Here is a 60,948-nt window from a genome sequence, read left to right as displayed (position 1 = left end):
GTCCTAAAACGGTATACGAGGCATAAGCCTCTAGGGCCGCAGCCTGCAGGAGGGGTTGACCTCGTGGTGAGCGCGGCAGGCCAGACCCAGGATGGGGAGATTTGGAAGCGGGCCTTGAGGGGCGGGGCAGAGGCGGGGCAGGGGCAGGGGCGGGGCCGGGCCCGGGCGGGTCCCCCCGCGCTGCAGGGGGCGCTGTGAGTCTGGGCGGACCCGAGCCGGGCGGCGGCCGCTCCTAGTGAGCGCGGCCCCTTTTCCGGGTTTCCTCCTCCTCCTCCTCCTTCTTCGCCGCCGCCGCCGTCGCTGCCCCTTTCCCGGCCGGCGGCTGCCGCTGCTGGTGCCGCCGACAGCGCCGCCGCCTCGGAGCCGCGAGCCGAGCGGAGGCCGCCGCGGAGCGCGAGCGCTGCCCGCCCCGCCGCCCCGCCGGCCGCTCCAGGGCCGGGCCGGCTCGGCCGGCGCCCCCCGCGCCCCCCAGCCCGCCCGCCCCCGCGGGCCCGGCCTGGCGCGGCCGCCCGCCGCGGCGCTCCTCCTCCTCCTCCTCCGGCGGCCCGCGGCCCGCCGCCTTCTCTGCCCGTCGCCCCGCGCCCCTCGCCGCGCCGCCACCCTCGGCGCCCCGCGGCGCCCCCCGCTCCCGCCCGCCATGCCCGGCCCGGCCGCGGGCAGCAGGGCCCGGGTCTACGCGGAGGTGAACAGCCTGAGGAGCCGCGAGTACTGGGACTATGAGGCTCACGTCCCGAGCTGGGGGTAAAGCCGCCGCAGCCCCCCGCCGGGCCCTCGCACCCCCACCTCCGCCCGGCCGCCCCCCGCCGCAAATCGCACTCGCCCCCCGCGGTCTGTCTCCCCTCTGGGCCCGCGCCTCTTCGGATCTGGGGTGGGAAGCAGACCCTCCCCACCATATTCTCGTCTCCCTCTCCCCGCTTCTCGTCCCTTCCTCTCAGCCGTGCGCACCCCTCTTACCCCGGGGAATGCTCTGTTACTGACAAGTGTAGGGATCCAGGGACCAGAGCCTGGTGGAAGTGAAGGAGCAGCCCTTCCTTCTCACGCGTTGGGGTTTCTGTTGGGGTGGGAAGTCAGCAGCTGTCCTCTTGAGCTATTAAAATTCTCTGCCTTTTTGAGGTTTTGAAATGAGACTGGGTGGGAGGAAATTTTTAAAAGACGTCCAGATTCTCAAAGCGGGCGCTGTCTGCCTTGCGGGAGTGAAGTAATAAGGCAGGTGCTGTGGGCAGAGGGGCACCTGTGAGCCTCCAGGATGGATGCTCTGCCATGCTCAGACCCCTGCCTTCCCACCTTGTCTCCGCCGAGTTATGAGGGATCAGTTAGGTTAGGAGCTGCGTCCAGTGAAAGGAGCCAAGTTTATGTTGTGGCTTTCATTTAGGGAATGAGTTATGGCATTAGGTATATAGACACTTGCAAGTGCTTGATCAATGGAAGCGCCTGGATGGGGATGTGTACTGGGCATAGGCTTGGTTAATCCCAAGTCCTGACATTTATGTGTCCTTCTTGTTCTTTCCCAGTAATCAAGATGATTACCAGCTGGTTCGGAAACTTGGTCGAGGAAAGTATAGTGAAGTATTTGAGGCTATTAACATCACCAACAATGAGAGAGTGGTGGTAAAAATTCTCAAGGTGAGTGTCTTATGAGTGGCATTAAAATTTCTTTTTTCACAGGTCAGAAGGATACAAACTACGCCAACTACATTCTAGAATGAGCAGGACAAACTCATTTTACAAACCTTCTGCCCCATGTGCCTCTGCTACTCCTCCCATGCTGCCTGTTTGAACTTTTTTTCACACAGACCTTTTTCAAATCTAAGCATGGTAGTTAAGGAACATCCTTGTTCTGAAATGTAATTATGGGCTCCCAAAGTGAATATTCCAAAGAGCCTTCCATTTGTTACAAACTAGATAGGAATTCACATGCAAGAAGAGCCTCTTCATGAAGAGCCCAGTTGATTCAAAGGCTCCTTGAGCACTGAATTTGTTATTCCAGAATGAAAGATGGAAACAGAGTAGCTTCAAAGACAGTTTGAAGCCTGAGTGGAAGGAAACACCTCAGTGAATAATTGCTTGTTTTTTCTCCTTTGGTGATGAAAGTTTCAGATGGGGTACATGCAGTGAGCCAGCAGGGCCAGGAAGGTTCAGTTGTTTATCAGTCAGTAAAAGTGAAGTTGGGAGCAGTAGAGAGTACACTTACAATCACTAAAATAATGATTGGAACAAAACAGCCTGAATCTGGTTTAGCAGCCTAAGTTTGTAACAGATACACACTTTGTCATCTCTTGGATGGAGGCATGATCCATCCAAGTATGAAGTATGTATGAAGTATGAAGAATTGGCTAAAGTATGGCCAAAAGTTGGCTAAGTATGAAGAGTTGGCTAAATTCTCTTCCAGGTAACTGATTGATAATGTTTTACAGGGTGGACTTTGATAATGTTTTACAGGGTGGACTGAAAAATAGTTCTTAGAATCTGTGAAGGGTATTCATCACTGCCAGATCATTTCACTTGTGTGCATGTCATTTAGTAGAATCTTGAGATGACCAAAAAGCTAATTAATATAAGCACTTTTACACAAACAAGAGTCCAGTATGGCCATTTTGGAGAGGCTCTGTGGATAAGAATGTAGGATCGAAAAGCTGTTTTTGTGATCTTAAGTAGAGTTAGGGCAGCTGTGTCCATATTTAAAAAGAGGCAGGCTTGGACTGTCTGAAAATGGCTTTTCAGAAAAATGAGCGACTCTTATTATTCAGTACCAGCCTAGCCTAGTGATGAAGAGACAGGATTACGGTTGAGAGAAATAGGCAAGTTACTTACTTGTGCTGTCAGAAACGCTGGAGGTAAGAAGTGAGGAACTGTTATTGAAAAATGTGGAGTTTTTGACTCTCCTCTTCCCTAAATATGAATTGCACCTACAGAATCATGTCATCTTTTTTGTTATTGTTTTTCTTCATAAACATAAATATTTAAAAAGATACTTTCTTCAGAGAAGTCACCTGGAAAGCCATACAGCTTTTTTCTTGATATATTAGCATAAATGTTTTTACTATAAGCTGCTTAAAATCTCTCTAGGAAGTAAGCAAGGCATAAATTGAAGTTAGGAATATCCACATTCTATTGCTGTGCATTTGGAAGAATGAATTGCTGACGCTAAAGCAATTTCAGAAAAATGTCTAAACTTTCATGTGATGGCAGCATTTTTAGAGTAAGCGTGCAACTTCCTATGGTGTCTTTTTTGAAAAGGAACAACATTCAGGTGTACATGGAAGTAATGATATGTTCAATTAGAAAAGCATCACGTTGCTCTTTGGTCATCCTTGTAGAGAACTTTGTAGCCTCAGTTACTAGATGGTTTTTTTCCCTGCTCTGAAGATTCACAGGATGTGTTTAGGGAATCCTGTATGGAAGCTGAAGGTTATATTTAACCCACAAGAAATGTAGGCCCAGAGAAACATATCTGACATTACTGTGTTGAAGTAACCCTCAGCCAGGGCTCTTGTTTCCTATTTCTCCCTGTCTCTTACTGCTCATTTTGGCATTGGGTTGTAAGATCTTAACTTTGAGCACAAAGTAAGTTCCACTGTTCTGAAATAAGACTTGGGAGGCCCCTCTGATGTTCCAGCTGGCTCAGTGTTGTTTCTTGTATCTTTTACACACAAGTCCTTCTCAGGGTGCAGCCCACACCACCTTGTTTCTGCTGATGAAAAGTACACTCACTTTTGTTTTTCCAAGCACTGTGACATTTCTATCCAGATTTTGTTCTGTCTGAAGGATGGGGTAAGAAACTACTGATGGTATTGTTGGCTTTTCTCTTTCCGATAGGCTGAATTAAAATAGATTAAAAGTACTGTTGTTTTTTTTTTTTTTTGAAAAAGAATAGGGCCTTTATCCAAAGTTATGTGCCCCTATTCAGATAAGTCAGAGTTATGACTAATACTACTATTGTCATGTTTAGCCACAGGAAATTAGTTCCTTAACAGAATGCCAGTTGCTCATAATTTGAAGGACTCCAGAAAAAGCTTGCTCTTCATCTTGGCCTACTGGATTTCAGCTGCAGGAAGGAACTTCTGTGTTGATGTGCACGTGGTGACTGAGACAGAGTACGTTCCTTGAGGACAGGAACAGCCTGCTTCTTTGGTGAATGTTTCCACCCAGTGCTTTCCAACATATGAGAATGGCTGGATGATGAACGACCGCAGAGGAATTTCTTATCTCTTCATTTACATCCATAGATGTCTAAATATTAATAAGAGGTTTTTAGGAATTTAGCAATTGGTGAGCAGAATGTTCTCTCTGGCCTGAATTGAGATTCTGAAACCGAAATCTTCAAAGAACACTTCCCAATCAATAGGGAGGTTGTGTCTTTTTTTGACAGAAATTGTTTTGAGGAGTGGGGAGGATGGTAAGGATTAATATAGCAGGGCAGAAAGCCACTTTCATGTCTAAAGTTTCATCTTTTGATTTTGAAAAATCAAATTTTCAGTTCCTTTGTAGTACCTTTTAGGAGAGTGTACACAGAAATAAAAGCATCTGGCCACTTTGGACAACTTTTAGCACTTTGTGAGCATTACCTCTGTGTGTGGATTTCATCTCTTCTTGAAGTCCTTGGGAGGCTGCAAATTCAACTATTTTCTAAATAGAAGTTAAAAGCAATACCAGATTTTAAAAAACAAAAGTGCAGGTTTTTGGACCCGTGCTGCAAGTACTGGAAATCCTCATCTTAGGCTTCTTGTTGGTATTACTTCATATAGAGTTTATCCATTCCCTGCGCCCTCCCCCCACCGAAATTAATTATCAAGCTTCAAACAAAGAGTGGTAGCAACACAAGTGTAACTCTACTGTCAGGAGGTAGTGTTAAAGGTGATTGGTCCCGGATCCTTCTTAGTTACTTCACAGTGAGTCGGTGGCTATGGAGCTTTTATGAAACTGATGTTTTTCTCTATTTGTACTTTCTCAGCTGGTAGGTTTTTTGCCCTCCGTTTGCTTTATTAGGCAAGTGTACCAAGACATCCACTACATGAAACAAGACATTAATGCTAATACGTCTCTTGGTATAAAAAGAGGATTGTTAAAGTATTAAAAATAATACAAATTTTGAAAATTGTGAACGAGTTGATGCTGTATCCAATGCTGTGGTTGTGGGGTTGGAGATTTGAGAGTGTGGTCAACCTGTGAAACAGAATCACAACAGGGGAGCATAGATACTATTAGAACCCAAACCTGTTTTTACAGATAAAGCAAGACCCAGGAGAACCTGCAGTTTGCTCGGGGTTCCATGGCCAGCGGGATAGAAGCTGGGTTCATGACCTTCTGTCCCTGCTGCAGAGTCTTGGTAGATGTGAGGGGCACTAATGGGACATCAGCTGGATATTCTGAACTCAACTGGAAAGATGGACGAGCATGCACTATAAGTCAAATGGAATTTCTTTGTTTCTAATGATTTTTGAGGTGTTCTTCTGGAAGGAAATACCTGATGTCCGTGGGTTGCTACTTGACATGTGGGGTAGATGAAAGCCCGAAGCGCTATAGGGACCTAGACTTGGCTTCTCTGGTTTGTATCCACAGCAGCATATTTAACATATAAGTGAAATGTTACTTTCCTTTCTTGTTTGACATCATAAGGACCAGTGTTTTTATACTCCTTTTTTGAAACGTATAGTACCTCCAGGTCTCATCCTCATTACTTGCTAAGAGGGCAGAGCCCTTAGGAGAGAGGACTGTACCATCCTCTCTGTGAGATGCAAAAGCCTACTATGTACCTCACTGTTTTAAATTAAACAATTTTTAAATCCCAGAGGTAACAGTTGCCCTCAAGAAATTGATCATGTATTTGGGAAGATGAGAGTTGAAAAATCAGGGGGAAATTTGTTGTGAAGAATAAACATTGCACAAATGATATTTAGGTCAGTTGCAGTGGATTCTGCCATGGTAATAAAATAAAAGCCATCATCCAGACTGAGCATTCTTTCTGCTCTGTCCTACAGTCCTGACAACCATTGTTTGTTGTAATTGTTTATTGCAGGTGATGAAATTAAAATCTTAGTAGGGCAGTTGTTGATTTTGTAGTGGAACAAAAGTAATCCCAGGTTTGAAAATTCTGAGCTGTGTTCCTGCCTTCCTTGAATGTATCAGTTCAGTTGTGCTTGGAAAGAAATTAAAACAGGACTTTGCCTGTTAATATTTGCTGGGATTTATTGAGGTCATAATTCTTAATGCCTTTTAGTAGACATTAGCTTGCAAATTCAGTCACAATTAAATTCTAGTAGTTGAAATCATTCTCAGATCCAGCTTTTTAAAGATCAGCTCTGAGTAAATAAATAGGACAGATAACTATCAACTTTCGTCTTTCTGAGCAGCCATCACTAAATTGGTCTTTGTTTTAAAATGTTTAATGTTGCTGAATAGGGAAAGAGAGGCAGGACCACATTGAACAAGATTTGGATCACATTGAACCAAGACTGCTGACTACCTGGGACTCTTCACCTGAGGGCAGAAACCTCCTGAAAAAAATCTTTTTTTTCCTTTCTTTTCAGAGCTCTTGCACAGAAAATTTTAAAGGAGTTTTTCCCCTTTAAATAGTCTCTGTAGGTGTGTGCCGAAATTCATTTATTGTTAAAACTTGATTTAATACTTTAATTTCTTTTGTTTAGCTTTTTTATCTACTAGAGTTTAAGTTTTTTTGTTTTGTTAACAGCTAAACTGATTCAGTTAGAGCCAGATATTCTCTGAATTGGGATAAATGAACCTTAGGTGAGAGAAGGGCTTTTAATTTAGCATGCAGATGAAATGTGAAATTGTGGAAATGTGTTTTCCACTTTAGTGGTGGTGAGTGAGTGTGGACAGTGGGCTGGAGGATCGGAGCAGCCTTACTTCTGTAAAAATTCATGGTCTGTCTTCCTTCAGATGCCAAGGATCCTCCCTTATAAATCCTAACTTTTTCTCTTGAATTCTGTTTATAAAATGTCAATCATCGCTGTCATAAGTATCTGGGCGTTCATTGGTTTTTCAGCTTCTGGAGGTCTCTCAGGTTCAGAGGAGTAAGCTTGAGGCTAGAGAGTTACCGCTTGATTCATGTAGAGACTTGGTGCCTCTTTGGAGGGTAGTGTCCCTAGCTGTTCATCACTTTTCTTACAGTCTTCTGGTCTTTTCTCAGTATGTGAGGACTCCAGCTGCAGTGTGACTCCATTTTGCCACTTCAGATTTGTCCTGCTGTCCCCAGGCTGACAGGTGACAGTTGGGCAGTCAAATGTGCTTCACTTGTTCTGTGAGTTACCTTTAGACATAGTGAAAGATATGTTCATCTGAACTGGATTATCCAGGAACGGGTGTCTGCCTGATCTGTTGCTGAATCACAGAACAAGGCAAGGCTCTATATGGGACATTGTCATTGGAGCAGCTTATTTAATGTACTTGTTCACTTTTAGAGGGAGAGGGGGGTTTTGATGAACACAGGCTTCTGGCCATTGTTTTTTTCCTCCCTCTGTTGCCACTCCCACAGATTTGTAACTGCTTTACAGGAGTGGATGACAACTCTAGAATTTGTTGGGGCTTCCCTGGTAATTCAGTGGTTAGGGTGCTGAACTTCCATTGTGGCAGGGCACAGGTTTGATCCCTGGTCGGGGAACTGAGATCTCACATGCCTTGCAGTGTGGCCAAAAAAAAAAAAAAAAGAATTTTCTTACATTGAATATATTAGTTGCATTTGATTTTTCTTTTAACTTTGTGACAAAATTTCGGACTACTGAAAAATTGCAAAAATTCCCATGTACCTTTCATAAATATCCTTTTCTCTCTTTTATTTATATATATACACACACATGTTATACATACAGATATGTATGTATATGCTGATATATAACTATTTCTTTTACTTGTTTTAAGTGCTTGAAAGTATGTTGTTTATCCCTAATTTCCTATATTTCCTAAAAACAAAAGCAGTTTCTTACATAACTGAATGCCATGATCAAAAATAAAAAATTAATATTGATGCAGTGCAGTTAATCTACAGCCTATGTTCTTATTTGCCAATTGTCCTTATAATGTTCTTTATAGCAGAGGAAAATCCCAGATCATGCGTTACATTCAGTTGTCATATTTTTTTAATCTGGAGTAGTTGTTTAGTCTGTGTGTTTCATGACAAACATTTTTAAAGCTTGTAGACTACTTATTTTGTAGTATATCCTTTGGCTGTTTTCTGACCAAGTTTATACTTGATGTTTGAGTGCTTCACTTTTCCAAAGTATTGAGTTCTGTAATTATGAAAAAGGGAAATAGTAAAATTTCTAAGTGGACATGGAGAAAGAACCACAGTAGCCCGATCTGTTCTACTGAGAATCCTGACAAGATGGAATGGGCACGATTGTGGCAGCTGGCTTGGAAGAATGCAGCCAGACTCCAGTCTCTCAGTTGAGCACCCTCTTACAGGTGATGCAGGTGTTCTGTGTTTTATAATCTCTCTCTGTTTTGTGTTCAGAGCTGTAGCTTGGTGGCCAACAAGAGATGATGGTTTCTCTGACTTGTGTGTATATTACGTTTCCACCCATTCCACTGCCACCACCACATAGACACAGTCTTTTTCCATCTTTTCCATCGTGGCCAATCCATTGGGCTGTCTTTGTCTTTGCCTGTGCTATTGTAACTGTCTCGGTGAGGCGGTACTCCTTTTCCTAAGTTACGATTCTCCCATGGCCACACTTGGGAAATGAAAGCACAGTGGCTAAGGGTGAGGCCTGCAGAGTCAAACTGACTAGATTTGAATCCTGCGCCTGCTCTTTACTGTTAGCTGTGTGATCTTGGGCAGATAGCTCAACTTGGCTGAGTCTACTATATAGGAATTTTGTGAGAATGAAATATGAAAATAACGGACCTAGCATTTATCAACTGCTTCCTATATACTAGTCGCTGTTTAAGTACTTTATAAAGCATAATTGTGGTGATAATGCTTATTTTTCTAGAGCTACTTTTATTCTTCTTCAGACTCTAGCCCATTTACAACAAGAAATAACATGCATAATGCTGACATTTTTGATTAAGGTTTCCGGTTTGCCTGTCCAGCAGATTGAAAGGTTAGTGGGTAGCAGGGGTTTTCAGTCACTGCTGTGTCAGAGATTGGTCTTTTCCTTTGCTGATCCATCATCTCTTCCTTTAGGAATGGGGTCTGTTGGGAAGTTTTACTGGCTCTGAGCTGATTTCAGAGTCTAGATATTAAGGAAATGGGAGTGGTGACAGGAAACGGGAGCCAGCAGCTGGGAAACAAGTTTGTAACTTGATGTCAGTGAACTGGTCTTCACTCCTAGAAGACAAAATTACATGGGACCCGTTGGAAGAGCAGGTGTCTTAGCAGTTTGTTTCAGTTTTTCCATTTATGAGTGCATGATAGACAGCTGCTGAGAGCTATAACGTTTTCCATTGGGCAGTTAACTCGTAAACATTTTATTTTTAAATTATGACATAGGCATTCAAAATTTCATGTGTCCTAAATGTAACTACTTAAAAGATTTGATATGTAAGCTGTATGAGTCTGTGAATTATTTCAAGTAATCTTAAAAATTCTTATGGGCAGGCCCCTCTTAAACCTCATTTTCTTCCCCCATCTCTTCTAATTTAGGCATGCCCTTGTGCAAAATAGTGCAATAGTCATTTGATAGAAACATTGTTTTAAAGTTTTATTTATTAACTTCAAAAGGAGTCTTACTTCTGATTGCTCTTGTGTATTTAAGCCAGTGAAGAAAAAGAAGATAAAACGAGAGGTTAAGATTCTGGAGAACCTTCGTGGTGGAACAAATATCATTAAGCTGATTGACACTGTGAAGGATCCTGTGGTAGGTGCCTAGTTGTTGAAGAGGAGAGAGGGAGAGAGAGAGAGTGTGTGTGTGTGTGTGAGAGAGAGAGAGAGAGAACCTGAAAATAATGGGAAACATCATTATAATATGCTGGGAATGATTGTGTTTGTCTTTACTGCTAAACGATTTTGAAAACCAGAAAAAAGCATGGTGGTCCAATGATAAACTAGCCACTACCACTTTTATGGAACCTTAAACCATTTGTAGAAAGAAAATCCCTTTCCCACTTTTATAGCCTCATTATTTTGATCCAGTCCACGAACGTTTGCTTCAAAGCTCCCTTATGCTCCTGCTTTTCTCCCAACTTTGAAAGCTTATTAACTGCCAGTTAACATTATTGTACCTCACTTAAGTAAGCCTGACATTTGAAAATCTGGGTTTACAGAAGGAGATAGGAAGTGTGTCCATGTGGACACTTCCTGTGGAGAACTGAACAGATCACAGACCCCTTGAGGTCACTACTTGCTGTTTCTCATACTGGTCTTTAATTTGGCATCCACCATTAGGGCTCACATGGTATATGCAGATGCAGTTTAAATATTTTTGTTAAAATGCTTAATTTTTAGCCATTTAAAATATGCTGTTTAATTTTGTTTTCTCTTCTCCTCAGAAATAACCTAACCTTAAGTGTTTATGATTAGGCAAGCTTCCCATTCAATTTCTGTTCTTTTACCTCTTCTACCTCAGATATTTCTCTGTTTTCCCATGATACCTTTTTAAGAACATCTTTGCTTCTGTCTGCTAAAGACATTGTCATAATAATGTAGCTAGCACGCATTGAACACTTACTGTGTGCCAGGCATTATTCTGAGTGTTTAACGGAATTATGTCATTTAATCTCTACAACAGTCTAGTTGGGTGGGTACCATTATTGTCCCTGTTGTCACAGTGTACAGATAAGAAAACTGAAGCCTGCAGAGGTTAAGTAAGTTTCCCAAGATTACAGTTTTTCCTTTGGATCCTAAAAAGATGGAGAAGGGTGGTTACATGCTAGATTATATCTAACTGGCATTAAAAATATATCCCAGCCTGGGCTTCTCAGGTGGTGCAATGATAAAGAATCCTCCTGCCAATGCAGGAGACGCAGGAGATGCGGGTTTGATCCCTGGGTCGGAAAGATGCCCTGTAGAAGGAAATGGCAACCTGCTCCATTATTGTATTCTTGCCTGAAAAATTCCATGGGCTACAATCCATGGGGTTGCAAAAGAGTCAGACACTGCTGAGCACACGCATGCACACGCACACAAGTTTCAGAAGTAGGAATAATGACTGTTAAGTGGATGAACATTAAAGGTTTACTATGTTTAAAAAAATATATATATCCCAGCCTTATCAGTTCAGAGAGATTTCACAGTAACTCTGGACTGCGTGATCCTTGGAAATGGCCTGCACTGTGAGCCAGCGTGTAGTTTTATACCTAGTATATCTCTGTTTTGCTTTATATATATATACATCTGTGTGTGTGCACGTGTTAACAAAACTTAGCGGTTCCTATCATTTTTGTAATGTTACTTAAAGCATGCATGTTTCACATTATACATAATACAAATAAAGTGAAGAAAAACCAACAGGGAAGCCTCATCCCCTAACTTGTAGGGGGACAGGCTTGCTTCTAGCCTGTAGAGAGACCTGGTGGTCTTGTTGAAACCTTTCAACACTGGGCTAGTGAGGAATTCTTGGTCTGCTCCTTGTTCTGGTGAAGACATGCATGCACTGTGGCCTGTTTGCTACATAACTTTTACCTACTTCTTTGAGCGGAACTGCACAGCCATAAAGATTTCCAGGATTTTATTTCTTCCTATAGCCCTTTAAGCCCCTGCTTTTCTCTCAATTTTGAAAGCTTATTTCTGCCAATTAGCATTATTTTACCTTACTTAAGTAAACCTGACTTTTGAACATCAAATGTTGACCATTTTGTCCTCATTATATTAAAATTTATAGTGCTTTAAAAATACTTGATGTTATATGGTTTTGGAGGGGCGCACATCTTTGAAAAGAGACATTCTCTAATTATGCCTAGCCATGGCATAATTTCACATTATACCTTAGTGACAATCATAGACGGGAGGTTTTTTGTTTTTTTTTTTTTGATTGTGGAAAGACCAGTGGTAAATTCCCAAGACCCATGCTAGTTATGTAAAATGCGTCTGGTTCATTAAACCAAGGTGAAAACTTTCTACTCTCTTTGTAGTTGGCAGGCTGGAACACGGCAGAGTATATACATCTTCACATAACGTGCCAGGCCCACTGACGGCTTGGTCAGAGAACAGACTCCTAAAAAACAAAAACAAAACCTTTATAATGGAAACTGCAACCATTTACAAAAGTAAAGTGAATAGTATAATGAACCTCTTCGCACACATCACCCAACTTTAGCTCAAGTTAATCAGCTTAAGGCACTTTGTTTCATCTGGACCCCACCCACTTCCCAACCACCCACCATGCCCAGTTGTTTTGAGGCAAATTTCAGACATAACATTTCAAGGGGATTCTTTCTTAATAAGCTCTCCCTAATGAGTGAATCTCTCTTTCATCTAAGTGGGATTTGGGGATGGGCCAGTATGACAGAAGCAAATTAAATTTATTGTTTGAATACTTACAAAGCATTAATATTCTCTCTTGCAGTCAAAGACACCAGCTTTGGTATTTGAATATATCAATAATACAGATTTTAAGGTGCGTATATGCTGTTTCTTTCTGGCATGGGGTTAATGGGGAATGGGGAGGTGGTGATAATTACTGTTGATACTCTGGAGCACAAGGGGACCAGGAAAGGTCATTGCTGAGAGCAGGAGATAACACTGGATGGATTTCTTACAGCATTAGTACAGGATGCAGGAAGTGGTTAGAGTCTTGCAGTTGGTGAAATTAAGCATTACTCTTTGCCTTGCTTACTCTGGGAATAACTACTCGGCTGGGTCTAAGTTAATGCCTCATCTATAATGCTCATGTTGTAGACATGATGGGTAGATGTTAATTTTAATTTTCATAGGAATCTTACACGTTCCTAATAGGAAGTGATAAATGGATACAGAACTTGTGTGAAAAGAGTCAGTATTGTACCTTGGATTCAAGCTATCAAATGGTGTGTGTGTTCATGCACACTGTATACAAAATAAATGACAGAATCACTGTGCTTTAGAAAAGCCCTATTTTGGGGGCTTTCTTCTGTTTATAGTGCATGTTAGTTTAGACTTTAAAGTGTTCTGAAAGCATGGTTTTAAGCTGATTTTTCATGAATTTGTGTTTGTTGTTGTTCAAACACTGCAACCTTCTGATAAGAGATCAGACATACTGAGCATGGTAGAGCATAATATGAAAACCAATATAAAAACAAATAGTATTGTTTATTTTTAGGGGCTTTTAGGTGATTATAATTCTTCATCAGTGTAGAAAAGGCTTGTGATTTTGTTGTGGTGGAAGTTAGGAAAAAACCCAGTCAGCAATTGAAAGATGCTGTGCTAATGGGGAGTGATCCTTTTGGGTGAAAAGAAAAGAATTTTATCCTCACAGTTACTTTTTCTTAAGTAATCACTCTAAAATACAGTCAATTAGTGAAAATATGCACAAATGGGTATTACACCTTATAAAACAGTAAGCAGGTTTTATATTCAGTACAATCATCCCTTGGTAATGTCAGGCGAGTGTGTGCTCCTCAGTTTGTCTCATCACAACAAAAATTTGGAGTGGCGGACATTAAAGCCCCCTTGGCGGGTCACAGCTCTTGGAGGACAGTCCGTGTTATAGGTCTTAAACAAATCAGTGTTACAGCTCAGTGTTACAGCTCTATTTTATTTAGATAATAGCAGGAAAATCCATCTTGGAGGCATGAGGGCATGTTGATCCAAAGACACGAAGAGAAGAGCACCCCATCGTGGGGGCAGGAGGGGTGGGGGAGAAAACGCTTTGGCTCCTCTTTTTATATGTTTTTTTCTCCCCCCTGGGCCTGTCCTATGCAAATTGGGCTTAGGCAGGAGCGCTGTTCTACCTGAAGTCCACTCCGGTCCTCGGACCTTCCTCTGCTCTATTTTCACAGGCTTTTCCCTTGCTTGTCTTTTAGCCACCGCCATTTGGGACTCCTTTTCCCTATTCTAACTACCTAACAGTATCCATGGGAGATTGGTGATTGGTTCTAGGCCCCCTCCCCAGAATACCAAAACCCCAGGCTTATATGAAAATGGCATTTATATTAAAATGACACAGTACTTGCATGTAACATATGCACGTCATTTAAAGATGATACTCTAAAACGTCTCTAGATGACTTGTTACGCCTGATACAGAGTAAATGTTGTGTAGGTAGTGGTAGAGCCCAGCAAATGCAACTTTGTGGGATTTTTGTTTTTTCAGTCCATGGGTGATTGAATCCTCGAATACAGAGGGACAGTTGTGTAGCTTTTCCCATATTAACAAGTTTCCTTGTGATGTAACTCCTGGAAGGTGAACTCTGGACAGTGGGATGTGTATTTCTTCATTAACTGGCAGAGCAGCGCTTAACCGGTAGAGTGCTGTGCTGATGAATGTAACTGATCACACTTGTGAGGTGAACAGCTGAGGTTTATTAAGAATGTCCATGATTGGGAATGTGTGTGTGTTTCTGAAGAAACAGGCTTTAATGAAACCAAGCACTTTTGTAATGCAAAAGCTTAAAAGCTTGTCTTAATGGAACTTCATAGTGAAATACCTTAGGTTTCAGTGTCTCTGCTTCCTTGATGAATTTTTACCAGTTATATAGCCACACATGTAAAAATTTTACTTCACCATTTTTGTGTTTCTCAAGTTGACAGCTGCTCTGTTGATTTAATGACATACAGAACATCAGTTTTGAATTCTAGAGAAATCTGACTTCATACAAAGGAAATATTTTGATGGCATATATTCTCTAGGAGCTTCCTTTAAAAGAATCATGGGAAATTGATGTTTTTTGAGGCTTGCATATCTGAAAATACCTTTATTTTATCCTCCCAATTAATATTTTTGCCATGATAGAGAATTCTAGTTTGTAGTTAAGAATTGCCTCAGAATTTTGAAGGGATTGTTCCACTATTAGCCACTGAAGCCACTGGTTGTGATCTGCCTTTTTTTCCCCTTCCTCATGAAAGCTTTGAGTATTTTCTCTTTATTCTCAGTCTCTGAAATTTCACAGTGATGTGCTTTCATATGGGTTGCTTTCATCCTTTGTTCTGGGGACTTACTGGGCTTTTAAGTCTAGAAACTCATGTCCTTCCATTTTGGAAAAATATTTTTAATGTTCCTTTCTTCCCTTTCTTCTTTGTTCTCACTTTCTAGAACTCATTCAAATGTTAGACTTCTTATCTTGGAACTCTATTTTCTTCTCTGAATTTTTAAAAATAGTATTCTGTTCTTTTATGTTTTATGTAATATCTTCTATTTTCTCACTGAGAATATGTCCCCCCCCCATTATGTTTTCTTCTTTGTGTCTTTTTCTGTTTTTCTTCCAAATTTTTGGGGGTGTTTTTGGTTTTTGTTTCTGTTACAGTTGTCTGAAATGTCACAGGTTTTGAATGCCTGTTAATGAACTTTCTGACTACTGATTGTCAACTCTTGTCTCGAGGATGCAAGCCTGGCTGCCAGCATCTCAGTTGAGGAAAGCTATAGGAAGTGCCTTGTGGACTTAAGACTTCGTTTCGCCTTTGCAATGTGGTGTGAAAACATTTTCCCACTTGCAGTTCAGTCTCTTTGGCCTTTTTCAGTGATACCTGGAGTCACCAATTCCTGAGCCTTTCTGTCATTTTTCAGTGTGAAGTGTTTGCTACTTACTGGGCCCTGTCTGCTGGCAGAATGTTGGCAGAATTCTCAGCTTTTTTGGTCTGCTCAGTCAACTGGACATCTGTTTTACAGCTTCAAAATTGGTTGTCTCTTCCATTCTGTTAGTATTGTGGGTGAATCCACCCCGCACCCCCGCCCCGCTTTTTACAGATATTTTTGAGGAACTTTGGGAAGAAGCAGAGGTAGGGATGGGTTGGTTCTACCAAGTTATTATTAAACTGGAGGTCCTTTTTGAATGTTCAAGCCATGCCATCGTAGTCAACTTAAAAGATCTTAAATATCAGGTAGCATATGTGTGTTTTGGAAGAGCAGACTGTAACAGGAAAATTACTTTTCTGGATAGTATAATTGGCCATAAGTGGGGAAATTGGTTGATTTTAATGTCTGTGTTCTTCAGACTTTTTGTTTTGTCCTGTGTCCATCTTATTAGGAAAGGTTGTTTTTATTTATTCTAGAGTCTTTCTGATTTTGCTATCAAGATTATACCAACTTCATAAGTTAGATGACTTTTCCTTTCTGTTCTCTGAAAATTTACATAAAATGGGAATGATCTAGGTGGTAGGTGTCTTCTGAGGTGGGGAGAAGAGACTTTGGACTACACTTTCCTTTTTAAAATATACTCTTGGTTAAAGTTTTATTCCAGTTTTATATATCTTCTTAGATCTATTTAGATAATTATTTCTAAAGCTGTCTAAATTATATTCACATAAAGTTATTGATAGCATTCTCTTAGAACTTAAAATTTTAATGTGCCTGTAGTTATGCCTTCCTTTACATTTGTAATATTATCTGTACCTTTGGTTTCTTTTTTCTCTTTTTTGAAAAACTTCAGATTGCTAGAGATCTCTTATTAATGCTTTCAAAGAATCAGCTTTTGGTTTGTTCAGATAGTTTTTGTTAGGTTGTTTATTTCATTCTGTTTCTACTCCTGTGTGAATTATTTTCTTCCTTCTTTCTTATTTTCTTTTTTGGGTTTTCACTGTTTTTCCTGTTACCTTCTTGAGTTGAAGTCAGCTCATTGGATTTGTTTCTGTCTTTCTTGATTGGTAGTACGTGTGCTAAGTCTGCACAGCCCCAAGCACCATTTTAGCCGCATTCAGCAGTTACGTGACTCATGCCTATATATTTTTCAGACTACAAGTACAAATTCCAAACTTGTGGATTTTTTCCCTCAAACCTTTTTCACTTTGAAAATCTACCGAAAATTGAGAACAGTAGCAGGTTAATACCCTTACATTACCCAGGTTACCAGTTCCTGCTTTGCCACATTTGTTGTTCTTTCTTCCCCTCCTCCACCCTCCCCTCTTTATCTTTTTGTTGAAATTATCTTGGAGTACAGTTGTAGACATCATGATACTGCACTCTCAGATATGCCAACCCTGGAACTAGGTGGGCCATTTTCCTACATAACCACAATACTTTTAGTACTCTTAAGAATTTTATATAATAATGCCATCTAATGTACAGTATAGAGTTTATATTCAAAAGTTTCCCAGTAATTATTGTCCTGGAAATGTCCATTCAGGATCCACTTGGCTTTTCTGTTTGTTCTGTTTTTTAAATGATTCTTGGGACTTCCCTGGTAGTTCTGTGGTTCAGACTTCGAGCTTCCACTGCAGTGGGGGCACAGGTTGGATACCTGGTTGGGAAACTAAGATCCCACATGGCATGACCTTCCCCCCACCCAACCTCCCAAAAAGATTCTTTTAATTGTTTCCTTATTGATTGCATTGTGTCCAGAAAACATGATCGCTATAATTTTGATGTTTGGGATTTGTTTATGGTTACTTTGTGGCTTTGGTACATGGTTGTTTTTTATATCAAGCTTGTTAATTTAGATCTTATTCAGATTTTCTATGGCCTTGCTGATTTTTTTCCCTTGATATTTTATTTTGTAGTAATGGTACTGGTTTGGTCAGTTTCTCCTTAAAATCGTTAGTTTTGATTCATATATGTCAAAATGATGATAAAAGATACATGGTGATATTTAGAATAAAAGACAAAACTTGAAAACAAGTGAATAGGAAAAGTCAGTTTCTCGAAGTTGGAATGAGTAGTTATAGAAAGCTCCCAAACTCAGAATTGTCTCAAGGAAGCTAAGGTACTGTTTTAAGGTAGAAAGAGTTTTTGTTGAGACAATGGATCTCAGTTTTCCATGCCTTTGAAAAAAATGTAAATAAAAGTGAATATGCATTTTAAGTAAAATATACATCATTTGGGCATTTAGAAAATTTATAAGACATCCCAAATGGATTCCATCTTGAGAAGATGGTAGACCCATATTAATCCATGAAAATGTCATATCACTCACATAAAATTAGGCCTTGACTACCTGATTATCTTGAGGCCTTGTTAATGCTCCTAAGGTTTGAGGTGGAGATGGTGCATTCACAGACTAAAAGTTCCCTTAATTGGGGGAACAAAATTTACTTTTATTATAGATGACTGACATTTTGTTATTTCTCTGTAAGGCATTTTCAGGTAGTTTGTAGTAACTTTGATGTGCTTGATTAATGATTTGTTCTGCTTCCTTAAATTTCTAAAAATGTTGCCCTTGGTTTCATTCTGGATTTGGGGATTGTGTGTGACCAGTGCCTCCAGCATTCGACACCTTTCACTTTCACACTCCCCTCACTTTTTCTTCTCCCTTCATGGGGACCACTGGTTTCTGGACGTAGACCAGGCTGTGTATGGCAGGGAATGTGCAGACTGTGTGTGTAAGGTGAGAGTTTGCTGTGTTGGTGGTTCCCATGTCTGGTCGCAAACCTTCTCGAAGTGAGAATTCCTCTTCAATGACGGCTGTCTGGAATGGAGGCTTGGAATCTGAAGCTGCACTATGACCAGATCTCAAGAACTGTCTGTGTGTAGACAGCATGAGTGAGGCCCCCTTGTGGCCATTCCTTTCTGGGTGTTGGTTTTATACCCAGAGGGCACCGTGATTCTCTTAAGCAGATTTCATTTTTCCCATTCTTCTCGGACTTTCTGAGGTTGATTAAAAGTTCCAGGAAATTTCTACCTTGGGCCCTTTGAATAGTCCTGGTGTGTAACTGACTTCTAGGTCAATGCCAGTGTGTCTGAGGCTTTGGAACCAAACTAGGATTGATGAATACTTTCTTCCTCAGCACCTTCGTAGACTTCCGGGAAGCGTAGGGTGGTTTTGTTTTTCAAGGTCACTTACTTTATGAAAATGTAAGTAAAACTAACTTCCTGTCAGTATTTGGCAGTTGGTTAGTTAATGTTCTCCACGTTAGCTAAGAAGAATGGAGGAGAAGTGTGGTTCTTGTGAAATTTCCCTTCCTAATTTGTCATGAAGCCTTAGTACTTGTGTTTCTTGAAGACGGTTTTAATTTTGTCCCATTGACTAGTGAGCATCATCAAAGACATATTTATTGACTGCCTTCTATGTGCAAGCACAGAAATGCCACACGTGGTGTGAGGTATATAAAACATGTCATTCTGCCATGCAGGGACTTAGAATATAGACAGAGTTGTACCTGGTTATCAAGCTTGTACCTTGACATGCTTGTTTGGGGGAGGGAAAGTTCAGAGGTCTTGAGTCACCAGATCAGTGACTGCCAGCAGCCATGGCACCCATTCGACCCCGTCACACATATGCTGTGTGCTATGCAGGGGTGGCAGCATAGGACTTGGCGTGTGGGCAAAGTGAAGAAGCCTCTGATTGTTCACAGCAAAGTGAGAAAGTATCTTGAGAATCTCAGGTCACTGCCCGTACCCAAGTGCGGAATGTTAACTCTGGGGACACTGCTGCTGTCATTGTCCTGTGAGCACCCAAGAGATCAGTGACCTGCCTGGGGATTCAGAGAGGAGGAGACCGCTGTGGGCTCTGAGGAGCCCGGGTGGGATGGTTATGACTTCGCCAGTTAAGGTAGCAGGGCAGGCATTCTAGATTTGCCAGAGGGGAGAACAGAGGTGAAAAACACAGGTTTGTTTGATCAGAGTGGGGAACTCCTCAGGGCTTCGGTGGAGAAAGAGCTACAAATGCTGGAGGAAGCCCGACTCTAGACTCTTGAGTCCTGTTACAGGTGTAGTTTGGTCTCCTTCCCAGAGCTGAAAAATGAGAGAGAATGTCAATCTGTCACTCAGGACTTTGTGATGCATTAGACCTAAACATTATAGTCAAGCAGGTGTTTGTTGTATCAGTATTGCATTAAAAGTGATATTGGTTGGAGTAGCTGGAAATACTGTGTTGGCAGTCCAAGGACATTTGTTTTATGCCTTACGCCATTGCTTGATATGGATACCACATGATACAAAAGGAAAGCCTTCCATGCATGATAAAGGCCAAATAATAGCCTGCATTTGTTTTCTGGAAATAGAATATTCTAATCCTCTGAGGATTATTAGAAAATGCTCTTTCCACTTTCATGGTCTGTTTATTGACTTGGGGTTCAACTTGGCACCATCTCTGGGTGTGATCTCCTTAACCTCAGAGGAAGAGCTGATTTGGCACTCCAAGGAGATGGTATCCCTGGCCTGTGTCTGTACATACAGGCTGTTGGTCGGTGTGCTGCTGAGAAGCCTTTCTTGCTAATCAGACCTGGGGGAGAACAAAATGCCTGGGTGTTTTGTTATGAGTGAGTCTCTCCTGAGCAGAAGTAGCGGCATGTTCATGCCATTGGGCCTGAAAATGGTTCAGTCCCAAGCAGGGTCAGCCTCCAGTAGTGGAGCAGCTCCAAGGCACCACCAGTATACTGGAAAGGATGTTTTCGTTCTCTGTGGTGCTCTGAGTGAATCAGATACTCTTACTAAAGGAGGGAGAGTTACTTATAAGGGGAAATTTGAGAAAGAGACTAAGTCCTGGTGGTAGAAAACGTTACGTTTGATTCTTGGCAAATTTGTTGTTTTTCCTAAAAAATTTTTTCAAACAGGTAGTATGTTTACCTGGATCTAAAGTATTAATATATGGGCTTCCCAGGTGGCACTGGTGGTAAAGAACCCACCTGCCAATGCAAGAGACATGAGACGTGGGTTTGATCCCTGGGTTGGTAAGATCCCCTGGAGGAGGAAATGGCAACCCACTCCAGTATTCTTGCCTGGAGAATCCCATGGACAGAGAAGCTTTGTGGGCTACAGTCCATGGGGTCACAAAGAGTTGGACACAACTGAAGCAGCTTAGCAAAATATTAATATAAAGTGGTACACAGTGAATAGACAGTCTTGCAGATACAAATACTCATATGTAGTTGTAGTTTCCCCCCCTTTTATACTGACACATTGTATATACACTGTTCTGTTCCCCTTGAAGACAGTCCCTCCATGGCTTGAGTCTCCCAATAGAGAAACAAAAGAGGTTCGACAACAGTGTACTGATTCATTTTATAGAAGGTGTGGCTTGAACTGATGGGAAAAGAGATTTATTGTCTTTATTGTCAGTAAATATAAATATATTGGAATTTATTGTCTAAATAATAATACAGTTTCCAACAGGGGTTTGTGATGTTTGTGATGTGTGATGATTTAAATGAACCTGGATATGCTAGATTCTGTTCTGTCTCTTAGAAATTGACATTTTAAAAAACAAACAAAATTCTCAATCCAAAACAAACTTTGGATTACCAATTACAAAAACTGTCATTTGTGTCATTTGTGTTAGGCCTGGAATCATTTTCAGAACACATATCCATCTATCACTCCCTCCTTTCCTTCTTTTTTTTTTTAACATCTCACCCTAACACTCCCCTGTGCCCCAAACGTTTTTCATCTTTAGTTACCATCAGTTTTTGCCTATAAAGCGCTTTTTTTCCCAGCCTAGAATTGATTTTTGGAGGATTGGAGGGATTTTTTTTTTTCTTTCTTTTTTTTTTTTTTAGTTAAGTCTCTTGCCATCTCCAGATGCTATAGCAGTTCATTTTCCTGGTGTTTCATGAGCAGACTGTCTTGTCTTGCCACCATTTTACCATGTGAACTGATGAAGTTTTTCAGGTTCTACTGTCCACTGGGAACTTGGTTCTCTAAAGTAAACTGGTGCTGCAGTGGGGCTCATTTGTTTGAAGTTCATTAAGAATATGAGGACAATTGGACAATTTGGACTTGACCTTTATGATAATCTAACTGTGACTGTTGAAACCATGCAGCACTTACACAAGTTTTTAAAAGACCCAAGTTGGTGTAAATGGGCTTTGTTTTTTAATGCCTTTTGAATTCCTTTCATTTTTTTCTTCTGAAGACTGAAATGTTAGACCTTTGTCTTTAGTCTTTGCCTTCATTTGTTCCAAATCAGGTAGCAAGAGGTTCTGGAGTTCTTGATTGACATAAGCACTAAGTTTACAGAGAATAATGACCAACTTCAGGATAGCAACAGGCAGTAAGACTAAATTAACACTCTGTTTTCTGAAATCCATTTCAGCAACTGTACCAGATCCTGACAGACTTTGATATCCGGTTTTATATGTATGAACTACTTAAAGTAAGTAACAGTCATAAACGGTGACTTTTTTCAGTATTATTCATTAAAGGAGTTTTTTGAGAGGACATAACAGAACTCAAGAAGAATATATCTTGACACCCAGAGAATTTAATGGGTTTGAGGTGGGGGTGGGTGGGTAACTTATTGAGGCCTTCATTGTGGAATCTTTACATAGAAACTTTCCAGTGGACCTGAGAAAAATGGCCAGGTTAGGGCTACTGGGGACATTATACCAGAGGTTAGAATCTCATTCTTCATAACTCTTGTTGGTTCTTGGTTTTTAATTGTTTTGTTTTTGCTGTTTAATTAATGCTTGTTAGTTTTCATTACTTATCAAGTCGCCCCAAACTTAGTGACTTTTAGAAAACAGTTTATTATTTGCCATAATTCACTGGATTGGATGGGTGGGTCTTTTGATCTGGGGCAAGACGGTCCAGACTGGGATGGCAGCTGGCATGGCTTGAGGTCTCATCCTCCAGAAAGTTGCTCTGGGCTACTTCCCATGGTGGTCTCATCAAGTCCCAACAACAAGAGAGGGCAAACCTTGATATATGTAAGCCCTTTTCAAGCCTCAACTTTTGTTAGGTTTGCTAATGCCCTATTGGCCAAAGTAAGGCACGTGGCCAGACCTGGATTCAAAGGGTGAAGTAGTGGATGCCACTTTTTCATGGGCAGAGCGTTAAGTTACATCATGTAAGGACATGCATATAAAGATGGTGGACATTTTACAGCCATCCTGTTCTTGCCATTTCTCATAGTCCCTTTCTTATATGGGACAACTTATCCTGTAACCTATGTGTTTAGCCCTGGCTGATTAACCTGGACATGTAAGGAGAGGCAATGAGTAGATTTTCTAGGAGACTTACTAATCCCAGGACTGAAATTTTCAGGTGTTACTGATTGACAAAGGAATGATATTTTTTAGTTTGTCTAGGTAAAAACTTAAGTAAAGAATTCTAAAAAGGTTTGTAAAATGGAGTAGGCTAATGTTTTTTTAGGGTCAGGGGTCACTAAGAATCTAATGAAAACTATGAGCCACCCCCAGGCATGTAAAATAACATGATATAAAGTTTTAGGATGGAATGCATGGATCTCAATTTAAGAACCTCTGGAAGAATGTAGAGGTGTCCTTAGATTAGTTCACAGCATCCCAATAACAGTAATAATACATGTGTTTGCAGGCTGGTCATTTCAGTGGCTCCCAGTGCGTGATGTCCTCTCTGCCTTCTGGAGGCAGCAGCTACGCGGTGGGGGTCATACTTTCTGCCTATGAGGCAGAGAATCCCAGATGAAATTTGAAAAACATCTTTCATGCCTAATGGTCAGAAACTATCAGGTTTTTAAATTCCCCCAAGGAATTTAAGAGCAGTCAGTACCTCCACAGGGAAGCCAAATAGTGAACTTGGTGAAAGAATTCATCCCCTTACTGTATTTGTTCAGCTGTTGCTTTCTTCAGGTAATTTTTCACACCTTAGGTGTTGTGGTCCTAATTTATTTATTCCTTTGGGCAAAGACTGGGCAAAATTACAGAATCAGCACTTGCTAAGTTTTCTCAAAGACGGAGAAAATAGGGATAGGGAAGAAGTGTAGAAAATGTTGAAGGAGCTGAGGTCGAGGGCTACAGAGTGATTGCTTGGTGACTCACTCAGGCTTCCTGTCAGAGCGCCTGGTTCAGGTTTAGGGAGTGTGTCCTCAGGAGCCCTGGTTCCCTACAGCACTGCCCCAGAGCCAATGTGGAATCTTGCTGCCACTGTTGATATAAAACAAGACAGAAAATTGAAGTATTCAATTTAATTGGTACTTAAATTGAAGTCCTATATAGGACAGTGCAGTTACAGAAGATTTCTCTCCTTGCATAGATTATATTCTCACCTTTTCCACCATAGTTTGGTTTCACCTGTTCTTGACCTTCATGTGAAAAGCATCATATACTGTATACTCTATTGTGTCTGGGAAAAGCAAAATTTGCATATTCCTGGAATGCTGCTTGTATGGATTGTATTCTGGCTTATATATTCCTAGTACAGTGCCCTTGCTGCTCCAATCCCAGTGGTCCTCAAGGACAATACTAATATTAGAAGACATGTTAATCTAGAAAATTCATGGGACACTTACTTGAAAGACTAGCCGTGTTGCAGATAAGATTGGGATGTCATTCTTCATGTGGATCCTTCATGTGTTGTTTGAACTCTTATGAGAAGTGACTCCAGTGTGGTTCCTCAGTCTGGTTTTAAACACATCAAATTAAGCCAACATATGATTTCTAAATCCAGGTGGCTGGTCTGTTGCTACCAGCGCCAAGTAGGAGAGGAGTGCCTGAATAAGTGTCACTATATCATCCCCCTTTTAAAGAGACTTTTATAAGAGCCCTTGGTGTCCTCCCCACAGCCCCCTCTCCACCAGCGGCTAGCGTAGTGTGCCCAGAGAGCAAGGGTGCCTTCTGAGGAATGTGTTTTCTCTTTTACTACAGACAGTAAGACTACCTTTCGGGAGACTGTGTTCAAATCAAGCTGTCACAATGAGAATGTACTTGCATTGGGGGCACGGGTGGTTGGGGGTTTGCTTACTTTTCTCTGTGCTTTCTTATCTAATAGGCTCTGGATTACTGCCACAGCAAGGGAATCATGCACAGGGATGTGAAACCTCACAATGTCATGATAGATCACCAGCAGAAAAAGGTACCATTACAGCCAGACAGCAACAAGCCTTTCATTGGAAGGCTCAGGGCCGACCCGAACTCTGGCCAGGACCTAGGTGGTTTCTAAAGACCCGTGCTGTTTCCTCTGGCAGACTTACGATGCTGTTATTTCTCCAGTCTCCACTGTTGGTTTCTACTTCACATAAGCGTAGCACACAAGGAAAGTAGACAGCTGACCCTGATTGTCGTCGCTTGTTTACTATGGTCATGGTTTTCCTAGAGGGCCTCAGAAAGAAACTACAGCTGGTGGTTTTTACTTCCTTTCTTAATGACCCTCAGACCAATCTGTCTGACCTTAAAAGTACACATGGGTCCCTCCTGTTTTTGAAACTCAGTTCTGATTGTCCCTGACTGGTGAGTAAATGAATCAACTAGTGTTAGATTAGTGAAGAGCTAGAGCAGTTCTTCACTCCTGGAGTGGGGCACACGTCCCCAACCCTTTCTGTTACGACTAGAGCTTGTAATGGAAACTGTGAGGAATGAGGAATGTGTTAACACATGCAGCTGGTTATGGGGGCAGAAGACAAGCTTAAGCTTTATTGATCTAGAGAGATGATAAGCCAGGATAATTTAAATGGTAAGGAAAAACAACTAGGATTCCAACCAAGTGCTCCACTCTAGAAATGACCTCTTAGCAGTTCCCAGAAAGTACATGTGCCTTTTTAGCCAGTGCACTTGATAACATTTTTTATGTGGCCACAGATTATCTAATGGGATGTGGCCTTGTTGTAAGACAGAGGCATCTGGAGACACTCCTTTCACATGTTTTATTTCTGTCGTATTTATAGCTGCGACTGATAGACTGGGGTCTGGCGGAATTCTATCATCCCGCCCAGGAGTACAATGTCCGAGTGGCCTCCAGGTACTTCAAGGGACCAGAGCTCCTTGTGGACTATCAGGTAAAGTTGTTAATGAGGCACCGCTGAGTTCTTTTTACTTCTGCTTAGGGCTTTTCCTGGTTTTTTCTTTTTCCTGGTTTTTATTTATAGTCAGTTTGGTTACATTAAAAATCCAGTCTATGTTCTACCCCAAAATGATAAAATGATAATGATGGATTTGTCTCAGCTATTTTTTTTTTTTGGCTTTGAATTTTAAATTATCTACAGAGGTCAACTGAAGATTAGAAACTCAGATCAGAAAAATGACGTTTGTAACCCCCTTCACTGACAGGTTGTCTTTATTTCCACAGATGTATGATTATAGCTTGGATATGTGGAGTTTGGGCTGTATGTTAGCGAGCATGATCTTTCGAAAGGAGCCCTTCTTTCATGGACAGGATAACTATGACCAGGTAAGCAAACACCATCTGACTCCCATCCATTTGGGGGCAGATGCCAAGAAAATAGCATCTTGATAGGAATGCTGTTATTGAGTCCCTAAATACCACTCAGTGTAAGCTTTTCTCCAGGGTAAAGAATTTCACAGAATCTTGTCTATGGTCCCAAAGATAGAGACAGACAGTGCTGTGTTATGCCCAACTTCCAAGTTGAGTCTATGAAAAAGCTAAGTACCTCCTTGTACAAGATTCTAGTCGTTCGGTTTTGTTTTTTGTTTGTTTTTAGGCTGTGCTGGGTCGTCATTGCTGCACGTGGCCTTTCTCTGGTTGCAGAGAGCGGAGGCTACTCTGTCAGTTTGGTGCGCGGGCTTCTCATTGTGGTGGCTTCTCTGGTTGCAGAGCACAGCTCTAGGGCATGTGGGCTTCCGTGGTTGCAGTTCCCAGGCTCTAGAGCACAGGCTCAGTAGTTGTGGCTCATGGGCTTAGTTGCTGCATGGCATGTGGGATATTCAGGGACCAGGGGTCGAACTCATATTCCTTGCACTGGCAGGCAGGTTCTCAACCACTGGACCACCAGGGAAACCCATAGGTATTAGGTTTTATGTCCCCATAATCATCAGTTTCTAAAAGATGATTGTCGTAAGTTGTGTTATCCTTTTAAAGGCATTTTGAAAATGTGCGTTCATGTGAACTTCATATCCGTGAGTCTGCTGCCTGTCTGCCCTGGGCTCAGATGTGTATCTGTTCCCCGGAAGTGCAGTGCTGTGGAAGCCTTCCAATGCCTGGGTCCAGCATCCCCGCGGGCTCGCCGTGAGTTCTGTGCTCAGTGACTTGGTCAGTTTGTTCTGTGTTTCAGCTCGTTCGCATTGCCAAGGTTCTGGGTACAGATGAGCTGTATGGGTATCTGAAGAAGTATCACATAGACCTAGATCCGCACTTCAACGATATTCTGGGACAGTAAGTAAGAGAGAGAGAAAGAGGCTCTGAGTTTATCCCATTTCAGAAGTGAAAAGGTTAGCCGAAATAGCTTTCTGAAGCTCTTTCCCCTTTCTAATTATGTCAGAATTGAGATATTCTTTTTTTCCCCCATATATATTTTAACTTGAGCTATTTTAGCATTGTTTACATTTGTCTTCTAATCATTTTACTTCTCTAAGAGATAACCTGTTAATAGAAAATGGAAGACAAAAATCATGCCACAGGACAGAACTTTCTGGAATAGCGTATGCTTATTTTAATGCAAAATCTTAGAACGCTGTGATTCTTCTTTGAATAAGAGAGTTATAGTTTCTTCTTATTCTGTGTAATGGATTTTCTGTAAGAGCAAATTTTAAAGCCTATTTTCAGATACATTACAATGGTGTTGAGAAATAAATGTTGTGTTGACAATTTTCAGAGAGTAATTTTATGGAACCTCCATGTTTCTGCGGCCAGCTCTCTAAATATAACTGCTAAACAATAAAGATTACTCACATGCCTCACCCAGAATTGACTCAAAGCCTGAGGCATAAAACATTATCTAGAAAGGTTCCACAAATTTTGCACCAAATGTAGACGTTTTAACTAATTATGTGTCCTTCTCGGAGCACTGTTTTGTTTGAGGGCGCTGGTGGGTAGGGGTGTGGCAAGTGGTACCAGTAACAGTGGGTTTGACCAGCTTGTGATCAGTGCAGTGCTCTAAGACTTTGCTGGCTTTAGCCCTAATAAGGATTGTTGTGGAATTTAATCTCCAAACACTAATGCTTTACTTTTCTTCTCAGACATTCACGGAAACGCTGGGAAAATTTCATCCATAGTGAGAACAGACACCTCGTCAGCCCTGAGGCCCTAGATCTTCTGGACAAGCTTCTGCGATACGACCATCAACAGAGACTGACCGCCAAAGAGGCCATGGAGCACCCGTACTTCTGTGAGTCTCTGGGGGAATGCTTCCACCTTCTGTCTTTGAGGCCAGACAAGAGATTCTGGAGATTTGGGTGGATTGTCCTTGGGATTTGGCCCCATTAGTTCTAGACTCTTGAAATAACTCTGCAGATCTGTTTCTTGATGCTCCAGGTATTTGCTTGTTCATTGCTGTAGTTCCCCTGAGTCAGGTCTGTTGGACCATTGCCTGTGACCCCCACGTTGATAGATCACAAGTATCTAAAGTTTAGTTTTCAAATACATAAGTTTGTGTGAAACCTAATCAAAGATTTTTTCCCCTCCAAAAAAAACAAGTGATTTGTTGAAAATAATAAGGTGATCATAGCGTATTTTTAAAGAAGGACGTTAGTTAAATAAATACAAGGAATTTGAGGAAAGGATAGCAAGTGTGAAAAGACCTCCCTCAGATCCTATCTGTATTACTGACTTCTTAGGTCTCACTTTGAAGTATGTGTGTATATTCAGTTTATGTGACTGCTTATTTATCTGCAGACATGTGGTTCTCCCTCTGATAAAGTATGTCCCAGACTTTCATTAGAGACAGTGTGAGGTCATTTAGTCCAGTCACAGAGAAGACTTGAGCATGAGGGAGGTTAAATGACCTTAGTTTTCTCTCTGAAGCAAGATTAGACCTTTCAACCTGTCTCTTGCTTGACCAGTATGCTATCTTTCCTTGATATCTTTCCTCCTCCTTTTTTCCCCCTCTGGAGATGAAGTAAATCTTGCCCAAAGAATTCATGCTCTTTGGTTGTGAGCCTGCTTGCCCATGAACTGTAGTCGAAAGCAGATTTTAAAAAATCTTACCCTTCATTCTTCAAGTGCTACTGGATGTCATCTCTCCAGGTTCCATCACAGAAAGCTACTTTTACCCTCTGAGTTTGACTGGATTAAGAACACTGATGTTTATATTATACAAATCATGATTTGTCTGCTTTTCCAAATACATGGTATACTTCCAAAAAATTTTTTTATTGCTTAAAATCCATAGATCTTCTAATGGTTCCTTTTATTCACCCTTTTCATCCTCTGAAGTGTTTATCACACATACTTTGAAGAGATTAGGAGTTGGATATGTCATTAGTATTCATGGAAAATAAGACATAAGAAAATTAGTAGAAATTTTGAACCGTGGACAGTGGGTGTTTCTGTGCCTCTCTTTCCCCTAAATCTCAGCAGTCGCACTTGTACTCTGCAGAGGTATGAGCTGACTATGAGAGCGTTTCCCAGTCATTTCTCAGCATTTGTAATTTTTGTTGCCCTCTCGACCCTGGCTTCCTGTGTTTCTGTCTCACTGAGGAAGGTTGGGTCTGTCATGGTGTCTGCCCCCAACCCCTAACCCGGGCTGGCCCTACCTCTGCTGAGTGTCCTCCTGTTTTCTTGCAGACCCCGTGGTGAAGGAGCAGTCCCAGCCTTGTGCAGATAACGCTGTACTTTCCAGTGGTCTCACGGCGGCCCGATGAAGACTGGAAAGCGACGGGTAATGCGGCATTGATGCTTGCCAATAAAACCAACCAACCAAACACAAACCTTGAAGGAAAACTACAGTGTGATAAAAAGAAATTCTAGCCATTCCTTCTAAACGCAAAGAAGAGTAAAGACCTAAAAGTCTGTCAAAAAGAAACTCCCCAGCACTAGTCTACAGGGAGCTGCCATTGGGCAGCCTGACGATGCACATAGTTGAGAACCTGAGGGGGACTCTCCCTTTGGAATGCATGGGAGATGAGAGACTCGGAGTTGTTGTACATTTCCTTTATTTAACAGGAGACCACTGTTGAATTAACCTGTTGAAGTCAACAAGCTCTGAATATCTGACTTCCTATCTATTCCACTGCGGTCTGGGTTTCCTTTGGTGAGATTCAGGCTCAAGTTTTAGCAAAATGTCAGCAGTCTGAACTGACACACCAGCCTCATTTATGAAAAGGAGATACTAAAACAGTGACAGTATTTTTTTTTCTAAACTCTTTTACAGATTCATGTTTTATGTATTTTTTTCTTTTCTTTTTTTTTTTTTTTAAACGACATGAGCTCTCTGGGAAATGTACCTCATCCCTGCCGTTTTCTTCTAAGTGTATTCATTTGGGAGCAAACTGCAGTCACTCTCACCAGAGTCCCATTTGATGTCAGCAGGCATCACTTTAAACCTTGTGATGCCTTGGACAGGTCCATCTGTTCCATCAAAAGTTGAATGCTACGTTGCATAACTTGGAGCTTACTATAACCTTCGTTGATTTGCCTAACCTTAAAATCTTGTTGCTATTTTTTTCGTGTAGCTTTTTTTCTTTTTCCAGTCTTTTAAGGAAAACTTCATTTCCCAGCACATCCCTGTATGTGCACCTATTTTAATGCACATTTCTGAAACAAAGACTTTTTGTTCACAACCATGACTAAAGCTGGAAAGTCAGTCTTCAGGGAGGGAGGATAAAAACATCCTGTTAGAATTTATTCAGGAAAGACAAATTGGGTGGCGGGGGAGGGAAAGTCCTCCTTTCCTACCCTTTACCCCTTTTTATCCCCATGAGAAACAATTTCCCTCTGTAATCAGGGTAATCTGCATTTTTGAGCTCTGATAGGTATACATGAATGTGTTGGCAAAGAAGAGTCTTTCTCACGTGCAGAGCCTGGCGTTATGTGGGCAGGGCCACCCATAACCCGTGACCAGAGAGAGTAACACACAAGGGACTTGGGGAAGGGAGTGGAGCTGCTGGGACAAGTGTCAAAGATGGGGATCCATTGTGCTGGCCTTCATGTTAAGCAGAGTAAGCTGTATTTTGTTTAAGAAGATTTAAAAAATGGGGGCTGATGTCGCTCTGGGGACCTGTCATCAACATGGTTTGCACGCAGCCCCCTGACCACAGCTGCAGAGCCATGCCACAGCTGTGGGGACCTCTCCCACTGGGCTAGAGCTCAAGGTGTCTACCACCACATCACACTTTAGGGTTTCTTTATTAACTATTTAATAATGCCATACATTTTTATAAGGTTAGATTGTTTGTTTGAAAGCATCTGTTTACATTCCATATTCCAATAAAATTGTATTGGTATTGGTAGCAGGTCCTATCTCTAAATGTAGATTCTATTTTTGTCATTTGGTCAGTGGGAACTTAAAATACAAATAAAACAAGGTCCCAAAGCCAGGAAATGCATTCTGTTAAGGTTCTCATACCAGTGCTTCCTACCTTCATTGCACGTCCTGTATATTAATGTATACATTTGTTCTACCTGGAAATCAGAAACAAGACAGCACTTCTTGGCTGAACCTATATTGATATGGTAGGCAGCAAAACTCAAGTGTTTCAGACTGTCAGACACCTTCTGACATGCCCTTCTAGGCAACACCGAACTGTTGGTTATTATTTATTAGGGAGATGTGCCACTGTGTGTCTTTCCTGCCCTACCCATCTCCTCTTTTGTCACTCATTCCCTTCCCCCACCCTTCTTTTTTTCCTTCAAGTCACCTGTCTGGACCAGGCAGGGAGAGCCTGCTGGAGAGTCTTGATGAAGTAGCAACCCTGCTTCTCTCTCTTGAGTCCCCCAGAGGCAATAAAAGCATCTGGAGCAGGGTCAGGCAACTGACTTCTGCCTCTCTCTCCTCTGGTCATGATGTGGTATGTGCAAACAGAGCTCACCTGCCTGTCCTCGGGGTCTATGGCTGCAGCTTGGCAAAGGAGTAATTTTTCCATTTTATGCATACAGTTTACTTTTCGCCACCGCTACTTTTTACCTCTGTTCATGCCTTAGACATAAAGCATAACTGAGTTTAAAATGCACACTCCTTTCCAAGGCTGGTCTTGACACCCAACTTGTGGCTGGCTGACTATGACTGGTTCTTTCCCAAACTGAACTGAGTCTAGTCCAGACCTTTCCTCTTTTCCTAGCTCCAAAACCATTTTGTGTGCAGATGGACCTAGTTCCCCTGAGATTTTAGTCTTTTCCTGAATTAGGAAGCAGTCTTGGAAAATTCAAAAGATGGATGAGAGAGAGTGTGTGTGTGTGAGTCTAGTCTTATATCTAGACAAAGCTATGGTAGATTCACCCACCCAGTATCCTTTCCGGTTAGCATATTATTTCTTAAATTCATCTCAGTAATTTTCATTAGACATTTTGTTTGCTTCATTACCTTATAACAGGTTAAAAGTGCCTAAGATAAGGATTTACTGTTTCCTAAAGAAAAGCAAAAATAATGTGGGGAACAGGGTAGTGTTACACTGTCATCTCAGGTACTGCCTATGTTCAAGAACATAGACCTGGCGTGGGGAGAACAGAAGGTTCCTGTGCCAAATACAGATGGGTGTATCAGAGGTGGTTGGCCACAAGTGGGTCTGACTGCAAGGTTTTGCTTCAGCTGGGAAACCCCATGGTGAGAGCAGAACTGATGAAGTGCTGAGATTTTCATCAGGTTTGCTTGCAGTTCACTCTCCCCAGGACTGTATCAGTTGGCCCACACCTATCCTGTTCTAGCCAGTGGTGGGCGACTGGGCAGGAGAAGTATACAAGGAGTGTATAATGCAGACCACGCATTCCCAGTTCTTCTTAGGACTCAGAGGGGTGTCAGTGCCAGTTCCATGAGGCGTGCAAACATTGGTCCCTCTGCTGGGTCCCCTCCGGCATACCAGTGCTCGTGAGGCTCAAAGCATGTGTATTCCCTTGCAGAGAAGGAAGGTACTCTCCATCTGACTGATCAGAGTTTGTAATCCTTGGGGCAGGGAGAGAGGACAGGAGAGGGGATTGTTTAAAGAAGACAGGGAATCAGTTTAAAAATAAATAAAAAACAAAAACAGTGCAAAGGTAGATCTTGAGAGGAAGGAACATGACTTTTGAGGCGTGAAAGCAAGGCGGGGCACAGATTCAAGTTCTGGAACACGCCCTGAGGCGGGCGCTCCCCACGGGCTGGTTGCAGCGGGACCGCATGGTGGTGCTCCCGAGGCAGGTGCTCAGTCCCAGAGAGAGCCCGCGGCCGTGGGCCTCAGCCCGCGCCTACTCAGGGAAATGACTTAGCTTCTCCCAGGTGCTGCTGTGACGAGGATGGAAGCAAAATCATTTTGGGACACAAACAGTTGGAAGAATTTTTATATATGCATTGAAATGGATCTGAGAGAGCCCCGTCGACAGTCTCCTTTAATGCCAGTTCAGATTAATGATTCATCTAGGAACCTGTGTTACTGCACAAGCATACACAGGAGAAAGCAACCTGCCCTCCTGCACATGAATAGGAGTGGACAGTAACTGCTCAGAGTCAAGGCCATTGAGATGTAAACCCAAAAGCAAACCAGGGTCCATATGAGCAGACAAGAAACCAACATTTGTCAGTGAGCTTAATAAATCTAAGACTGAGTGACATCTTGCCATTAAAAAGTAACCCCAGGGTGGGGGGGAGGGGAGGGTAGGTGGCGAGGAAACATCTGGCTCAAAACCAGTAATAAAATGCTTTGGAGCTATATGGATGTGTCAATGGAAATAACCCCAACCAGGTATTATAGAGGCTGGGGGAAGTGATGGAATGGGATTATACAGGTGATGCATACTTTCATGTAGAGACTCAACAATGTGCTGCAAATGTGATACTTAATCCTGAACTGCATGTATTGGGGATTGTTTTTTTTTTTTTTTTTTTTTTAAGTTCACTGAATCAATAAATTAACAGTTTTTCACTTGCTGGCTTTTCTTGCTGTAAATGGTGACTAAGAGGTTGGAACAGAAATCTTGACACCCAGTGGAAAGCTTGAATAAACCTTCCAGAACCACGGAGCCGGCTGTCTCCTTCTGTTTGCAGAAAAGCAACACTGCCTGGGTTGTGATCCTTTACTAAAGAGTACTTTAGTACACGGTTGACTACCACTTTGTATCACTAGATGACTGATGTATAATTTCTATGCTGCTGCCGTTTAGAGGAAAGAAAAACGTCATGTGAAATCCTGTTTTCATAAATAAAAATGTTGACAATCACCAGCCTTGCCAAGTGGGACACAAGCCACTGCCATACGAGGACCTTAAACTTGTATTTCCTGTCTCTTGGGGGAGAGGAGGAATAAACCTGGAATTGAGAAGATGTGTGGGTGGGCGGTTGCAGTTAATCACCTAGGTGTGAAGACTCCTTTAGCAGAAGTGGTGGAACTAGGGTGGTACGGGGACAGTCCTATTTCTTGGTACTTGCTCCTGAATTCAGGTACAGCTCAGAACCTGCTGCTTGGGGTTGACTGTTTCCCTGTACAACTTTAACCTTTGTGGCAGTTTTCTGCATTTACGTAAGAAAACCTCTCCCCAGCCCCATTCCTTGCAACGTAGGCGGCACGTGCTGTTGTGTGGCCAATGGAGTCTTTTGTTAGTGCCCTTGTTCTCACTGCTCCCTTGGTGGAATTGGACACTTGAAAATCATTTGCTGAAGAGTCATTTCTTTCTTAGCCTTATACACCAGGCAGCCTTTCTCAAACACTAAGCAGGTGAATCCTTCCTGTATCCAAAGAAAGTGGGTCATGAGATGATTCTGTATGACAGCTTCCTGGGTGCACTGTCCCTTCCATTACTGCTGTGGTACCCTTCTGAGATGCTGCTTCTAGAATTCCACTGGCATCTCAACCGCCCACTCTGCTGTGCTGGACATGGCAAGAGGAACGAAGTTTTCAGGCCATTCCAGACGGCCACTTCCAGGGGAGAGTTAAAAATACTTGAGCTGCCGTTTTGCTCTTTATTCATCTGGGGCTTTTCCCTGTGTAAATAGTCATCTGATTCTTGGTCCAAAGACATCCTGAGTAAACCAGGTCAGATCTAATGAGGACTCTGGAGCTGGGCTATTGAACTTCTCGTTCGGGCTCGCCCAAGATGGTCAAGAGTGATGCTTTTAGATGAGCATCCTGGACCTGAGAGCAGTGGAGGGGCCAAGACTGCCTCTGTAAGTGGTGATGGGAAAGGGTACTATTTGAAACCTGAAACCAGTCAGTCCTTACCTGGTTTTCCACGTAGTGCCATGTGCAAGTCATGCTTGTAGACTATTTCCAGCGCTCCCCAGAAGGGAGCCACTTGCCCGTGGAGGCCTCTCTTCACTCCCAGTCAGATTGATTAATGTCGTCTTTCCCCTCCTCCCGTCTCTCCCCAGGTCTGTTGCTGTTCCTCCCACTTTTCCATAAGCAGAACAAGAACCAAATCAAACGTCTTAACGTGTGTAGAGAGATCACGTTCCGTGAGCAGACACAAAACGGTGGCGGGTTTGGCGAGCACGAACTAGACCAACCGAAGGGCAGCCCACCACCGTATGTCAAACCTCACTTCCGAATGTAAAAGGTTCTCACACCTTTGGCTTCCTGTTGACTTCCTCCTGACCCAGAAAGCATGGGAAATGTGAAGGGTATGCGAAATGGTTGTTGGTTACTGTTGCTCCCCCGTGCCCCTGGTTCGTCCCGTGGCCACCTGTTTTTCCAGCAAACCACGTTAACCAGCCAACCACAGACTCCAGTGGGGGCACGGGGCGTATATGGCATGACGGGCAGTTACATATTATAATTTTAAAAGTATATATTATTGAATAAAAGGTTTTAAAAGAAACGTATGATGAGTTTTCAGTGTGGAAAGGGCCATTAAATGAGACCCCATGGCCACAGAGGAACAGAGTGAGAGAGAAGAGCATTTGAGCCAGGTTCTAGCCAGAGGAAGGAGGGCTGTTTCCAGGACAGAGATGAGAAATGGAAGAGGTATGTGAACCCGTCTTGGTGAATGGGGCACCGCAGGTGATCCCAGCAAGGCTTGGTGAGCCAGGAAAGCGGGCCTTGCCTTGAATGCATTCATCTCCCTGGACCGCTCCTTCCAAAGCAGGTGAGTCACCCAGCCATTCAGGTGGCAGGTAAACGGTATCTCTCATGAACTCAGGAAGCTGCCTTAATCCCTGCTTTGCTTTCCACTGTGCATGTTTCAGTATTCCATTCCATCCCCAAATCCTGTCCACCCTGGCCCCCTACTTGAGAAAAAGCATCTGACCTCAGAGGCTGGTTCAGTTTGTTGACCCAAGGTGGGGAAGGGGTCAGATCTTGGGTTCAGAGCATCCTGGGAGAAGCAGCAGCCCGTCAAAGGTGAAAGAAAATGGAACAGGAGCTCCAGACATGGAGAAAATGAAACCAAAATCAAATTTGATGTGTATCTTTCAATTTTTTTCTATGCATTTACTAACACTTTGAAATTATAATGGATTTTATCAGAAAGGTAGATTTTACATTCTTTTTCTGCAACTTGTGCTTTCACTTGGTCGGGAAAATTTTACTATTAGCGTGTGTAGATCCACCTCACCCCTTTTCATGGCTGTATAGTGTTCCATTGTGTGATGTACCATAGTTGAAGCAGTCCTTTATGGATAGACCCTTACCAGTACTATTGCTGGTATTGCTGCAGTGAACAAATTTGCACAATATTTTTACACAGTCTGTATATTTGTGAGATAAAATCTTAAAAAAAAGAATTACTGTGCCATATGTTTTTCTTTTCTTTTTTTTTTTTTTAGGAAGGGCATTGTTCAGAAAAAGCAGTCTTCTGTTCCCTTCTTTCACTGGTGTACGCTGGCACCATGATGCCTTAAGCTATGGAATTCTTGTGGGGCTCTGTCAGGCCTGCCCAGGGTCTATGAACTTTCCAAGTGTAACTAGGTGTTATTCCAATCCTGTGAACTGAGAATTCAGTATCTGCTTTTAAAAATATTTTTTTCAGGAATTTTCTGGTGCTCCAGTGGTTTATACTCCAAACTTCCAATGCAGGGGGAGTGGGTTCAATTCCTGGGCAGGGAACTAAGATCCCACATGCCTTGCAGCACAGCCAAGAAATCAAGATTTTAAAATGATATTTTTCTCATGATAATTAATGGCAAGTCACAATCATGAAATAATCACATAATTTCAGAATCAAATTCTAAAATTCTTTTCCAAAAAATTACAAGGAAAAAAAGTTATCTTAAATATGAAAAATGGCTGCCTTTTAATGTTTGAAATGCTATGGAGAAGCCTTCAAAGTTAAGAATGCATAGAGGTAGTAATGTTTTAAAATATCCCTGGCCAGAGGGGACTGAGTAGTAGAATGCATGAGCAACTCTTCGCAGATTCTTCTACAAACTTTAATGTGCATCTCAAATGCATTGTTCTAAGTGAAGAAGCCAGTATCAAAAGGCTGGATGATTCTATTTATATGACATTAAGGAAAAAAAGGCTTCCCTGGTGGCTCAGTGGTAAAGAATCTGCCTGCAATGCAGGAGATGAGGGAGACAAAGATTTGATCCCTACGTCGGGAACTCCTCTGGAGGAGGGCATGGCAGCACACTCCAGTATTCTTGCCTGGAGAATCCCACGGACAGAGGAGCCTCGTGGGACACAACTGAAGCGACCTAGCACGCACATAGGCACAGAAGAGGCAAAGCTGTTGGTATGGAGAATGGACCCACAGTTCCCAAGGGTGAAGGTTGGTGGGTTGCGGGGTTGGGGGGCTTGACTGCAAAGGGACAGACAGCATGAGGGAATTGGAGGGCGATGTATCCTAAACATGGTGATGGTTATATGACTTTGTCAAAACCACACCCCAAAGTGTACATTTTAGTGTATGTAAGTTTAAAAATAAGTTTTCAAAAATAACAAAAACGTGCAGAGTCCCAACACAGTCCCCTTTGAACTTCTTTCTGAGATGAGCAGGAGCTTCATCTGTCTGGCACTGGCTCTTTTACCCATGTCTTCAGATATAATGGCTGGAGCTAGGATTCAGCAATCCGCCAATTGAGCACCCCAGTCATTCAGGTGCTCTTCCATCTTTGCTCCCAGCTAAGGGGTGATTCTCCAGGCACAACTCCTCTTCTCACCACTATACCTCCCCATTCCCATCAGCAAGGAGGGGTGAAGAAGAAACTGCCTTACAGTGTGCGGCAAGTCCCTTGTGTCCTTTACTGGCCAGGTGCTTGGAGTTCTGGTCTTGGACTGATATGAATAGATGCTGTCCACTGGTTTTTCGCAAGTAACTAGGGCTTTTGTGCACTAAAAGATTTTTACAGTTCCAGGTGGTTTTTTTTTTTTTTAATATCTTAGTTATTAAACTGTGATTAAAAGTCTAATTTGTGTCTTTACAAATCCTGTTATAACTACAGACTGCTTGGTTTTGTATGTAAATCTGAACATTTATTTTGGTTCATCTCTGACTGATGTTCAATTAATTCAAAACGTAATGGGTTAAACCAGCAGTCCCCTAAATCTTTGGCACCAGGGACCGGTTTCATGGAAGACAGTTTTTCCATGGACCGGGGGTGGGGGAGGTGTTGAGGTGGGGGTGAGGGGTGGTTTGGGATGATTCAAGAGCGTATTTTGTGCACTTTATTTCTAATCTAATGCTACCACTGATCTGACAGGAGGTACCCATACTGGTCCAAGGCCCAGAGGTTGGGGACTCCAGGGTTAAACCATACATGTTACCCACATACTTAATCTAGTTTCCTTAGATTGAAAGTAAACCACATATTTAATCTGTTTGATTTGCACAAACACTTCCCATAGTTAATATGAAAGACCTAAAATCTGCTGAAATCTTCCTAAGCATTCAAATACTAACATATCTAAGTCTAAACTCATAGATTTAATCAATCAAAATCTTTTAAACATTGTTTACAAACTTAATTAAACTTTCATAGCATTTTAAAATTATAATTACAGGTCTAATTTCAAATTCCTTTAAGCATTTCAAATTAAATTCAAAGTACCAGATCCTCTAATCCTTTAAATGGGTTAACTATTTCAAATATCTTAAACAACAAAACATCATAATAATCAGAAATGTATTCCTCTGTTTGACATGGATTACTGACATTGTGTATTTGATTTACTTCCCATAATCTTGTGAGTATTTTGACACCTGTGCCACCAAGGTGAGATAGTCTATCTAAATGCAAGACTCTAATTCGTTCATGGCCAGAGATTCTGGGCTGAGCACAGAATTGGTTGCTGCTTCTGCAGTGGTTCTACCCTCCTGCTCATATTGGGTTGGCCAAAAAGTTCACTTGGGGTTTTCCCATACACACTAATGTATGAAAACCCCGAAGGAAATTTTTGGTCAGTCCTATAGTAATAGTAATGGGATTCTCAAGACCACCTCATATGTTTTACCTCATGCAGTTACTTTACTTTTACCTCCTCTGCATCTTTTAATGGCCTGATTAACATCAGTGGAGCTTCTGCATACACTACTTAGATTGTAATTACTACCTCATTAAATTCTGCTTTTTTCATTTATTACTTTTTAAAAACTGACTCATCCACCTTACTCTCATCACAATCGTTGAAGGAAGCAACATATCAAGATTTTTCATGTATTTAGTCCTTAGCTTTCTTGATGAAGAGAAAACAGTCTTGAAGAAATAAGAGTTGACCCTTGAACAACTTGGATTTGAACTACAGGGTTCGCTTATATGTTGATTTTTTCTGATAATAAATACTACATGATCCACAGTTGGTTGGATCTGAGAATGCAGAACTGGGGATATGGAGGAAGCAGTCTTATACAGAGGGACAACTATAAGTTACACAGATTTTTGACTGCTGGAGTGGTAATAACCCCTGTGCTCTTCAAGGGTTGACTGTATAGTGGTTAATGCATGTTTCCGTGAGAGACATCTGTGGTTTTAGATTAAATTTGTTCTACATTACTTTCAAAAGAAGGCAGTATCGGAGGTAACCGTTTAACACTAATCCATTCATTCATTCATTGTGTGTCTGTCATGCAGGTACTGTGGTAGGTGAGGGGATATGTGCCCATAAGACACAGTCCGCCCCTGGAAGGAGCTCGCCAAAATCAAGTCTACAATAGGAGCAAACCCACTCACTTATGTCCTCTATACCTTTGATCAAATCATCAAATCATCTTAGCCAAGGCCATGATCATAAGTAAACTTCGAACCCCCACATAAGGAAAAACAACACAGTTTTCACATGGATACTCACTGAGAATGAGTAGTTAAGAGAAGCAAGTACTTTCATTTTCTCCATCAGCTTGCTTGATTGATCTTGTTGGGTTCCTTCCAAGGCCCTGGCAGGGGCCTTAGAAATTTATTCAAGTAGTTCATATGATTTTGTAAAATCTGCAAAGGTAAGCAGAAGATTTGAGTCTCATCAAAGCTGGATCAAAACAGAATTTCCTTCCCATCAGAAATAAAGTCAATAATGCAGGGTATATAGTTAATCATACTACATGTTTTTTCTCCTTTTTAAACTTAAAAAAAAAATAAGACTCATGCAAAATAGAATTGATCAATCCCTGTGTTTGGAGGGCACAAACAAGGAGCAGTGCTACTAGCACAAATAGCAGCACATATGTGGGTGAAGTTGCATGTTTTATGAATCCTTCTATCAGTCATGATTAAGAAGACTCAAATATCCTATTCTCTTAATTACAAAATGATATTACAAAACTGTCTTAAATAGAGGTGGTCAGTGTGTGCATGCTAAGTCACTTTAGTCGTGTCTGACTCTTTGCGACCCTATAGACTGGAGCCTGCCAGGCTTCTCTGTCCATGGGATACTCCAGGCAAGAATCCTCCTCCAGGGGATCTTCCTGATCCAGACAACTAACTCAAGTCTCCTATGGCTCCTGCATTGCAGGATTCTTCACCCCTGAGCCACCGGGGAAGCCTGATCACAGTAGGCGCCACAAAACCTGAATGCCTCCCCTGGTGAGTTCTGAGGACTTCAAATATAGAACAGGATTTGGACTTTACCCAGGGTAACGGGGTTAACAGGAGTAGAGGATGTTGTGGGCTGACTGACATGGAGCCTGGAAGGAAGGCTGAAAACAGAGGGACTGGAAGTTCATACACTAGAGGCTCAGCGAGTGATGGTTTCCATCATTTGGTGTTTCTTCCACATTTGAAATATCATAGTTTATGTCTTTTAAAAACGAATCTAAGAATTGATTTTAAAAAAAGCACACCTGTTGATTCAACTCAACCAACTTTATTTTAATTGCATTAATTTCTGCATTTAATGTTCAGACCTTCTTGTTTCTAATCACGCATTTAAGGTGGTAACTTTTCCTCAAGGATTGCTTTGACTTCATTCCGCAGGTTATGCTGCATGTTCATAGCGACCCGGTCAATAATTAAAGCAATGATGCCTATAAGGCATTTAGCACACTTACTCCGCAATACTGGTTAGCTGCTTTAACCTTATCCTGTACTCGGCCAACAAGCAATTATCTGTTAGTCTTAGGACACCAGGTCCTGCCTTTCCCCACTTTTCCGCTTGTAACTCCTCCTAGCCCCTAGTGGGCGGAACCTGGCCTTCACGCCCTTAGACTCCATCCCCGTCAGGTTCCCTTGACACCACGCAGGTGCTAACCCATTCTATTAAACTGTCTCCTTCCGCTTTCTAAAAGCGGCTCTGGGACATCGACGGGAAAATAGTCCCTCGGCAAGGGAGTTCTTTTCCCAAGGAGGCGGCACTAGGGCGGGGCTTAAGAGCGAAAGGAACAGGAAGTCCGCGATCCCCGTGGCGGGATTGGGCTCTGCGCTCTGAGTGGGCGGGCTCAGGGAAGCGGAGGGATTCATCTCTGGCGGCGGGAGGCCCGCCGCCTCCATTTAAGGAGGGGAGTGCGGCGCTGGTGGCAGTTGCTGTGGTTTCTGTGTTCGGGTGGTTTGGTTCTCTTGGAAGTGTAGGTTCACGGACTTAAGTGTCCCGCGTCCAAGTCCAGCTGTCTGTGGCCGCCGATCTGGAGGTCAGGAGCTCAGCTTCCCTTCTTCGGACCAGCCAGCCCCCTGTATTGCCTTCGCCAATTGGTGCCCATATTTAGGTCGGCTTCGGCGAGGCTGAGGAGAAGGCCGCCGGCAGGATGTTCAAAAACACATTCCAGAGCGGCTTCCTCTCCATTCTCTACAGCATCGGCAGCAAACCCCTGCAGATCTGGGACAAAAAGGTCAGGGGCTGAGGGCGGCGACGGGGCGAGGTCTCTGGGCTGGGTCTGGGGTGGCAGGTAGTTGTGACGAGCTGGGGCCTGGGGGAGGCCAGGAGATCTCTGCTGTGCCCTGGCCCCAGCCTGGGGTGATTGAGGCGCGAGGTAAGGGCATCGTGTAAGCAGAGGAGGTGCATGTGGGGTGGGCGTGGCTGGAGTTTAAGTGTCCTGCGGCCACGGTGTGGACCAGTGTCCCTCGCCGCAGACTTGACGGACAGGCGGTTCTTTAGCTTAGATTTCCCCACTTGTGTGGTGGGGTTGATAGTACCCGTCTAACAGAGTGAAAAGCGTCAAGTCACATGAGGTTGCTTTGGGAAAGTGCAGATGAAAGAAACTGCTGTTCACTGATTTCACAAGTATTTACAGATATCCTGTGTTGTGCCAGGCGCTGTGCTGGGCACTGGACACAGAGCCATTGTCCCAGGCTCCCTTATAGAGGCACAGCCAGTTTAGGTTTCATTCATTTGCTCCCTTCCTCTCACTGATCCCAACGGAGCCGGAATTCGGTGGTCTTTGGCACCTGCTCCACACTCACTGTGACTCGGGGTCTGTGCTCTGCCTCCAGTGACTGATCTCCATCAGGAAAATTGCAAAATGGTGATAAAGTCTTGTTTAGGTTAACGTGTTCAAAGCCAAGTACAAGCCTCATCATCTTTATTCAGGCATCCACTGGGTGATACTTCTGCTGACTCCAGGGGATGGTGACCCTGTCCACATTCTGGAGATGTTGATTAGGGGGCATGTGTGCCTAGCAGTCTATGAGTTGGTTCACACTTAACTACTATGTTATTTCCTTTCTTAGGCAAATTCTCAGTTATCTGTACCCTTTTTTGAATATAAGTTAATATAAAGCACTCTTACCATGGAAGACAGGTGACTTAGTACTGCACTCCTCCAGGGAAGATGGAGAGAGGTGGTATGTTGAATGCTGTTTTTATTGAGAAGGATGTGGGATCATCTAAATAAGCAGTTTACTGGCAATGAGGTCAAGAATCTTGGATTTCATCTCAGAACAAGTCCCTGTCTTCATCTTCCCGCATCCACAGATGAAGGTTTTTCGGCCACGGAGAGACAGAACACAGCCAGCCTTCTTTCTGCCTGTTGCTGCTACGCAATTCTTCGTTCTGAGATCAGCTTTCGGGGTGGTGTATTCACAGTGTCATTTTTATAAGATAGTTGAAAGATCTGAAAGTAACGAGTTTAGCCTTATGCATGTGTGAGAAACCTGATCAGCTTCTCTTCTTTCACAGTGATTCTGTTCCCAGACTACATCTAATGCTGGGACTTACTTTTTACACAAGAAAGCGGTTCCTTAATTGCTTTCCTACATTACTGAGTTTGTCAGTTCCATGGTTTTGTTCACATTGGATTAAAAAACCTTGTAAACTCTGAAATTGTACCTCTACAAAGAGAGCTCAAAATGAGTGTAACTGGGAACTTTGTAAGCATGATGGCTTCTCAGCTGTTGTGGTGGCGGTTATTTAGTTGCTAAGTCGTGTCTGACTTTTTGCAACCCCCTGGATTTTACAGGCAAGAATACTGGAGTAGCTTGCTATTTCCTTCTCCAGGGGATCTTCCGGACCCAGGGATTGAACCCACATCCCCTTCATTGGCAGGTGGATTCCTTACCACTGAGCCACCTGGCTTGACTTAATCATGGATTGTCCAAAGTTGAGAGAGTGGATTGTGTGCCAGTTGAACTTGGGGTTGTAACAAAAGTGTCAGTAGAAGGCAATTAAAATAGAGAATGGGACTCGCTGTAGGAGAACTTTTCAGAGCAGGTCAAAGAACTTAAGTCCAATTCCAGTGTTAGAGAGGCTTCAGCATTTGTATTAAGTGAAACTTCTATCAGAGTTGCCCCATTTTAACCCTTCTGGGCTTGATCTTTTGTGGTGTGTTTTATTTTTCAACTGCAGTTTTTTGACTAGTCAACATGTTTACAATACAGAATATAAAAGCAGAGTAACCATAGTGCACTGTGTCCCTTAACAACGCCACTAGAGGTCAGATGGTACCTTAATGACATAAACGTGTGTGAAAATATTGTTAGATCACCTGGCAGGGCTATGTGGAGTAAATTAAGCAGACATTTTGGCAAAGAAAACCTTTAGAGGAATTCTCATTTTAAGGAAAATTCTTATAATAGGGAGTTAAATGTTTCTACTCTTTTTATTTAGACTAGATTGAAAAGTGTTTATCTGTGAATTTTTCCCCTTGGGACAAGGGAAGGAAAAGAAGGAAAAAAGGGAAAGTTTGGGGCCATATCCATAGGCTTGGTGTATATGTGTGCCTTTTCTCAGCTATATTACGAAGTCCTCAGACAGTGTTGGGAATCCAGTCCAGAAGGGGAAATGCTGGGAATTGACATACTTAACAAGGGTTTATTGAGCAATAGCTAAGTGAGGCATTGTGTAGATTTGGGAAGATACAGAGTTAGAGAAGACATTTCCCCCACTCCCATGATTCTGAATAAGGCAGAGTTATAATAAGGGCAAAGGTTGATGGAAGGAAGGAAGGATGGCCCACACTTACCTAGAAATGCCCCTGCCCTCTGCTCGTAGGTGCTTTTGGCTCTAAGTGCCTGTTTTTAGTTATTACATATTTTGATTTCACAAAACTTTACTATTCTTCCTGAATTTATGGAGAGAGAGTTTCTGTCATTTGTTTACAGCGAAGAACAGTCTTGGAAAAATTAGGTTTAGTTTCTGTTTAGGCTCTGCGTCTTGTGAATGTGAGAAGTGAATGCTATAGTCATAGTAATAGTGGATTTGCAAATTCACTTTGTGGGTGTGGCTACATTTACAACACCTCCGTTGATCTGACACGCTGACGTTAGCCCTTCCCCCGTGTCATCCTTCAACTCTCAGCTTAAACACTATTTCAGTGGGAACTTAAGTTAGGTCTCCTGTGCGCTCCTGTGGTGTTCTGTATCAGACCGTGTGGCAGTTGCCTATTTATTGTGTATCTTCCACTAGACTACAGGTTCCTTAAGGGGAAGACTAGTATCTTACCTGGAAACCCCAGTGCTAGGTGTTGTCAGACACCTTGAATTTGCGTCCTGGCTCCGACACAATGTCCTGGCTGTGGAACTTTGAGCAAGTACTTCACTCAGTTCTCTCATCTTGTAATAACGCCGCCTGCTTCTCCTGGTTACGATGATTAAATGAAGAGGTATATAAATGCTTAGCAACAGTTAGGGCATACAGTATTAAACAAAGCAGGGAACTGAGGCATTTGCTCAAGAGTAAAGGAATAGTTTATAACTGAGCCCAATAGTCAGATGCCTAGGAACAGGAAGTACAGGAAATTCAGATTTCTGAAATTAGGATAATTTAGTCATTGTGCCATGGCTTTCCCAGTCCAAAACCATGGCTCTCAGGACACATAGCCTGTGGGCTGGTACCTGCTTAACTGGTTCTCCAGGCTCACCTCCCTATCTAGCAGTGACTTCCTACTGAGCTGAAAGAAGTCTGGTCTCTCTCAGCTTCGGCTTTTTGCACTTGCCAGCCCCTCTGCTGGGACCCACTCCTTCTTTTCCACCTTAATTAGCCTTAGGTCACAGCTCAAAGGCATTTCCTCAGGTTAGGTTAATTTATATCCACTTCTATATCCTTTTCATCAAACTTGAAATTAGTTTCTCAAGATCTGTATTCCTGGCTGGATGGTAAGCTTCCTGATAGAGACCTTTGTAGTTTTTCAAACCAAGAGTGTAGGAGAAATTAGGGGCTTCCCCGGGGCTCAGCAGTAAAGAATTCACCCGCAATGCTGGAGATGAAGGTTTGATCCCTGAGTTGGGAAGATCCCTTGGAGGAGGGCATGGCAGCCCACTCCAGTATTCTTGCCGGGAAGATCCCACTGACAGGGAGAAAGGAGCCTGGGGGGCTGCAGCCCATGGGGTTACAAAGAGTTGGACACTACTGAAGCGACTGAGCACCCACACACTGATGGTTTAGGGGGTAAAAAATCCACCTGCAATGCAGGAGACACAGGTTCGATCCCTGGGTCGGGAAGATCCCCTGGAGGAGCAAATGGCAACCCACTCCAATATTCTTGTCTGAAAAATCCCACGGACAAAGGAACCTGGTGGGCTACAATCCAAAAAGTCACAAAGAGACAGGACTGAGTGACTAAACACAAACGCATATACAGGGATTTCTTAATCCTTTAACTTCTGAGATCAGCAAATACTACATTATTAAAGGGCTCTTTATATTTAATGTAAACATTACTTCTGATTTGTAGAGAAAATACCGGGAGGTTCCATTCCCACTTAGACTGATATAAAACATGTAACTTTGAGTCTTTACCGGTAATATCCTTAAAGTCTGCTACATGAGATTGTTAATTCATACAAGCGTCTCTGTCTTTCTTTCCTCTCATCTTGTCTTTTTCTCAGCTGCTGCTGATCCTCCACTTTCCCAGAGTATTAGAACCATAGTTTTTGTGGTTGTTGCTGGAAGATATTAGATTCCCGTTCAGTTCCTAATTTTAAAAATGAATGAAGTCTCTTTGCAGAAAAAAAAAGTTCCCACACCGTAGTTTTTAATTAGCAAACCTTGTTAGTACATGTTAAATTAATGCAGTTTCCAATAGTAGACTTGAGAGCATTTGGACATGAACATGCTAGCACTTTTTTTTTTTTTTTTTTTTTTTCAGATTATCCCTGGGTCAGTCTGAGGATGTTCTTCATTATTCCTAATGATAGCTTTTACTGTAATTGGGCAAAGGCCTGGGTTTTAGTTACACTTGCCCTTTCACGGCATTGTTAGGAAGAGACTGGTTATGGTACACAAAGTCGTCCTTGCGTTGAAAGGCTGTTTGTAGACGCAGAGTTGTCTGCTGTTTGGTTAGTCCCGGTTAAGTGCTGCAGAAGGGGAGCAGCCTTTGACCCACTGGTGCCTGCAAGGCCCAGGCCTTGAGACCGCTATGCCCAGCTCTCCCCACAGAGGTCTCCCTCCGCCTGTTTTCTGACTTAGAGCCCAGCTTCTAGCTCAGGGTGGAAACTTTCCTGCTGAAATGGACAGCTCTAAAGGCTTAATGTAAATTGGAACATGTGTCATTAAGACTAGGGTGCCAGATGGCCCAAGGGCTCAGCTGTCTGCCACGATAAGTGGGTGGGGCCAGAGAAAAGTGGGAGTAGGGAGTGGATACAGCTCCTGTTATTTTTAAGGCAGCATTGGACAGCCTCCTCCCCATCCCAGTAGTATTTTCCCCGCCTCAGCTTGACCCTCTTCCCTGGGGCTTACATTGGGAAAGAAAAAAAATCAGTGTTCTTTATTAGTTGCCCCAGCAACCATGGAAAGCCTGGGAGAGTGATTGCAAAAAAGGGCTTGAAGGCTCCCTTTTGCTGTCCGCAGAGGCTGAGACCCATTCTGATTGCTAATTGCCGGTAGCCTGGGGTTCTGAAGCTTCTAAAGTACCTCCAGCTCATGGGTGGGGGTGGGAGTGGGGGTGGGAGGGGAGGTGTTCCTGAAATTAAAATGTGTAAGATTGGCTTTATTTTTTTATTATTATTATTTTGGAGGAATGAAACACTCATAGGTCACACTACAGGAACGTGTCATGAAACAAAAAGAATTAGCAAGTCAGAGGGCTCTCCCGGTGGCTCAGTGGTAAAGAATCCACCGGCAATGCAGGAAATGCAGGTTGGATCTCTAGGTCAGGAATATCCCCTGGAGGAGGTAATGTCAACCCACTCCAGTGTTCTTGCCTGGAGAATCCCATGGACAGAGGAGCCTCGGGGGCTCCGGGTCCATAGGGTCGCAAAGAGTCAGACAGGGCTGAAGTGACAGAGCACATACAGCAATTCAGAAACAAAAGATACTTTCTAATTTAGATGAAGGAAGTAAAATAAAACCTACTTACACCACGAGCAATAAATGCTACCCAGTTCATTTTATCTTCATTTCACAGTGAGGCCTGCCTGGTGGCCTCTGAACTGGAAGGAGGTAAGGAAAGGAAGTTGATGCTTTCTGAGGCCGTGTATCTTAGTATCCATGTTTGTCAGAAGCTGGACTGGGGAGGGGGTTGCTTCCTGGAAGACCTTGACAAGCTAAGGCAGTGACAGCCAGATTGCCAGGGTGGTGGGAGGCCTTGCCCCAAATTGACCACCTCTCTTTCTCCTTTGATCCTAGTTTGAGAGCTTAGAGAAAGGTTTTGGGAGGTTTCCTACTCTTTAACTGCTCATATCTCTGGTTAATTACACCCCATCCCCACTCCACTCTTTTCTTCCAGTGAATTTGTATCTACAAGCGCTTAAAACTTAATGAAGAAGAAAAATCATAATTCACTAAGAAATCAACTCAATTTGATTTTAAAGCTCTGGCAGTTTGTGTGACAATACCTGTGCTTTTCTTCTTTGAGGATTGAACTTTGTTCTTGGGCAAAGCTCTATTTAGACTCTTCTCACCACTGGGCAAGTTAAAACTCTAGAGAGACTGGTGGGTATTCCTTCAAAAAACCTGCCTTTTTCTCCTCTGGGTTCTTGAGTTTTCATGGGCTGCATTAATTAATTTTGTAAGAATTAAGTTTGTGAGTGTGGATGTTGATGTGAAAGAGATTTCTCTTAAACTCTGACAATCCAACTTTAATTTGCCTCTGGGCCAGAAGTCTATAAGAATACACAAAGTCTGTTTTGGCTTTTAGTCTGTTGGCTTCTGCTTGCAGTATAAGGCATTGTTTTCTTCTGTAAAAACCTGAGTGGTCACATTTACTGGAGTGAAGTCGTATGCTGTAAACTTTGAGATGGGCAGAAGGCAAGTTTCCTAACATTTCCTCCCTGTGTAATCTGGCTGAGTTTTCTGGAGCTGAGGGAGGCTTCCTGTCCACTGTGATCTGAGAGGCCATCCAGGATGTAAGATCTGAGATCACGCTGCTTTTTTTTTCCTTTTAATTTGGCTATGCCAGGTCTTAGTTGCAGCACCAGGGACCTTTCATTGTGGCAAGTGAACTCTTGGTTGCAGCATGTGGGATCTAGTTCCCTGATAAGGGATCCAACCCAGGCGGCCTGCATTGGGAGTTCTGACTCCTAACCACTGGACCCCAGAGAATTCCAGGAGGTCACACTTTTAAACAATGTTGGATAAATTGCAACACGTTGCCTTTTAGCAATAGTAGTTTCTGGACCCCGATTACTTAATTCTTTGTTTTTAACCATCTGTTTGGTTTGTTGCCTTCTGTACCTTTTTAAGAATGAAGTTACTCTTCAGAGAATAATTAGTAGTGTGTTATAAAATTAGTAGGGTACTGTCAGCTCTTATCAATGTGACTACATCATATTATATGGAAAAATTTCTGGATGAATTCCTCCTTTACCAACTAGTCAGCCTGATTTTCCACAGCAGCTGTGGGCTAGCAAATAGAGGAGGAATATTGCCACTTTGGGAGCATTTATATGGGGAATGAGGTGGGCAGTGTTGGCATGTGCTACACAGATCCAAGTCTTTGTGCTCTTAATCTCCTCTGGAAAGAGGCCCAGATTTCAAAGCAGGAGGGCATTGGATGTTGCCAGCTTTGTTTGAGAAGCACTTCAATGTGATGTCTGTGACTTGAGAATCCAGAAATGCTGCCCTGGCAGAGATCCGGGGCCCATGCACCCGGAATTCTGTCTCTAACAATGGGTCCCGAAGGGGGATTTGTGGGAAGGCATTCTTGATGCTGGCAACTGCACTGTCTTTGCGATATACCCTGGGATCTCTAGCCTCCCATAATAGTTCATGGTGGATATGTCATCCAGGAATTTTTAAAAAACCCTCCTTGAATCTCTTCAGATGTGCCGACTCTTAGCGTGACAAATTCCAGAAGTCAGCAAATATTTGAATGCTTAGTTTATGCCTAGCCGAGTACTAAGCATTGTAGAACATACAAAGTGTTTCATACTCTATCCTTACCCTTGAGCTTATACTTTTTTGAGGCGACAAGACTCAGTTACATCTTGCAGAAAAAGATGGGCAGTAATACCCGATGTCACCTGGGGAATACCAGGCACACCACGTGTGGATCAAGTTCACAGTAACCAAGCTCAGAGACTGAGGTCTCAAGACAGAATGCCATGTTACCAATAATCCATGTTGAACAGTGTAACTGTCAGAGTCAGTGTGGTTTTCTCTCCCATACGCAAGTCTAACGGTGAGCCACGTGATGAGTCATTGACTGTGACAACGCAGGCAGCTGTTTTCCCTCTACCCATTAAGAGACCACATGCTTACCTTTCTGGTGCATGCAGTTCTAACCTTGCTTGATCTTCTTCATGTGTTAATACATTCAGCCCGAAGAGGCCAGCCCCATCTCAGAAGTGCCTTCGTGTGTCTCTGTTCTATCCATATAAAGTGCTTGAATGTAATACTTGAAGATAATTGTGCTTTCCTAAATAATTTTTGAGAGGAGGAGTCCATACTGAATGATTCCTCTCCATCATATACCCCTACATATGCTGCAAACAGTACAAAACAACGTAGGCTGAAGTGCTAAATTACATAGTTTGGGCTGCATGAGCCAGGAAACAAATCAGAGAGAAGAGAGGTCAGTGTAGGCTGAAAATGCTAAAGAAGGCTTCTGTGTGCGGCTCAGATGGGACTTGAGTTCATACTTGAAAAAGTAGAAACTTAGGGAAAAGAAGATAGGGAAGTGCGAAGTCAGAGTAAACCTCAGGGAATAATATGTTCACTTTTGGGTTGCCACCCTCCCTGTCGCTGACACTCAGCATTTGGCCTTTCTGGCCACAGAACTATCTGTGTGAGGCAGTATCGGGCAGTGGAAAGCCTGGTTGTTGCTCCTGCTTTCCTTACTTAGGGCCCGTCATCTGCACTCCCTGCCTATCAGTGTCAACATGTGTCAAGTGGAAACACCACCAATGACCTTGTGTGTTTTTTTTTTTTAACATTTATTTGTTTGTTTGATCTTTGGCTGCCCTGGGTCCTTACTGCTGCTTTCGGGCTTTCTGTGGTTGCAGCGCGCGGGAACCAGCCTTCCTTGCAGTGGACGGGCTTCCCATTGCGGTGGCTTCTCTTGCCGTGGAGCACAGGCTCTCGGTGCACGGACTTCAGGAGCTCAGTTGTCACAGCCCCTGGGTTGTAGAGCCACAGGCTTATAGCTGAAGCTCACGGGCTTAGTTGTTCCACGTCACGTGGAATCTTCCCAGACCAAGGATCAAACCTGTGTCCCCTGCATTGGCAGACAGAGTCTTATCCCAGGGAAGTCTGACCTTGTGATTTTTGTTGTTGGTGTTGTTAGGACTAAGATTGCTGTTTTTGTTAGGACTGTTCCTAGTGCTTGGCAGACACTTGGTAAACATTAGCTAAATTGAAATTGAATTGATTTCTTTGGGAAGAAATTGGTCCTGATTTATAGATGGCCCAGTTATCTGCAGTTCCTGTGGTGGTTGATTGGGCCCTGTCTAGAGGTAATTGCATGGCTTATTTACATATAAACTTCAACATACCATGTCACAAACTTCTGTGTTAATGCCTCTTGGGCTACTGTAGTTTTCTTTAAATAGTTGCATTCAGCCTTCGAAATCTTAACAAAATTATTGCCAAATATTTCAGTACTCACCAGTTTAATTTTCTCCCTTGTAGGTACGGAATGGCCACATCAAAAGAATCACTGATAATGACATCCAGTCCCTGGTGCTAGAGATTGAAGGAACAAATGTCAGGTAGGTTGCCAATCTGTTCTCCCAGAGACGTTGTATGCCCAGAGGCAGTACATGACAGAGGCTAATAGCAGGGACTGCAGAGCAAGACTGCCCAGTGTAAATCCGAGTGGATTTACTACTTAGGGCTCACCCTGCGAAGTTACTGTATCCCTCAGGCTTGTTTCCTCACCTGTAAAATAGGAATAAGAATAATACATCTTCCTTAGAGAATTATTGTGAAGATTAAATAAGTGAATATATATAAACCTGCTTATCACATAGTAAGGGCTGGGTAGGTCTTAGTTACCCCAGTGTGTCTGGGGGGAGGTGAGGGTGTTAGAGGAATCATCCAGTGGGTGGTCAGCATAGTTTTCAGTGTTACAATGGTCTTGGTTTTGGTTTTCTATCACTTAATAGTTTCTTAGAACAGAAGTAAATCTTTTCTCACGTGTGGAAAAACTTCATCCGATCTGCTGGCCTGGCTTTTGCTTTTCAGATACTTTCTTGTTGATGTCTAGTGCTGTGTTAAGCTTTTGTTTCAGAGTCCGGCACTTTTTTTAGAAGCATTAGCTTAAGGGTTGAGGGATCTTTGGATCTTTTAGATCTGCCTTCCAGCTTACCTCCTTGGGCTGAGTGTTAACTGCTGTGCATATGACAAAAGAAGAGGCTGGTGGTATGTTTATTGGTGTTTACTCTTTCTACAGCACCACGTATATCACGTGTCCTGCAGACCCAAAGAAAACGCTGGGAATTAAACTTCCCTTCCTTGTCATGATCATCAAAAACCTGAAGAAATATTTTACCTTTGAAGTACAGGTAAGCATATGCATGTGAATCTGTACACTCTCGGCTATACCAGAGAGGTGGCTGGTCAATTTATGGGAAAAAAGTGACCGTAGGAAAAGTATCTTTATCCTTTTGAATGTATTCCTTTTTGCCTCTGCCATACACTTGATTCTGCCATTATTATTATGACATAATTTCAGTATTAGTAATCCGAATTTCATGCCCAGTTTTAAAAGAAGCAGTAACGCATCCAGCTAATCAATAGCTCTAAGATTTCAAAGCTTGAGAATTGGAAGAGTATCTACCTGGGAAGTTACTGTTTAATATCAGGCTGGCTATTGTTGGTCTCTATTCCAGCATTCTTAGTTTTTCAAAGGGAAGAATGTTTATGGAATCATGCTATGGTCTGAGGGCCTGATGCATGTGTCATATGTCATAAGCAGCTGATGTTGTCCTGGCAACAGACAAGATAAACTCGCTGTTTCCGGGCCATCTGCGTCCAGTGTGACCCATGTAGGTCTGTTTATTCTCCCTTGGGTCTCAGCCTTGGGAAACCAGGCTGTGGGAGTTTCAGGTCCTGGTCTTACCAAGGTTGTTTGCTCCAAGATGGAATTACTGTGATTCTTCCTTTCCATATTTTGTAGGTACTAGATGATAAGAATGTGCGTCGGCGGTTTCGGGCAAGCAACTACCAGAGCACCACCCGGGTCAAGCCCTTCATCTGTACCATGCCCATGAGGCTGGACGACGGCTGGAACCAGATTCAGTTCAACCTGTCAGACTTCACTCGGCGGGCCTATGGCACAAACTACATTGAGACCCTCAGGGTGCAGGTATTGGCTCCTTTTCCAGAGGGAGCCCCAAACGGGAGAGGGTCACCTGGCTTGTGACCTAGGTGGCAGAACTCTGTGGCTTTCTGGCTAAAGTTCCCAAGTCACCGTTCGGGGGGCTTTCACCTCAGAGGCTCAGGACCTGTTCAGGCATCTGCTCAGTAATAGTAGGGAGTGTGGGGGTGATGTAGTCACTAAGTTGTGTCCAGCTCTTGCAACCCTGTGGACTGTAGCCCACCAAGCTGCTCTGTCCACGGGATTCTCCAGGCAAGTGTACTAGAATGGGTTGTCGTGCCCTCCTTCAGGGGATTTTCCTGACCCAGAGATCGAACCCACATCGCCTGCATTGCAGGCAAATTCTTTACCACTGAGCCACCAGGGAAGCCTCATGGTGGAGAATACAACAAGCAACATCTCCCTCTTGTCAGAATCTCCGCCTAAGCCAAGCAGAGGAGATGCCAAAGAGATGATGCTTATGACAGCGCTATGCGGGGTGAGGGGGCTGGAGGAGAGTCAGGAAAAAAAGGAAAGACAGTCATAATTTGCCTCTTACTTTAAGAGACTCATTTTAAGTCTTACATTCACAGATCCATGCAAACTGTCGCATCCGACGGGTTTACTTCTCAGACAGGCTCTACTCAGAAGACGAACTGCCAGCAGAGTTCAAACTGTATCTCCCAGTTCAGAACAAGGCAAAGGTGAGCCGGCTTTCCTCAGAGGAAGGCCAGATAGTGAGTTGGAGAAGCTGTGCCCCCGCAAAGGGCTGTGTTCTACACGGTCAGGTGCTGAGCCTCTCTCTGTTGACATGGAGTATGGAGGGCCTTTACATCAGAAGTTCTTAGGTCTGCCACCGGCAGGGAGTCAGGAATAATCCCATGAGCTGCTGTCTCACCTCCGTGAAGTGACCCTGCCTCTTGGGGGGCATCCTGCTCCTTCCTGACCCCAGGCCTTCCTTGCAGAATATCTTCCATCTGAACCTCGTCATCAGCCCCAGTTACTATCAGCCAACCCCTCCCCCTGGCATGATGACGGGTGCTTCTGGGCCTGCCCACTGCGGACACGTATGCACCGCCCCATGAGCCAGCACCCCCTTGAGTGCCCCCTAGAGGTAGGGGGTCACTGCCATTGACCCTCTGTTTTCTAATAACTTAAACTGATGCATTTGTTCTTTTTTTTTTCTTTCTTTCCCCTTCAGCAATAACTGGAATGCAGCTCAAGGGATAGACCCTGGATATGACTCTTAGTTTAAAAAGGAAACTATCTGGAGGACAATGCAAAAAAACAGATATTTATATTAGTTCACTGTGCTATGGTTCTTTTACCTACTGCTTGGCATCCCTTGTGGACGCCAGTGACTATGCCATGCGTTGTAAGTACAGTGGGGGATAAGCCGTCCTTTGATACGTGAATGCTGGAGTTTATCTCGCTGCCTGCCTTGATGTGTGGGGAGATAGATTTACCACGAACTTACAGAATTAAAGATGGTCCCGTAAGGCAGTTTCAGACCAATATTTCTTCCTATGGTTTGTTCTTTGTTTTATATGTTATCTAAATATATGTATATGCTGTGTAGCGCTCATAATCTGGAAATGAATAAAATGTTATATTCTTGGTTTGTAAATTTGTTCTTGGTTTGTGTGTGTGTGTGTGTGTGTTTTACATTGGTGACATTTCTCTTTCTTTATGGGATGAAAATAGAACTCTTTGTGAAGAACATCCCGTACATTCATGCGGTGAATTAGCTTGCAGTAAGCACTGAAAGAACAGGACATCTATAGATTCTGATTTGGAACAACTCCCAAGATAAACTAAATGGGAAGAAACATGAATTGCGTATCACCTAGAATCATCTTATTCTGCGGGGGCGGGTCTCAAGTGGAGCTTTAGACAAAATGGCACGTGTTCCAGATTGCTCTTAAACCCCTTGGGAAGGTGTCACATTGGAGCCTCACTTGCTCTTGTGTGACCATCAGCCTCACTTGCCCTTGTCTAGTGCTCCTCAGCATTGGAACAGATCACCGCCTCCCTGTTTGAGCTCCAGATGAAGTACCTGCCTCGAGTTTAGGAACTTAGAGGAAAAGTGTTTTTTAAACACTGGACTCACTTGAAAGAACTGAAATCTTAACACCACTCTCCCAGCTCCCTGTTATTCTACAGCATGTGCTTGGGGCTAGTGAAATGACCCTGCCACAGATAGTTATGTTTACAAAAGTTGACCACTTAACACTACCGTATGTAATATTTCTGAAGGGAAAACAATTCGGGGGTGGAGAAGAGCCTATGTAACTACACCTCCAAGATCTCATAGGGTGCATAAGAACTGTGCAGTGATTACTACTGGAGAGAATGGTGCTATTGCTTATATAATTTTTTTGTGTTCAATACTATAAAACATTTTCTTTGAGGTAGTAGTTAGTATTAAATTTCAAAGTCAAAAAACAACAAAAGGCCACCCTGGATACCATGCTCTTACCGACCCTCCCTTGGATTTGGCTTCATCCCACAGGGTAAGACTGGAATTGTGGGCATTTTGACTTAGATTAGAAGTAAAAAAAAAAAAAAAAAAAAAACACGGGGCTCAATTGGTCTTTACCGTGGCTGCCTCCTGAGAAGTTAAGTGGCAAGGAGCCCTGTCGTCCCACACCCTTATCCTCCAGCATATGCTCTGGGTAAGCGTGGCTGAGACTCAGGATGTGGAGGGCTGGAGGTGAGGGTGCCCGGCTGCTGCCTCAGACACTCACTGAGTTCTTGTTTCTTCTCATGGTCGTCGGGGGCCTGACACTGAGGCGGGCTCAGCCAAGATGACTGCCTTCGTCATCTGCCAACCGGATGGAGCCACCTTTGCCACGGTGGCTCTCCTTGGAGAGTCCCCACGGCTCTGTCACAGAGCCCCCGTCAGCCCAGGTGACAGCCTGCTCTCTCAGGGCCACCCCCAGCCACATCTGAACATCGACCCTGCTTCTCCATCCTTAAACACCCGAGCGTTCCCGTGCTTAGACCCCGTGTGTCTGTCCTGAGCCTTCTGGGTTACAGAGGGATCCTCAGAAGTGGGTGGGGGTGGGGCGCTCCGGGACGTCAACAGAGTTTCTTGTCTCTGGCTGCTGTGTGGTGAAATCTCCCCTGCAATCTGGAGTCTATTGTGGGATGAAAGCTGCTTTTGTGGAGGCGAGAAAACCCGGTCAACTTCTCATCTCTCTCCGGTGCCGGGCCATCGGCGGAGTGCTCCTGGAAGTCCGGAGAAACACAGTAACGCACTCTCCTCCACACAGAGCCCCTTTCTCCCCCAGGCCCTTGTCAGACTAAGTACGGGGATTACCTCACCACCCTCCTCAGGGTGGGAGGCGGCAGCTGTTGACTTCGCAGATGCTTCACATATCCATCCGAGAGGAAGTGAGGGGGTGTGGAGGGTGATGGGATGTATTATCTAAGCTGGACCCCGGCCAGCGTGAACTGTGGCACCAGCCATGGCCCCTGCCCCTCCGCTCCCCAGGAAGATGACGATGGCTAATTATGGGGCAAAGGAAAGGAGGAATGAAGGGACAGGCTGCAAGGCCCAGAGGCCTCCTGCATGGAGCCGGGGCCAGAGTGACTTTGGATTGAGGAAACGAGCAGGCAGGGTCGTGTTAGCTGGCTCCTTGGAAGCCATGATGTGTGTTTTAGAAGGAGTTCCCTTCCCAATAGGAGTGTTGGTTAATTGGTGTGCACTTGAGTGGACAGGCATGCAGTCGTCCCCAGCAGGGCCCATCGAGGGGGAGAGCCTGCTGCCACGACCCTTATTTGCTGCCATCGTGTTGACTGCTTCCCCACAGCCAGGCCGGTAAGGCTGACTGTGCTGGTCCAGCCACCTCCTGGGGCATTTCTCAAGGAGGCAACTATGCCAGGAGACAGCCCCCCAAGCTGATTTCTTTAGCTCCTCAGCAGCGTTAGCCAAAATCCTCAGGTGTCAGGAATTCACTGAAAAAGATATTGGAGCTCTTCCTGTCTAGCTCTCTCTGCCCACATTTTGCTGATGACGCTGTAATCTGGAGAGCTTCGGGCTGAGCGACTCCTATGGTGGCAGGAGTGGAACAAGGACATAGAATCCTGGTGGGAGTCATATGCCATCCTTGTCCTCCCGTGTGCTGGCATTCCCCTGCTTCCTCCGTGGCTGGCTGTCCTCTTCGTAGAGGCATTGATGGGGCAGATAATGCCTTTGTGGGGGGATACCCTGGAGGTCCAGTGGCTAAGACTCCGAGCTTCCAATGCAGGGGACCTGCATTGAAACTCTTGTCAGGAACTAGATCCCACATGCTGCAACTAAGAGTTTGCAGGATATCGCTAAAAGATCCTGCCCACTGCAACTAAGACCCGGTGCAGTCAAATAAACAAAAATATTGAAAAAACAAACAAAGGTAATGTCTGCCTGGGAGGCTGGGTCAGGCCAGAACTGGCTGCTCAGGAGGACTAGACTCAGCTCTGCCTCTGCGGTGAGGGCTCGCCTGCGGTGTCCCTTCATGGTTGCACTTTAGCTGAACTTCAGGGCCCGAGGCTGAGGATAGAAAGCTTCAGGGCAAAGGTTTGTGTTTAATGGATTATAAAAGTAGCATAGGCTCATGGAAAATTCAAACAGCACATAGAATATGGAGTAAGATAAAGTCACCATTCCCATTCCTGAACTGAAAGTATTTGAATGGACCAGACTGACTTTTAACTACTTTACATGTATTTGTTTTACTAAATTATCATGACACTGAAATAGAAACTATTCTTATTTTACTGATGAGAAAACCAAGGCCCAGAGATTACTGTGCCCAAGCTCACACAGTGGTGCTAGAAGCAGGTTTCAAACTCATGCTGTTTAACTCCTGTGCTGGGCTCTTAAATCACTTGACTTCTTAGCTTGCTGTTTCCTCCTAACAATAGCCTCATGATAAAACACACGAAACTTACCTAAGAGCTGGGTGGGGCGAGGTGTCCACCTATGAACAATAGATTAGATCTCTTGTGTTAACTTCACCCAAGGGAATACTATACAGCCATGAAAAGGGACAAATTACAGCTAGGTGCAACAACAGAAGAACCACACAACCATAACACAGCATGAAGACAGCAAGGCGAAATATAGAAGGGATGATTCTACTTCTATACAATTTTTAATTAGACAAAACAATATATTGTTTAGGACGCATTTATAAATGACAGTCTATACAGTAGTCCCACTTTATCCACAGTTCTGCATTTCCTGGTTTCAGTTCTCTGTATTCAACTGCAGTCCAAACATTTTAAATGGAACATTCCAGAAATAATTCACGTCTTAAACTGTAGAGCATTCTGAGTAGCATGATGAAATCTTGTGCTGTACCTGGAATGTCCATCACCATCGTTTGCCTCTGACCATCCACCATCGACATTGTCATGGCTCGATGACACAGGATCACCTAAAGAAGACAATTCTCCACCTGAAATTGTCAGGTCAGTAGTAGCCTAATGCTGTGTCACCCACCTCAAGTCCTCTCATCAGGTAGGCATTTTATCATCTCACATTGCAAGAAGAATGAGGAGTATAGTACACTAAGATATTTTGAGAGAGACCACATTCATATAACTTTCATTACAGTGTATTGTTACACATGTTCTGTTTTATTATTTGTTCATCTCTTACTGTGCCTAAAGTGTAAATTACACTTTATCATAGGCACGTATTGTGGAGAAGGAAATGGCAACCCACTCCACTATTTTTGCCTGAAAAATCCCGTGGACAGTGGGGACTGGCCAGCTACATTTGAATGGGTCACACAGAGTCAGACACGACTGAGTGACTAAGTACAAGCATAGGCATGTATGTATCAGAAAAAAGGAGTATATGTAGTAGTATATATAGGGTTTCAGGCATCCATAGCGGGTCTTGGAATGTACTCAGTGGTAAAGAATCCACCTGCCAATGCAGGAGGCCCAGGTTCGATCCCTGGGTCAGGAAAATCCCCTGGAGGAGGGCATGGCAACCCACTCCAGTGTTCTTGCCTGGAGAATCCCACGGACAGAGAAGCCTGGTGGGCTATATAATCATTGGGTTCTCAAAGTGTTTGACACAACTGAGCTCATGCTTATTACAGGGTTTCAGGCATCCACGGGGTGTCTTGGAATGTATCCCTTTGGGGACTCCTGTAGCAACAGGCAGAAGACTATCTCAAAACTCAGGAGTGTGCTTTGCCTAGAAGTGGGGGTTGGGGGTGGCGGAAAAAAGTGATGGGGAAGGCACTCTAGGGGCTTCTCAGGACCATCAATATTTAATTTCTTAACCTGGGCAGTTTTTACTCAACAATGTTTGCTTCATTACTATTTGAATTACACACACCGTTGAACATATTCTTCTGATTATGTTTCTCAATTTTAAAAAAAAAGGTCAAATTTAGATGACTTAGTCCTAGCTTGTTAAAATGCAGGCTCTTGGGGCCCAGCTCATCAAAATGCAGATTCTCTTTCAGGAGATCTAAATCTGGCCCAGATCGACATCTGCCTCTGGTGGGTTTTGGTGTTTCTGTCACTTGAAGCTGCTCCAAGGTGGAGCGAGCAAGCATTGAAGTGGTACCTCTGAGTGTGGAGAAGTCAGATGCGGGGAGGGAAGGAGAGTGTAAGTAAAGTAAACCAACTCTGGCATGTGTGTCCATAGCAGCCCCCTACCTCCCACAGCCTTACGTTGCCTTTCTACAAAATTCTAGTGCATAACTTTATATCTCTATTCCTTTTCCGTAACCTGAAAATATGGAGTCCTGTAATGCAAACCACGAGTGCTTCTGGGCTGCAATAGAGGCCCTTCCAAATTGTAAATCCATAAGGCACTGAACATCTGGATGGAGCGTGAGCTTTGGAAAAATTGTGCTTCTTGGTATCCATGGTGTCTGAAGCAAAGCAAAACAGTGTGCAAGGGTGGAATATGGAAACACATTGGACAGAACCCCTTATTAAAGGGTGTAAAATGTCACTGAGAACCTCTGCTGTTTTATTGCATGAGGGTAATAAATATTAATAAGGGCCTTTGTGAGTTCCCTCATCACATGGGTTCCCCCCAATTCTTTTTTTCCATAAAGTCTTAAGCTGTGAATCCTCCTGGTATTTGGGAGGGAATACAGTAAAATCAGGAAATACAGTAGAATCAGTCCACACACACACTAGCCTTTGGGTTCCAGTTCAGTTCAGTTCAGTCGCTCAGTCGTGTCTGACTCTTTGTGACCCCATGGACTGAAGCACCCCAGGCTTCCCTGTCCATCACCAACTCCCAGAGCGTGCTCAAACTCATGTCCATCGAGTCAGTGATGCCATCCAACCATCTCATCCTCTGTTGTCCCCTTCTCCTCCTGCCCCCAATCCCTCCCAGCATCAGGGTCTTTTCAAGCTAGTCAGTTCTTCGCATCATGTGGCCAAAGTTTTGGAACTTCAGCTTCAGCATCAGTCCTTCCAATGAATATTCAGGACTGATTTCCTTTAAGATTGACTGGTTTGATCTCCTTGCTGTCCAACGGACTCTCAAGAGTCTTCTCCAACACCACAGTTCAAAAGCATCAATTCTTGGGTGCTCAGCTTTCTTTATGGTCCAACTCTCACATTCATATGTGACTACTTGAGTTCCAAGTCACCCTCAAATCCACCTCCCATCCGGTACTGCCCTTGAAGCCTGAAGCATGCTCCCAAGCCTGGGCCTCTCTTCTTGGTGCTGGAAACTGACCTAAGCCAACATGTGGGTCCTGGTGACCCTTAGGCCCCTCTATCAGAGGAGATAGAGGAAAGCTGAACTCTGTCCCCTCCAAGCCAGCTACCACACATGGTAT

General features: G+C 43.3%; 2 protein-coding genes across 2 annotated transcripts; both read left to right on the top strand.

The window, feature by feature from the left end:
- The first annotated feature begins 270 nt into the window (after positions 1-270).
- On the top strand, positions 271-35,485 carry CSNK2A2 (casein kinase 2 alpha 2). The gene is made up of 12 exons (XM_043898614.1): positions 271-741; positions 1,512-1,623; positions 9,714-9,815; positions 12,462-12,512; positions 21,993-22,052; positions 24,647-24,730; positions 25,539-25,649; positions 25,940-26,041; positions 26,883-26,983; positions 27,787-27,935; positions 29,333-29,426; positions 35,040-35,485. Exons 1-11 carry the CDS (start codon positions 638-640, stop codon positions 29,407-29,409), a joined length of 1,053 nt encoding a protein of 350 aa, XP_043754549.1. The 5' UTR covers positions 271-637; the 3' UTR covers positions 29,410-29,426; positions 35,040-35,485.
- A 6,014-nt stretch (positions 35,486-41,499) lies between these two features.
- On the top strand, positions 41,500-54,764 carry CFAP20 (cilia and flagella associated protein 20). The gene is made up of 6 exons (XM_043898613.1): positions 41,500-41,857; positions 51,469-51,548; positions 52,232-52,343; positions 52,958-53,146; positions 53,731-53,841; positions 54,339-54,764. Exons 1-6 carry the CDS (start codon positions 41,774-41,776, stop codon positions 54,342-54,344), a joined length of 582 nt encoding a protein of 193 aa, XP_043754548.1. The 5' UTR covers positions 41,500-41,773; the 3' UTR covers positions 54,345-54,764.
- Positions 54,765-60,948: the final 6,184 nt, after the last annotated feature.

The sequence above is a fragment of the Cervus elaphus genome, chromosome 4 (genome assembly GCF_910594005.1).
Source record: "Cervus elaphus chromosome 4, mCerEla1.1, whole genome shotgun sequence".
Classification (NCBI taxonomy): domain Eukaryota; kingdom Metazoa; phylum Chordata; class Mammalia; order Artiodactyla; family Cervidae; genus Cervus; species Cervus elaphus.
Note: the sequence above shows the minus strand (reverse complement) of the source record. Positions and strands in the feature narration are given on the sequence as shown.

Excerpts from the sequence above, each read along its gene's own strand:
- CSNK2A2 (XM_043898614.1), top strand. The coding sequence starts at position 638 with ATGCCCGGCCCGGCCGCGGGCAGCAGGGCCCGGGTCTACGCGGAGGTG. Across the intron at positions 12,513-21,992 it reads TCAATAATACAGATTTTAAG|CAACTGTACCAGATCCTGAC; the intron begins GTGCGTATATGC and ends AATCCATTTCAG. Across the intron at positions 27,936-29,332 it reads CATGGAGCACCCGTACTTCT|ACCCCGTGGTGAAGGAGCAG; the intron begins GTGAGTCTCTGG and ends GTTTTCTTGCAG.
- CFAP20 (XM_043898613.1), top strand. The coding sequence starts at position 41,774 with ATGTTCAAAAACACATTCCAGAGCGGCTTCCTCTCCATTCTCTACAGC. Across the intron at positions 51,549-52,231 it reads ATTGAAGGAACAAATGTCAG|CACCACGTATATCACGTGTC; the intron begins GTAGGTTGCCAA and ends CTCTTTCTACAG. Across the intron at positions 52,344-52,957 it reads ATTTTACCTTTGAAGTACAG|GTACTAGATGATAAGAATGT; the intron begins GTAAGCATATGC and ends CATATTTTGTAG.